At 37.4% G+C, this 71,548-nt stretch overlaps 6 protein-coding genes across 6 annotated transcripts in view; 4 read left to right on the top strand and 2 right to left on the bottom strand.

Annotated features, from left to right (window-relative positions):
• The window catches only part of LOC134649776 (pyruvate kinase-like), a 6,888-nt gene extending 489 nt beyond the window's left edge, over nt 1-6,399 (top strand). The window contains exons 2-11 of the mRNA XM_063504605.1: nt 1-102; nt 512-841; nt 1,010-1,156; nt 1,255-1,365; nt 3,400-3,528; nt 4,152-4,265; nt 4,978-5,103; nt 5,388-5,484; nt 5,784-5,973; nt 6,318-6,399. The exon at nt 1-102 is cut by the window's left edge and continues 125 nt beyond it. Of these exons, the coding sequence (XP_063360675.1) occupies nt 1-102; nt 512-841; nt 1,010-1,156; nt 1,255-1,365; nt 3,400-3,528; nt 4,152-4,265; nt 4,978-5,103; nt 5,388-5,484; nt 5,784-5,973; nt 6,318-6,399 (1,428 nt within the window). The remainder of the gene's footprint in view (nt 103-511; nt 842-1,009; nt 1,157-1,254; nt 1,366-3,399; nt 3,529-4,151; nt 4,266-4,977; nt 5,104-5,387; nt 5,485-5,783; nt 5,974-6,317) is intronic.
• A 7,123-nt stretch (nt 6,400-13,522) lies between these two features.
• Nucleotides 13,523-20,042, top strand: LOC134649871 (pyruvate kinase-like). The gene is made up of 9 exons (XM_063504704.1): nt 13,523-13,617; nt 14,312-14,444; nt 14,628-14,851; nt 14,986-15,315; nt 17,974-18,120; nt 18,215-18,316; nt 18,528-18,773; nt 19,289-19,511; nt 19,837-20,042. Exons 1-9 carry the CDS (start codon nt 13,579-13,581, stop codon nt 20,010-20,012), a joined length of 1,620 nt encoding a protein of 539 aa, XP_063360774.1. The 5' UTR covers nt 13,523-13,578; the 3' UTR covers nt 20,013-20,042.
• Nucleotides 20,043-36,713: 16,671 nt separating this feature from the next.
• On the bottom strand, nt 36,714-39,156 carry LOC134649631 (dynactin subunit 6). Its single transcript, XM_063504467.1, has 4 exons — nt 39,052-39,156; nt 38,795-38,965; nt 37,658-37,830; nt 36,714-37,094 (listed from the first exon to the last, which is right to left on the bottom strand). Exons 1-4 carry the CDS (start codon nt 39,060-39,062, stop codon nt 36,871-36,873), a joined length of 579 nt encoding a protein of 192 aa, XP_063360537.1. The 5' UTR covers nt 39,063-39,156; the 3' UTR covers nt 36,714-36,870.
• Nucleotides 39,157-39,694: 538 nt separating this feature from the next.
• LOC134649493 (uncharacterized) lies at nt 39,695-44,174 on the top strand. Its single transcript, XM_063504249.1, has 6 exons — nt 39,695-39,813; nt 40,209-40,334; nt 40,656-42,581; nt 42,745-42,914; nt 43,508-43,699; nt 43,849-44,174. Exons 2-6 carry the CDS (start codon nt 40,244-40,246, stop codon nt 44,098-44,100), a joined length of 2,631 nt encoding a protein of 876 aa, XP_063360319.1. The 5' UTR covers nt 39,695-39,813; nt 40,209-40,243; the 3' UTR covers nt 44,101-44,174.
• A 1,990-nt stretch (nt 44,175-46,164) lies between these two features.
• LOC134649541 (ATP-dependent DNA helicase DDX11) lies at nt 46,165-62,741 on the top strand. The gene is made up of 15 exons (XM_063504309.1): nt 46,165-46,314; nt 46,406-46,526; nt 47,920-48,242; nt 49,829-49,995; nt 50,394-50,634; nt 51,837-51,985; nt 54,692-54,810; nt 55,175-55,479; nt 56,515-56,694; nt 59,390-59,584; nt 60,854-61,042; nt 61,120-61,226; nt 61,613-61,770; nt 62,354-62,454; nt 62,613-62,741. The coding sequence occupies exons 1-15, from the start codon at nt 46,195-46,197 to the stop codon at nt 62,694-62,696; spliced, it is 2,559 nt and encodes an 852-aa protein (XP_063360379.1). The 5' UTR covers nt 46,165-46,194; the 3' UTR covers nt 62,697-62,741.
• A 620-nt stretch (nt 62,742-63,361) lies between these two features.
• On the bottom strand, nt 63,362-65,954 carry LOC134649616 (NAD-dependent protein deacylase sirtuin-5, mitochondrial-like). Its single transcript, XM_063504445.1, has 4 exons — nt 65,602-65,954; nt 64,345-64,536; nt 63,868-64,027; nt 63,362-63,567 (listed from the first exon to the last, which is right to left on the bottom strand). The coding sequence occupies exons 1-4, from the start codon at nt 65,914-65,916 to the stop codon at nt 63,362-63,364; spliced, it is 873 nt and encodes a 290-aa protein (XP_063360515.1). The 5' UTR covers nt 65,917-65,954.
• Between the last annotated feature and the right edge of the window lie 5,594 nt (nt 65,955-71,548).

Here is a 71,548-nt window from a genome sequence, read left to right as displayed (position 1 = left end):
GCCACCGCCAACTGCTGTCAGAAATATGGCGTGCTGAACTGGCCTCTTGCGACTTGTGTTGACCTGAAGAACCGCACTGTTAAGACAGGCATTCTTGAACAGGTAAGTTTAATATGAAGCGTCACATTTCGTTACTTATCAACAAAAACTTACTTAGTGTAAGTTCTGAGGGGACGCTCGAAGTCGAGCGTTCGGCGGGGCGTGCAGCGTGACGTCGGGCTCACAAGTCACAAGTGATTTGAGCAGCGTGCACTAAGGCCGCGTAATATACGTTTGCATTTGTTTAACATGCACGCCGCACGGTCAACTCGAGCGTCCACTCAGGCCTTACTTATATAGTACCTAAGTTGTGACTAGGGTCAATCGCCAATTCGCCAGTCAGTATTTAAAAAAATCTACAGTAGCTCTTATTTAAATCAGTACCTAGATCAATATACCACTAATAAGTCTAAATTATCACCAAATAGTCTAAATTATTTCAAGTCGGTAAAAAAGTCAAGCTTATTTTTAGGACGTGCCGTACATTATACTACAAAAAGACAAGGAAGTCCAGCTCACTAGCGATGTATCATACATCAACAAATGCAACACAAGTAACATTTTTGTTGATAATCCTAACCTTGCGAGTGAAGTGGAAGTTGGTATGGAGATAGCTATAGACGGGGATGAAATCGGTCTAGTCTGTACTGAGATTGTGAATACTAACAGCATTAAAACAGTAGTTGTAAAAAGCGGCAAATTGAAAGACATAAGCGGTGTTTGTTTTCGATGTTTGAAAACTACGAGACCTTTCGTTACGAAGAGAGACTCCGCTGTGATCAAATTTGCCGTGGAAAATCAGGTAAGTTAATTTGTTTATTGACAAGAAACTAATACTCGTATTGAACCATAGTCACATCCAAAAATGCGAATATCGCGCATAAATCAGTGTTACAAACTAAGAATATATAAATCTTCCTTAAAACCGTACTAAAAATATAAGCATGTAGGTACATTATTCATGTTGAAGGTGGACGCAATTATTCTTAACCATGTAGAGGACGAAGAGGGAATTAAAACGGTAAAGAAATGTATCAGCAAGAAGATTCGGCGGCCCATCATTCTGTGCAGCATTAGCACAGAGAGGGCTATTGATAACCTTGATGAAATATTGAAAGTAAGTACCTACATTAGTTAATAAAGGTACAAATACTTACGCAAATAGGATGAAAAAGATGGGAAAGAACTTAATTAATATCAGCTATTATGTTTTAGGAATCTGATGGAATCATATTTTTAAGAGAATTCCTCCCGTACGAAATAAGCACTGCATATCAATATAGATTGAACAATATACAGAAGTGGGTTACAGCAAAATGTCAACAGGTAAAGAAGTTAATAACATAATAAATGTAGGTACTTACGTTAAATATAAGAACACATGAATACTCGAAAAAATCAGACGACTGACGCAGACCGATTATTAAATTTATTTTTTTATTCAATTATGCAGTAGATTATAGAACTGTCATCTCCAAACTTAGCCTTATCAGTAAATAATAAAACAAATTGTAAAAACTTGAGCTAATAAAACGGTTTAACTCACGTATTTTTAGTCACTCGTGCGAAATGTTTAGGAACGTTTTATTAGCTTAAGTTAGTATGACTGACGACATTTTAAATTCGAAAATTGTAAAACCAAGTAAGAAAGAACCTGATAAATGGTTCTTTCCTTATTTGATTTTGTTTTATAAAATTGCAGTTGTAATCCCCCTATATTTAAAATCAGGATCTCCATATCCGCATTTTCAATATGGCTATACGGCTACAATCCTAAAAATAGTTCCCGTAGTCGTTCCTAGAAATAAGAAGCGACAACACCTACTTCGCGCATTTTCCGCTTCCCGACAACGATGGTCAACCTTACTTTGCGCTGACATAAAGTGCAACAGTTCCATTTCGTTACCTAGTCAGTAAAGTTTATTTTTAGAGGAAACGGGAGGCCAATTCTGTTTAACAGTTTGATATGGTTTTCATGTTATTTTGGTCCTGAATGGAATGGTCCTCACAAGCAGGATTCGTTTCATAAGTAATCTCGCACTTATTGTTGCACGTAAGATGCCAGATGATGGTCGTTTTAAAATAAGATTAAAAATTCATCACTTTTAAGACAGAAACAGCGTCCAGCAAAGATAAAACGTCTAATCTCACAAAACATAGGTATGTCAAGTTTGCTCATCATTTTATTATTTACTGCCTTGACTGTGGTGTGATGGTATCTCAGGTCTGTTCGGTTCTTCGGATACATATTCCAAAATATGGCAATAATAATAAACACTTGTTATATTTGTTAAGCATATAAAATTTACTATGTGTGCAAAACACGAATGTTTTTAGTTATTGCCATCTGGGCCTCCTAAGCCTGCTGAAAAAACGAACCCTTGTTTTTAGGGTTCTGTACCCAAAGGGTAAAAACGGGACCCTATTACTAAGACTCCGCTGTCCGTCCGTCCGTCCGTCCGTCTGTCACCAGGCTGTATCTCACGAACCGTGATAGCTAGACAGTTGAAATTTTCACAGATGATGTATTTCTGTTGCCGCTATAACAACAAATACTAAAAACAGAATAAAATAAAGATTTAAGTGGGGCTCCCATACAAAAAACGTGATTTTTGACCGAAGTTAAGCAACGTCGGGCGGGGTCAGTACTTGGATGGGTGACCGTTTTTATGCTTGTTTTTTTTTTGCTTGTTTTGTTCTATTTTTTATTGATCGTGCGGAACCCTCCGTGCGCGAGTCCGACTCGCACTTGGCCGGTTTTTAGTACAAGATCGGTGTCTTCAGCTCTTGTCCACTATTTTTAAACCAAATTTTAGTATTCAGTGAAGTTTAAATGTTTCCTTTAATTTGCACTGGGCATTCAACTCGAGACTACAATAGGTAGTTCGCAATAAACTCCTCTCCTCGAACTCTACTTGAATTAATGAACACTGGCTCGAGAATGATTCGATTATGACTGCTCCAAGTTCAAATGCAAGTTTCTACGGCATTATGTAGTTTGAATAACAGTTGGTTATCTTTAATAGGGAGTTTCATTTTAGCAAGTTTTTGAATATTTTATTTATTAATATTGAAATCCTCTAATAGATAGCTATTAGAGGATTTCAATATTAATAAATTAACCCATAGGGATTAAGTAGATATTTAGGTGTTCAAAACATCTGAGCATGTGAACTAACGCTTGATACAAGCGCCGTGTTCAAATATTTGCGAGCACATTGGTCGCTACAAGAAAGTTAAAATGTATCGTTCATTACTCATCAGCGAGAATATATTATTAAAATAACTAAATAACTACACTAAATGACAATGAATGAATGAATGTTGAATGATGACTAAATGATTTTCAACATTTTCTAGGCCGGCAAGCCAATATTTTTTTCAGGCGGCGTATTGCTAAACGCCGTTCGCGACGGTGTGACCGAATCCAACGAGATCGCGGACGTCACCAACGCCATCCTGGACGGTGTGTCAGGGTTCATCCTTAAGGTGTGGAGCGTAGTTTATTACGAGTGTTTACGAATTACATTTAGAACTTACAATTGCAATAGTTCAATAACTATTGTAAGTTCTAAATACGATACAAGTGCGGAAAAGAGAAAATTCGAAACGAGTGGCGATAAATTAAAACACGACCGAAGGAAGTAACCCCCCCCCCCCCTGTAACTTCTAAAATAAGAGAATGATAAAACTAAAAAAAATATATGATGTAGCTTACCATGTAAACTTCCACCGAAAATTGGTTTGAGCGAGATCTAGTAAGTAGTTTTTTTTTTATACGTCATAAATCGCCTAAATACGGAACCCTTCATGGGCGAGTCCGACTCGCACTTGGCCGCTTTTTTCTAAACTGAATAGTTTACGCGAGAGACACTTCCAAAGTGGTAAAATGTGTGTGTCCCCCCCCCCCCCTGTAACTTCTAAAATAAGAGAATGATAAAACTAAGAAAAAATATATGATGTACATTACTATGCAAACTTCCACCGAAAATTGGTTTGAACGAGATCTAGTAAGTAGTTTTTTTTAATACGTCATAAATCCCCTAAATACGGAACCCTTCATGAGTCCGACTCGCACTTGGCCGGTTTTTTTTATTTGATTTCATTTCAAGGACTGCGACAACGTTGACAATACAATAAATGGAGTGAAGCTGCTAGACGACATTTGCCGCACTGTGGAGCCGTATACTTGCACCAAAAATAGCTTTTGGAGACTTATTAACCAGGTAAATTATTTTACAGTACATATGGGGCTACTTTTCCGCACTAGTGCGTAAAATAGCCCTTTTCGTGCGTATGTCGAAAATTTGAAGTGCCATATGTACTGTAAAACGTTGTTCGATACACGTGCGAATAGGTAATTCGCAACTCGTGTCGATTTAAAACACTCCCTTCGGTCGTGTTTTAATTTATCGCCACTCGTTTCGGATTTCCTCTTTTTCGTACTTGTATCGAAAATAACTATTATTTATTTATGCCTTTATTGTATTACTCTGTCTTTATAAGTAATAAAATAGTTCTTAATTAAAATAGTATTGGTTAACTCCAAACGAAACTAGCTCCAAATCGAGAAAATGGCACACTTTGATAGATGGGGTTTTATTATAGTGGTTTCTTCAATGACCAACCTGATGGTGTTTGCAATAGGCAAAACTTTAAGTCAGATTAGAATCAAAGTCCTTATCAAATTGAGAAAAGAAAACACGATGATCTCTTGCTTTTTATTTTCTCTATAATCCGCCACGAAGCGATATTCGTGTAAGTATTATAGCAAAATATAACAGTAAGAAATATTTCATAGGTCAAAGATCCTTGCGAATATCCCTTACATGAAAATGCCATTTTTAGTCAGATCGTGTGTCTCGTTTTACTACATTCGACTCATTATTAATTAGTTTCGCGCTCCTGTGTAAGTAATTAATATTTCCTTGTCTTCAGTACTTGATGCCGGTAAACGCAGCAGAGGCAAGCGTGATGTCATGCGTAGCTTTAGCAAACCAGTCCAACGCTCAGGTCATCATTCTGCCGACGGTGACAGGGCGCACAGCCAAGGCTCTATGTCAGGTCTTATTTTTCAGCCTATGACAAACTTAAGGAAATAATCAATTGGTTACCTAACACTGTCAACTCTATCTTATTCTACCTTCAAACCATCATAATACTAATCTATTATTCTGCCTAACAACAAAGTCGATTTAATGTGTGACACCACGAAAGCCGAATAAATCAAGCAAAATATGCAAGTATTGGACCAAGCTCAATATCGCCGAATAATTAGATGTTTAATTCGTTTGATTTTTCTTGAAAATTAATCTAAGAACTGAAATATATATCTCCCTCTGTTGCAGATAAGACCATGCTGTCTGGTGCTGGCAGTATGCACTAACGTGAGGGTCACCAGGATGCTTCAGCTATACAAGTGCATGGTGCCACTGTTATACTCAGGTGAGCGTTTTTTTTTCACGTTCAGTGGCTATAAACTGCAGTGCTTAGCAAATTTCAATTATTTTATAATAGGTAACTGATGTATTCTATTTATTTATGTTTTAAGAACACTTAAAACTCGAATAAAATCTAGGTCTAAATTTAAGGTCTATTAGAGCTCATAGATAAAATAATGTCGCTAAAACATCCATGTCAGTGCACGTACCGCAACGCCACAGATAGGACATTGAGAAAAATAGAAAGTGCGGCGGTGAGTACTACCCATAATCGCGATTTTTACCGTCGTCATTCGTTTCTAGGAGAACCTTCAAAGAGATTTTACCTCACGCAAACAGCACGTATAAACTTCGCCTTGGAGTACGCAGTGAAGTTGGACTGGCTGCACTACGGGGACACGTATGCTGTCCTTAAGCGCGCCTCCGACGGCAGTTCCTACTGTGACATGGTCAGCATACTGACAGTGGGCATTTCGAACAAACCTATGGTTGAGTAAGTGTCGAATTGAACGTTTTTATGACAGGGTATTTGCATATGTGCCGGATGTAGCAAGCGGACCTGCGTAATGGTCAGCATACCAAAGGCATTTGTAGCAAATCAACGGGTGAGTAAGTACTAAGTAGGTATCTTAACTGTTCACGGCTATAACAACCAATGTCCATCAATAACTGTAACTGTCACATTCAAAGGAAAAATAGGAACTTTTAAATACACCATGTAAAAATTGTAAAATGTCAAGGTGAAACCGGTGGTCTTATCGCTATAAAGTGATCTCTCCCAGATAACCTTTACTTCTCCAAATACTATTTTTCTTAAAATTTATTCTGTATTTGCAGATGCGAAGACGATGAAGAAATTAAAGAAGTTAAGGACGTCAGCGATCAAAAGCTACTTGATAATGAATATAATGATAAATGATAAAAAATCCAATAAAACAGACTTAAACTTCTAAAGTTTGTTTAATTAAACTCCTTGACGAGGCTTTCTCGAGGGATTACAGTAGGTATGTATGGATAAAAAGCGGCCAAGTGCGAGTCGGACTCGCCCGTGAAGGGTTCCGTATTTAGGGGATTTATGACGTATTAAAAAAAAACTACTTACTAGATCTCGTTCAAACCAATTTTCGGTGGAAATTTGCACGGTAATGTACATTATATATTTATTTTACTTTTATCATTCTCTTATTTTAGAAGTTACAGGGGGGGGCACACATTTTACCACTTTGGAAGTGTCTCTCGCGCAAACTATTCAGTTTAGCAAAAAATTATATTAGAAACCTCAATATCATTTTTGAAGACCTATCCATAGATACCCCACACGTATGGGTTTGATGAAAAAAAAAATTCGAGTTTCAGTTCTAAGTATGGGGAACCCCCAAAATTTATTGTTTTTTTTCTATTTTTGTGTGAAAATCTTAATGCGGTTCACAAAATACATCTACTTACCAAGTTTCAACAGTATAGTTCTTATAGTTTCGGAAAAAAGTGGCTGTGACATACGGACGGACAGACAGACGGACAGACAGACATGACGAATCCATAAGGGTTCCGTTTTTTGACATTTGGCTACGGAACCCTAAAAAGGTGTGTACAGGTTTCTAAAGAGTCAGCCACGCGCATGTGACACTTCTGGGGCAGCACGCGTCTATAGGCTGCGGTGACCGCTTTCAATCAGGCGGGCCTTATGCTTACGGACCCTTGAAATTTCTATTCTGAAATATAGATCTAAAGAACAATACGTGAAACTACCGCCAACGCTACAATAATGTATTAATTAAAAAATACTATAATTAGGTAACTTCATAGGTATATAAGTCTTGGGTTATTACACGCATCACTACACACTCAAATTACCTACGCCTGAAGAAAGATGCCCAATGCATCCGAAACATATTAATATTCTTAACCTTTTTTTCGTTATGTTTAACAACGCTTTTTACATATACCTACCTAACTTTTACCATATGTTTTATACTGCACAAAAGTTTTAACAAAGAGGTTATACTTTCATATTGGACGGACGAAGATTTTATAGATGGCACCCCCTTGGGAGCGCCGCTGTTTCCTTCAACCATTTCTGTTGAGCATTGGCCATGGATTCCTATCTAATTCCAACCGGCGGAAAGTTAACGCATCAGGCAAAGTATAATGTGATCTCTCAGTTATTGGTTGTTACCGTATAGGTTTAAAATATCCCTTAAGAAGACGTAAATTAGTATAATTTTACGTCACTTTTGTTTTGATTTCATGTTGTTACATATGAAAACAAACACAAAACCAGTCCCACACTGACTTCAGCTCCCTTTAGTTAGCAATGTATTGAATACTGCATGTAAGTTCTTTCACCGTGTAAATGGAGCTTTCAATCGCCGTTATATTGGTTTGGTTAGCTCGCGTCTAATGGGGCCCACTGATTAACAGTCCGCCGGACGATATCGGCCTGTCAGTTAGAACAAAAAATTTACAGTTCCGAACAACTGACAGGCCGATACCGTCCGGCGGACTGGTAATCAGTGGGCCCCTTAAGAGCCAACAGGAGTGGTCATTTCTCCAAACAAACGTACTCGACTGTTTTCTCCGTGGGTTTTGAAGCTAGAGCAATGATTTTTTTCAACACAGATTAATATTATCAATATCTGTGTCGGACCGTTTTGCTTTTTTTGATATTTTTGTTTTTTAAGGCGCTAGAGCTCTTCAAAAATGGCCAAAATGGCCTAATTGACTATGCCACAATGAGAGGCGTGGTATTCAAAATTGATATCAATTAGCCAAAAAAGCAAAACGGTCCGACACAGATAATTTCATAATCATTTAGATTTCCAAATTTGGTTACGATTGGTTAAGTTTTGGAGGAGGAAACAGTCGAGTACGACACCTCGATTTTTAAGATTTTTACGCAGGATTTTTCGCCTTGTCCTTATCGCACTAGTTTTAGGAGCCGCTTCCGTTAGCGAGATGGGTATATTTACCTAAAATATTTAAATCTCAGCTCCTGTTTCGTCTTAATGCGCGACTGCTCGAAAAGCAGTCGTAATAACACCCCTGCATGACTCTAACCGCGGGCCGTCGGGGAATACAATTGAAACTGAGATATTTTCTCAGACTTTTTTGAAATCAGATTACATTCTCCCAAAAAGAAACGTTTGTTGCTGATAAAATATATTCAGCGGGTTTAAAAAAGCTACTTTAGTATGTATTTTGTGGCGATTTAAAATAACTATAATTCATATGTGTTAATATAGGTATATTATTACTAGCGACCCGCCCCGGCTTCGCACCGGTTAACAAATTATACACAAACCTTCCTAAAGAATCACTCTATAATATCGATCCGCACAGCACCGCACCGCACCGCATCGAACCGCATGAAAATCCGTTCAGTAGTTTTTGAGTCTATCGCGAACATACAAACGCACAAACAGACAGACGCGGCAGGGGACTTTGTTTTATAAGGTTTAGTTATTATAATATAGGCCACATGTTTTAATTATTTCCTTGCGTAGTAATTGAACCATAGTCTATTTTTTTGTACGTACGAGGGTGAATCAAAAAGTCCTTAGAAATAGGGTCAAAAACAAACGAATATCATTTTTATTTTTTTTACTTTTCAACATAATTTCCTTCTTGTCACTGACTTAATATAAAAGAAATAGACACACAAAGCAGAACAAAAACGTCAAGAAATGTGGATCCCAATGACGTTTCGCACCATTTGCATTGATGATAAAAACGCTTACGTAAATTTTGAGTCAAGATAAATGTTTCGTACAGAAAAGAGCTTAATGTCGTAAGCATTAAGTGTCAAATTTGCATACATAAGTACCAACACTGTTAAAAAATTTAGTCCGATGGCACTAAACGTAACGTATTTACGTCAAGCAACGTCAAACGAGAATAATGAACGAATGGAGTCACTTTGGTACACTTGAATAGGTATTACTGTACAGAAAAACCAATTGAAGTAATAAATAAAACAAATTTAATTTAATCGGGAGTTTAAATAAAATTAATTCGTGGTTCAAATTCAAACAAATTAAATTTTTAATAAGTAAGTATACGTCTTTAAATACTAATTTCCTTGAAATAAATTCAACTTATTAAATAAAATAACTGTGTATTTTAGATCTACATTTACTCATCGCACGGGTGCACAGGGACATTTAGGTACTGATTGAATTTTTTTTATAAAGTCCATACTTTATAAAAATAATCGGGTTGTTCCCACTAGTTACCACCAAGTTGATATCAGTGGTAACTACTAGGATTTTTTTTCCCACCTTTTACCACTGGTAACTACTGGGAAAAATAATTCCCACTAGTTACCACCAAAGCGAGTTGGTGGAAATAACCCAAAAAAATCCTGTGGTTGTCACTGTGTTCAGACAGGTTTAGCATTTACAGTTAGTCGATATAAGCCCTTATTGGTTGTCGGAAACAGGGAAATGGGCCGATCACACAAGTGCCGTTTTGCTTTGTTTAAAACTGCATCACCCCTATCTCTTGCTATAATTAAATAGCAGTCCACTTTGCACGTCGCATAGGTTTTCTTGGAAATCTTGAATTTAAACATAATATTATTCCTTACGAATTCCATATAAAAATAAAAATAAATATTGACCTCACATCGACTCATTAGATTTTTGTTCCTTGACATCCCTTCTTTGGTACTAACAAATTAATTTATTCAAAACCATAAAATTACCACCAGATTACATAAATTATGTAATGCTATCCAAAGAACTAACCGAAAGAAATACATTCCATCCTTTTTCCTTGTTTTATCATTGTTATTTTTACATATTTTAACGGCACATTTCGTAATTGTTGACAACTTCACATTTGAGCGTTTCAAACAAGACTAAACGAAAAAGTAACGCGTGATCTGTTTCAACGTTACTTTTGTGGGGCCATTTTTTGCGGCTGATTGGGTATCCAGTTCTTTATTCTATATCAATGCTTCTTGTTCTATACATTTATTATACCGTTTTTCAAGTTTTTTTAAACCATCATAAAAAAACGATTTTTCTTGAGCCTCAAAAAACTCCTCTACGGCACCCATGACCGCGTTGTTGTCGTCAAATTTAGTTCCACGAATGTGCTCCTTTAGTTTCGGAAACAAGTGGAAATCACTAGGAGCTGGCGAGTAGGGCGGATGATCAAAGATCTCAAAACCAGCTTGGCGGATTGCAGTAAGAGCCATTTGTGATCGATAAGCCGGAGCATTATCATGGTGAAAAAGCACTCCCGCACTCAATTTTCCTCGACGTTTTTCTTTGATTGCTTGACGCACTTTTGGTATCAAATCAGTATAATAGGCACCTGTAATGGTTTTTTCTTTAGGCAGATAATCAATAAAAAGGATTCCTTCTGCATCCCAGAAAACTGAGGCCATAACTTTACCTGCTGTCGGAAATACTCTAAATTTCTTTATTGGAGGGGAGGATGGCCGTTTCCAGGACATGCTTTGCTTTTTTGTTTCAGGGTCAAAATGGTGAACTCATGTTTCGTCCATTGTTACGAAACGACGATAAAAAGTGTCCGGATCATGCAAGATTTTCTTTAGATTCCGCTTCGAAACTTCTAAACGCAAGTCTTTGTTAGCCTGCGTTAACATTCGCGGAACCCATCTTGCTGACACTTTTTTAAAACCCAAAACATCGGTTAGTATTGAATGTACGCTACCAAACGAAATCTTTAGAGTCTCTGCTATGTATTTAAATTGTTAGTCGCCGGTCGTCCAAAACCATTTTCTCAATTTTTTCAACGGTTTTTGCGTTAACTGAGGTAGATGGCCGGTCGGAGCGGGGGTCGTCTTCGCCGCTAGATCTGCCTCTTTTAAACTCGGCAACCCAGAAAGCGACGGTGGAATAGGGTACAGCACTAGTGCCTACGGTTTGCTGAATATCCAAAAAAATTTCCTTGGTAGTAATTTTTTTCATACACAAGTACTTTATCACGGCACGTAACTAATTTTTTTCCATAATGGGACGTTTTAGTCGACTTATTTCGCAAAATATTGATTTACCATGTAACGGCGGGAACAATTCGAATGAAACCAACTGTCAAATATTACGTTATAATGACAGTTCAAAATAAAAAAAAAACTTAATTTAAAAACTTTTTATAAACAGCCAGTTCTAAGGACTTTTTGATTCACCCTCGTAGTGTTCGTTTGTCTAATCATATCTTATTTAATTTACTCTCAATAGCTCATATGTTGAATGGAAGAGCCATGAAATAAAAACAGCCAAAATTCTGCGTTGATAAATGAGTTCACAGAAGTTGTTAGCACTAACAAAAATAACAAATTGTAATATAACGCCGGCTGAGAATACGTTTGTGCCATATCCATTTTTGAGCAAAATCGTCTTTTAATGATTTCTGAAATAACAAAAAATATGCTATAATTGACACTAATCGGTTTTTGGAAAAACATATTTTTCAAAAATGTTGTGCCATATCCGCAATTTACTATAGGATAATTAATCTCTGTTAACATAAAATTATCACAAAAGTGTGACATATCCAAAACATTTGTGTCATATCATACATTGTACGTTTAACATTTACACATCAAAAACGGATATGGCAATAATAAAAGTGTTTTTATTTCATGATTACCACTATATTCACAATATTTGTATAGTACTATAAATAGTAAACATATGTGCCTAAATGATAAATAAGTTCAATATTTCCTAAATTTAAAACTTTTCGAGAAATATTTTTTTTGCTTCTTTTCGCTCTCCTGTAAACCAATGTAAGTGGCGTATGGTACAAACGTATTCTCACCCAGCGATAAATCGTTCAAACTTAATTTTCGAATCGAAAAACAGCTAATGTTTATTAGGACTGTACGATACATTTAAAATGTTGTCGTATTCGAATTCCGAAATTTAAGTCATGATGCTTTCCCCAGCGTCCCATTTTTATTTTCATCTCTCGCAAACGTCGTTTTGATCCCCCAATGGTTTCCCCACAAATAAGGCTTGTCTTTGTTTATTTTGGGCTGTATTTATTTTTCTTGTGTTGTTACCGACAGCTGCTTTATTGTTTAGAAGTGAAAAGACCTAACTGTCATGAGTTTCTTGCGTGATTTCAGCGTTTCGGTTTGGAGTTTCAGCTTTGTTTTTCGCCCCGCTTACCTGAACACCGGGATTCTTTGGTACGCGCTAATTTACCACTGACTTCTGTAAACAGAAATACGGTTTATCCGCTTAAACCGAAGGCGAACAAAGGCTTTTTACGATTTCCGAGTAACGAGTGTAAACGTTTTTTAGGGTTCCGTACCCAAAGGGTAAAAAACGGGACCCTATTACTAAGACTCCGCTGTCCGTCCGTCTGTCACCAGGCTGTATCTCATGAACCGCGATAGCTAGACAGTTGAAATTTTCTCAAATGATGTATCTCTGTTGCCGCTATAACAACAAATACTAAAAATAAAATAAAATAAATATTTAAGGGGGGCTCCCATACAACAAACACGATTTTTTTGCTCTATTTTTTGTTGATGGTGCGGAACCCTCCGTGCGCGAGTCCGACTCGCACTTGGCCGGTTTTTTTTCCGCTTTCTGTCGAGTATCCTACAAAAACAATAAATTGTGTAATTATATTGTGTATTTATAAATACACAAATGAGGGTAAATTGGTTTATTTATATAAGTAAGTTATCAAAATACTTGCGACCCGCCGCGGCTTGGCACGGGTTAGTCGGGTTACACTAAAACTTAACAAATTACAAACGAGGAAGGAGGAAGGTTTCTGCTTTAGTCTTCCTCAACAATCACTCTATAGATGGGTGAAAATCGATTGAAAATCCGTTCAATAATTTCTGAGTTTACCGGAAACATACATACACACATACACACAGACGTGGCGGGGGACTTTATTTTATAAGCTGTGGTTGTGATTGATACTCGAAATGATATACAGCCTACACATTTTTTTTTGTAATTATTGTCCCTATTTTTTAAGTGATGTCATAAGCTGTCATAATACTATTGACAATTTAATTTCATAAGAATAATATACGATAGATATACGAAGATATTATAAATATTTTTTGGAACGAATTTATTTTGTAGTGTGTTATAATAACATGGTGTGGCCTACAAACCATGACACTGCGTTAGGCGAAGTAAGTAAATTAACTTAGTATGATCGCGTTAAATACAAAGTTCAAATTAACGGCGCGATTCGGGAAATGAATTAGAAATTCAATAGATATGAAATAGTAACGATATGTGACATTCCACGGCAAAAGGTACCCTATGGTGGTTGGCGCTTACGCTATTATTAACGCCGCTCCAATATGATTGCGGCCATAAGGTACCTTTTTCCGTGGAACGTCACATATCGTTACTATTTCATATCTAGTGAATGTTTAATTCATTTCCCGAATCGCGCCGTAAGTAATTAATTTAAAGTCACAGGTTTTATGTATTGTTTATCTTTAAACTTACTGAATAGGTTCCAGCTTAGTTAAGTTCGGGTGTTATACTTATACTAAGTATATTGTTTGTCATTTATTGCGCCCGTATCAGTAATAGTACCTATTCTATATTATTTTAAAAACTTTATGGTGCCCCTAGGTAGCTGTACGAACTTTAGGCTTAAGATGAGGTAATTTTATCCTTGGAACGATCGGCCAGAAGGGATCTGATCGCCATAGATAGTTACTTACCTATAAATTGCTTGAGTCCGATACCCATTACCTACTGTAACAAATAACTGAAATAACGATCCAAGCACTATTAAGCAGAAACATTATTTATTAAGAATTGTCAGCATTAGCTAGGTTCTTATAAAAAATATCTTCTTGCAAAATGTAGTATGACGCCATGGAACTGCCTGGACAGCAGTTGCCCTCAGCGAATGCAACTACACCCCTTGACCACCACCTGCACCTTGACATCAAAGCACCTCCTGGATGCCAGCGCCTCACTGGAATCATCGCCTCTATGGGTAACTTACTATCAACTGTCAACTCTGGCGAGTAACATTATTGATAAATATTTACTTTACAACCGATCCAAAAACCCAAAAAGCATGCTATTTTGTTATGTGGGATTCAACTAATAGTATTTGCCGATAAGTTTGGACTTGATGAGTTTGATATTGTTTTCCGTCGTAATTATAATTTTTCAGGAAAATCCACAACAGACGTTGAAGTCTTAGAGCAAATGATAGCAGCCGGGATGAATATAGCATTGCTAAACTTTTCATTTGGCAACACCGAAGAGCATCTAGAAATGATCAAAACTTTGAGACAGGCTGCCAATAACTACAGTGTCAAAATGGAGAAAATGGTTCCTGTCGCGATTGCTGGTCGTCTGTCGGGTAAAAAAATCAGAACTGGGCGGATAGCTGAAGTAAGTTTAAACATTTACTTAAACTTCAACTTGTTTTTGAGGGTGAGTCTCATGACAATCCAATTCACAGCACAGAGGTGTTGCTTTAAATAAAGTTGATTTCATACTTATTACTACAGTTTTTAATTTTTTAGAGTTATGGTGATACTGTTGACTTGAAAACAGGAGAAACAGTAAGACTAACATCAGACGAAACATATAAAGATAGATGTTCCACATACACCATCTTCGTTGACTTCATGTACTTGGCAGATCAAGTTAAGAAAGGGAATAACATCTTGTTGGACAACGAACGTATTTCTTTGATAGTAGAAGTCATCTCCTCTACAACAATGACGTGTAAAATTGAAAGGGGTGGGCAGTTGGGTTCATATAAAGATGTATTTATACCTAATGTGCTGTTAAATATGCCAAATTATACTGAAAAAGACAGAATGGATATTGAAATGGCTAAATCCCACCAGGTATATAATAACACTACAAAAAATAGATTAGCATTCAATGTCATACAAAACCAATACTTCCTTTTAGCTTTACTGTCATCAATTCATAACGCTTTGGGCCTCGGAGGAATAATCCAATATGGAGTGGTGACACGCACTAATTTCTATGTGAAAAATTCTGCCGTTTTCGGCGCGGGGGGCGAGGAACGCACACAAATAATGTAAACACTAATGCATTTTTTGCATGCGTCGCTACACACGCACACGACAAAATTATCAAACACTAGCATAAACTATATTCACACAAATACAAGAACAAACACAGACAACCCTGTCCGTGAACGAGATGATGTCAGTTTTAAGTAAACGTAAAAGTGCGAGGGACTTGTCGATAATATTGTCGATATTTTATTGACTGAATTTTAACTGTCTGCTTTAGTCAATTATAACCATCAAAAACATTACATGTGAAAACCGGCCAAGTGCGAGTCGGACTCGCGCACGGAGGGTTCCGCACCATCAACAAAAAATAGAGCAAAACAAGCAAAAAAACGGTCACCCATCCAAGTACTGACCCCGCCCGACGTTGCTTAACTTCGGTCAAAAATCACGTTTGTTGTATGGGAGCCCCACTTAAATCTTTATTTTATTCTGCTTTTAGTATTTGTTGTTATAGCGGCAACAGAAATACATCATCTGTGAAAATTTCAACTGTCTAGCTATCACGGTTCGTGAGATACAGCCTGGTGACAGACGGACGGACGGACGGACGGACAGCGGAGTCTTAGTAATAGGGTCCCGTTTTTACCCTTTTGGTACGGAACCCTAAAAAGGTGCAAGTCTCGCAACGCTTCTACTACAAAAAAATTTTGAGATGTAATGCTAATGTGAAACCAAGTCGGTTATCAATGTTATCATCGTAGTGTACCTTTACTTTACCTACTATTTGTAGGAACTGCAACAGTAACTTTGTAATAGCATATATTTATATGGAATTACAAACTTACTTATGCAGTTCTTAGAACTTTAAAACGTGACTGATATTGCAATATTTTTAGGTTTTCGATGGCTTGGTAAGCTGAAAACTACTTATGTTTAAAATTTATTGCATCTTTTGGAAATCTATAAAAAATAAATCAAAATAACAATATATTTATAATGTTCATATAGATTTTATCGATATTGGTTTTTATGGTGTCCCATCGCTAACTATGGTAGAGTGATACCAGAGTAATAAATTAAAAGTGCCTATTTATGGAAAATGACGGCAGTAAATACCTTAAAATAAATAAAATACAATACAAATATTGGACATGTAAAATAAAAAATATACGATAGAAACTAAGAGAAAAATGAATTTTCAAACAGTAGTAGGGTAGGTGCGTTAGTTTTCGTCCACTTGAAGAAATTGAATATAAATCTACATTGCTGCAAAAATTTGGACTTAAAGCAATCCTTAATGTCGAGACAATATACGAGTATCTATCTACATAAAAAATGTATTTGGCAAGTAGCAAATTAAATATTATATATTAAATATTTGATATTTAATTTGCTATTTTTTATTTATTTTGTCATGTGGACGAAAACTAGAGACTAGAGCATGGACAGAAACTAGCACAATGACCAGATCGGTAATATCACGTTACTTATATGATTTATACTATTTATTTCTTTGAATGGATTATGTTGATATAAAAATAAGGTGTTATAGAAAAATAATGTGTTATATAAATTATATAATAATAAGCAACGCAAATTAGAAGTTAGGTATACCTAATGAATATTTAGAAAGTCTTCTTTAAATATTACCCTAAATTAGATCTAGTACCATGAAGTGGTATCACTTTCTGACTGACAATGTTTTTTAGTTTTTTGCTAAATTAGTGCACTATTTGATAATATTTACATGTAATAGTACTTACATATGAAAAGAAACGTGTTCTTTAAGTACGCTAGATGTGTCCGATCGGTTTTTACAGGAGAAAACGCTACAATTCGGCATTTTCTGCTCCTAACATTCCACTTAGACTGACGTTTGCTGAATGGCGTATGACGTATGGCAACTAGTTTTATATAACCTCCTTGACCGGCGGCCGCCGACTTTTGGCAGAGGGGAACGCCTGTTAATGGCGGTTCCTGTTGGTTTATTATTCCGAGCTTTGGGCGTGTTCTAAAATAAATATTGAAAACCCGATTCTGTCAGATCCTGGTGTTTTTGGGTTCTTTCAACTCAGAATCACAAGCATATTCAATCCTGATGATAAAAAAAGATGTCCCAAAATTTTGTATGAAAATTGTACATTCCACTACGTGACGTACATACAAAGTGAAAAAAAAATCTCATACTAAAAACGTGACGTAATGGAATGGACATTTTGGGACATCTTTTTTTAATAGTAGGATGAAGAGTGCTGTCGATTCTGAGTAGAATGAGCCCAAGAATGTCCAGATTTGAAAGAATCAGGTTTTCGATATTTATTTTAGAAAACGCCCTTTAGCTCTAGCCTTATGATTACCTCTCTTTTCCTTATGATTTTATTATTTATTTGTATGGCATTGTTTTAAAGAGTTGCTTATAATTTCTGCCTTATGATGTAGCTACATCCACTTATAATCTTTTGGTCAAGCAGTAAGCATTTATTAGTTTTACAATTTAAGCTGTTTATTATTTTTCAGCTCGATATTTTAATCGTTCCGTTTGTGAGCAGTGCCGATGCTATTAGAGAGTTAAAGCAACTTTTGGGCGAAAAGGGTAAAAAAATTGCAATCATATCTCAAATTCAAACTATCGCAGGATATCGAAATTTTGATGAAATACTCGATGTAAGTTACTATATTTTAGGCCTTTCATAAAGATAAATTACTAATTTAACTTATGTAGGTACGTTCCATGTTAATACTAGGTATTTTTTTACAGGCGACAAATGGAATATTGATTTCAAGGCAAGAATTGGGTTCAGACATTACTCCTAAAAAGTTGATATTAGTTCAAAAAAACATGATTGCTCGCGCTAATAAGGTAACTTGTTAGAGTAATTTCATATCCACACAAATAAAGATACATTTTACTGAACTGGAAGATAAGCATGATATTTTTTACGCAGCTGCTGCGGATAACTCAGTTGCTTTTTTCTTTGATGCGCAGGCTACTTTCACAACTTATGGATAAGCAACATGACTACTATCCTCAGTGAGCATGTAAAACATGAATACGATTGTTTTGTTTTAAGGCTAATATCCCAGTAAGCATTAGCACCCAACTTTTAAGCAGTATGAGATACCACGCGCAACCGCTAAGGTCAGAGCTGCTGGACGTATCGAACTGCGTGTTAGACGGAGCTGATGCCCTGGTGCTAACTGCGGAGACGGCGGTCGGGCAGTATCCAGTGGAGACCGTCGCCTGCCTAGCAAATACCTGCAAGGAGGCCGAGGCATGTGTGTGGACGAGGCAGCTGTTTATGGATATGATTGATACGGTATGTTACGTGTACACAAATATTAATTGTAAGATGTTGCTATGTTTTATGATTAACGGGGTTTAGACTTTAGGGCTGATTTAGATGGCGCGCGAACTCGCATGCGATTTTAGTTACATTGCGGACTATTGGTTACGTCCAATTCAACCGACCGATCAAAACCCGCAATGTAAGGGCTCATTTAGACGGTGCGAGAACTCGCATGCGAGTTTCATTACATTGCGTCATTTGATCGGTCGGCTGAATTGATGTAACCTCAATGGTCCGCAATGTAACTAAAATCGTATACGATATCGCGCGCGTGTCTAAATGAGTCCTAATGGAACTCGCATGCGAGTTCTCGCATCGTCTAAATGAGCCCTTAATAGGAACAGTCACATATTTTAACTATTCAAATGCATATATCAATTTATATTGAATATCCCATCCTATTCATCAGGACCGAACTTCTAAGTAACATGACATGAACTTCCTACTTTTTTCTTCTAAACACTTGTCTCGTGTTCTGTCTTCAGAGCCCGCTCCCCTGTAGCAAATTGGTCGCCATCGGCCTCGCAGCAGTCCTGGCCGCGCAACGCACGCTCGCCGCAGGGATAGTCGTGATCACGTCGACTGGACACTCGGCCCATATTGTGTCTCGCTTCAGGCCTCGCTGCCCGATAGTGGCTATCACAAGATACCCGATTATCGCCAGGCAGTTCCATTTGTGGAGGGGAATCATACCATTGGTATACGAAGGTATCATTTTATCTCTAACCTTGCATAAATAGCTCAAGCAGTCAAGTATAATAGTACCCCATAGTCTACGGCTCACAATAACCCGTCAATAATATTACATCCAATACATATTAAATATTTAAAATACATGTAAAGTTCATACTTAGACTGATACTTCAATACTATGCCGCTGTGTATGCCACGGACTGTTTACTTAATTTGATTGTATCTACCTGTGATCCGTACCTAATCGTCAACAACTCAAAAGGTTTCTACCAGGTTTCTCTTACTAGCACCAGCTCTTTGCCTTTGTGGGACGATACATTTATAGACCAATATATTCCAGACCAGCCCGACCCCGACTGGTTGGTCGACGTGAACCAGCGAGTGGCCTTCGCCTGCAAGTGGATGATGGAGCGTGCGTTTGTCAGAGTGGGGGACCCTCTCGTGCTGGTGACGGGCTGGCGCGAGGGCCAGGAGTTCACGGAGACCATGCGGGTCGTGTATGCTCACGCTGATTGAACTGTTTCGTGATAAATATAATGTAACGCAACACAGCAGACATTCCTTTATTGCTCACTTGAATTTTCTTCTATGCCAGGTACGTTTGTAAAAGGTATGATATAAGTTTGCTTCCTATCGACATGGCAAAATAAGTTAAATAAGTATCTGTGAGATACTAGATCCATATCCCTACAATCAATCTATAATCTACTTATATCTATTTAACGAAAGAAATTTTAAACCGTCCAGTAATTGTGAACATACATTCGCTTACAATTTTATATAACGCTTTAATTTTCGATAGTTTGTAATCTATCCATGTCATAGATGTCAAACCGTTCATACTAACCACTTAAAGAATTTATTCTGCTTCTATTGTAGTCAAATTTCATGCTTTCTTACGGCGCGGCTTGTAAATTGTAAACTAAGAACCTGTACTATTGTAACATTCTATCTGTCGCAGCTTATCCCTATCCAACCGTGTCACAGAGTCTAAAATTAATGGGATAGATATGCCGTCAAATCCCGAAACCACGATGCATTTGCGCCGGCCCCGATCGCGTCACGCGGTCGCCGTCAAAGAGCGCCCGCGCTGGTCGCGCCAATTTGCGCCACTCTGAGGTGCCCGAATTGAATTTATGTAACCTAAGCTTTGGCGCTCATGGTCCTTTAGGGCTGCCAACTATAGGATTGGTTCTGCTAAAAAAAATGTTATTTTGATATAATTAATTGCAGTCGGTATACTAAGTACCTACGCAGCTGTCAAACAATCGCACAACCGATAGTAAGCGGCCAAACAACTGGATACTCCAGTGAACACAGTTTACCCTGTGGTCTTACCATGGTGTCCTAAACAGAATCGCAATAAGGACATCATGGTAAGGCAGTGATAAAATAGGAGAAATCATATAATCCGTCTAAAAATGACCTCACCCTGATAATTGAACATCCAGCCGGCTTTTGTTTTGTCATATGTTATTTTTTGAAATTATGAGTTATCATCCTACTCATCTTAAATTGCATTTTAATGATTTTTTGCGGTCGTACTCACTACTTGTGTATTCTAGATACCGTAATGAGTGATGACATAATACTTACCTTAAATACCTGCCCCTATATTGCTACTTCACCTCAGCGAAGTGAAAAACATGATGAGCAACTTTATGATGAAGGTCTTGTTTTATTTTCCAATCGCCAGTACAGTGTGTATAGAGTGTGATCCCAGAGAAACGGCCAATATTGGCACACGTAGCTTGTGGCCGATAGCCTTCGCTCTCGGCTTTGCTTGTGAATTCTCTTTGCGATCATGTTTTTTAAATTTTCAATTTGGAAAATACAGCTCTTGCCCGCTTAAGCGATTGGACATTAAGGTTGATTGAAACGCTTGCTTGCTGAAAATGTATCGTCGTCGTTTTTGAAAATGGATGAGCGTATTAAAATGCTTGAATTTTTAAACAAATTTCACTTTGCTCCTTTTACTGTCTAGGTAAAATAAAATAAAGTCAGCATGAACAGTCGGCGTATTTTCTACCTATGGAATAATTTACCTAAAAACATCGAGAATCGATATTCCAAAAGTGACCAATAACGCAATAAAAATTCATCAGGGTTATCTTAACAGTCTAATGTTATTTTTCACCCTAAACTTTCTAGGTTAACTTTTCTTCTTTTCGGCTATGCCCAGCAGTGTACGTTTTTCGGCAGATATATACGGTGATAACACCCACACCGTCCACAGATAAAATTGATTGTAACATAAGACCATAACAACGATAAGTCACATGATCGAATCTATAAATAGACAGTACAGAGTTAGACCGGATCAAATCCAGCATCGATGGCGGCGCTCGTACCCGCCGGTCGCAAATTGCCGACATTGCCGTGTTCCTCCACTTTGACGGCGCGCTGTCCGGAGCTGGTAATTGCATCCGCTGCAGACGCTCCCGTTATCATTTACATGAAGGTGCTAGAGAGAAAGGAATTGTTTGACCGTTACTAGATGCAATCGGGGCCAAAATTGAGAACAATGTCGCATATTGCTGCTCTTTTTTCTACCTATCTGTCGCCAGTCTGTCGCATATAACGGTGAAATGCTGGATGCTGTGTCTCTCAAAAACAAGCAAGCATTCTTTATTACTTTTATCAGGCGCCTTTCGGATTAGACACCTAATAAAGGTGTATTGCAACCACATGATCAGATCAATATTAGTAGGTTAGATCAGTAGACCTGCCTACTTTTTATGTTTCTTTGAATATTGACTGTGTCGGAATGTATAAAATAAGCAAAAAATTATCACAAATAGCTACTTATATCTTACACATTTTCCCAAAGATACTAAAACTTTCATATTACCTATTAGTTGTTACCGAAATAACTATAAAAGCATTGCAAAGTAAATTTTCAACCGTTACCTAAAATAATAAAATTGGAAAATTGACATTTACCTAATGGAATACCTAAGTAACTTACCTACCCTTCGCCCACCTAATTTATAAACTTTACTCTTTATAATACAAACATGAAAAAACTTAGGCAGTTGATTAAAATTCTGTGAAAGGGATCACCTTGAATTAGACACAAAGTTTTTTTAAATTTGCATATTTATAACTTAACATTTCAGCAAAGGACAGGTGTTACAAAGTCAGTCTAAAGTTGACTTAAACACTAAAAACTTTATTAAAGGTACTATTTGACTTGCCAATTTTAGCAAAGTGCGACAACGTTGTGACGTACGAGTAAGTCTCTCAAAGTCAGTCTTAAATAATACAAGGTCTCTTTTGGAGGTACAAGACGTAGAAATGTGTTAGCTACGTTACTTGCACAACTGAGGCGGCGCCGGGCGGCTATGGGTTTTGCTATTTTACTTTGTACTAAAATTTGAATATATGCGGCCCAAGACGGCACGGTCTATATCCTGCAACACTGTACGACAGGTGGCAAATACATCGTATCGAATATCCTATACTCCATCCATGAAACCTAAATAGTTCCTACGTGTACTAGTGGGTAGACTCCGGCTGGAGCAAAAAGCTTTGGAAACTTAAGCAAAAGACAACTCCAAATCATAACAGGGGTGTTTACCTGCCATTATACGGGGTCAAAGGAATTTTGGCCAAGATGGGACACTCTGACAACACTGATTGTCGCATGTGCGGCGAAGAGGAAGAGACAGTAAAACACCTAATGTGTGAATGTCACGCCCTCGCCAGACAAAGAATGAAGGACTTTGGAGCAGGATACCTAGAACCAAAGGACTTTAAAACGCTACCCATGAGTTCCATCATCCGGCACATGGAGATGGTGGGAAAAGCTCTTGAGTAGTTGACGGATCTTTCCTAGGGGGTAATTGCACAGAAGATGGGTCGAAGTGTATCCGGCCCCCGAATACCATAAGATAAGATAAGACATGTACTAGTGTGTGCCTGTGATGTCTAGGTACAGTCAACCGCCATTCTATCTCTTAAAAACAAATCTAGCTCTTTTAAATGTTGTCTCTTTCTAACAAATAGTAATGACGGATAGGGACAAACGATTATCAACGGTTCGTTAAACTTGATAAACGTTCATGAATAATTTATTAAACTTTATTTATTTGTTTAAGTTTCAAAAGTTCACAAATAAAGAAAATGTACAAATGGCGGTTTTAATGCCAAAAGGCATGATCTACCAGGTCGACCATCGGGTCAAACAGATACCATTTATAAACTTTGACACGCATCGCCACCATTCGCCAATTCTACCTTAGATCTCACGTTCGAATTTGATATCGCTGACAAATAGAGACTCGAATATATAAAACCACATGGGAAATTAGGATGTAAATTTCCATTCGCCGCTCACGCGAACCTATATTCACGGATTCTTTGTTTTCATCGGAAATTTAAGGATACGAAGTCTCAAAGGACGTTCAGCTTCCAGCGAAATATGGCACGGGAAAAAGAAAAAAATCCCGTGTTCAAATTGAGAACAACATTCAATATAGGTACTGCTCGTACAGTCACCAGCATAAATATATGACTGTGAGCAGCCGTGCAAAAATATCTGATGCTCCATTGGAGGCATAAGTATATGACGACACTACCTCGGTAAAAATATGTTATGCTTTGTGGCCGGCAAAAATATCGTTAGTCTGTATCCGCATAAATATCGGATCGGGTCGCTTAAAAATATTTGATTACTCATAAAAATCAAAATTATCTGATTACTCTCATCTGGCATAAATATCTCTCCACTGTGAAAACAAATACATCGGATGGACGACGGACCGTCTATTATAATATCTGACACGTTGGAAAATCACAAATATGTTATCGACCTTCAAAAACGAACTATAATTTAAATGAAGAAACGAAAACGAAACTGTCCATTTCTAAAATAAGGAGTTCCTTTATTTATTTACTTCGCCATTTATTCCAAACGATAACTTTTTGGCTACTTCATATCACTAAGGGAATATATAGATACTTATAGGCTTTGTAACAAAGAAAGAACAACCGACCATTAAGGCACTGTATTAATAGTGTTAAATGTTGAGTAGTTTGAGCCTTTGTTTCATTAAAATAGCTCTGAAATACCTATTAAAGTTGGATAGTTATGGGACTTATGAGTTAGCGCTCAGTTTGCACGGTCCCTCCCTAGTTGACAGAGCTGTAATAAAGATAATAATTGATGTGGATGCTAATAGTGTTTTTCAATTATTATACGAATTTAGTATGTACAAAATGTACCTATTTATATGTACGCTAGGCATAGCCTACAATTTATGCGGGTAAATCAAGTGATCAAATTTGTTTTTTTCGCTGCGCCCCAGTAGCGCAGTCCTAAGACCACTGCCCTAATGAGCCCATCTACTTTAACTTTTTCAGTCCTCTCAAAGACCAAGCCACAAAAAATACCCAATTAGTACTCTACAAACGTTCTTACTAATTAACTTGATCAAGTTACTTCTACTTTATTCAGTCCCTTTACATTCGCCGCGCGTATATTGTCTGCTTCTGTGGCCTTAAATAAGCAAAACGTTGGAAAAACCCTAAACCGACGTGGGTTTTTAGTAAAAATACTTTTTTTTTAACAAGCTTTTATTAGGTCGACCTGTATGTAACTATGTAATGGAATCTAAGGTAACTAATTTAACCATCTTCCAAGGATCGTAGCATCATGAAAATTGGCAGCTGTATGTAGTTCTGATGACAATACAATAATATGGTACTGTCGAACTGATCTGATGATGGAGACAGGAGGTGGCCATAGGAACTCTATGATGAAACAACGCAACCTAATTGTGTTAGGGGTTTTTAGAATTGTCTCGATGAGTATTAGTTGTCTGTCGTAAGAAAAGTACAGTCAGCGATAAAAGCTTGTACCAAAAAATAAATTTTTGACAAAAACTTTTATTAGTAATAATAAGCGTACCAATGAAATTAGACTTATATACCAACATTACATTCCTTCAAAGTTCAAAGTCAGTCGAGTAAAAAGAGTTAGACTAAAACTCCCTAAAACCTCGGACGAGTTCTGTCCTTAACCCGCTCCCTGCGCACTCAATGATTACTGAGCCTTCACTTGTTTCCAATGTGTTACAAAGCGCACAACCGCTTTCGGCTGTAGTGTGCAAATCTAAAACAGAATTGGAATACGGAATGTTTGTTTTTGGGTTGGATCCTAGCCGCATGCAATCGCGGTTCGCGGGCAGATTCAATTTTCTCGCACCGATAACAGGAACAATAACCGGTGCCGATGTAGTATTACGGACAAGGATTTCAGCGAAGGAATCTACAAAATATCTAAGAATGGCACAACTTTGTCGTGAAATTGTCAATTGATTACGACTAAAACGTGGAGAGTTCGAACATACAATCTGTAAGATATGAAAGTGATATTTTTTTAGACATATGTACTTAAAACACTAAATAAAATCTGAACACATTCGGACAGCATAAAGAATAACAGTTTACCAGTACCATTTTTCTTCCTCATTAAACTGACAAATTAACCTACTGTTCATCTAAAATCACATAAACTTCTTGCCTACCTCTTTCAGGTATTTTCCCGGAAAAAAAACGACATAAAGCCAACAATCAGCAGCCAGAGTTCCCACGGAAAGATATTACTTATTCTAAACTTAAGAACAACAAAAGCCGCCATGGACAACCTATCAAAAAAATCTTAGCCATGTACAGAAAATGCCTGCACAGTTTGTTTGAGGGAGTCACTTCTCTCTGCAACTGACTGTATTGTATGGGTAAAATTCGGCAGTTATCGAGCCTGGAACAGTTACTCCATTTAATCTCAAAATGTTGTATATTTAACTTGTAACGTCTATTTATTCTTCCCGTTATTTTTATCTGGCCGCCGTATACCTACTAACTTCAAGCGAAACTCGGAGACTATCAAAATAGCCGCTCTCGCGCGTAAATGGTTTACTGCGGGCAACGCGGGCTCTTAGCAAGTTTTAATTACTTCAAGTCTACGGGGGAGTAGAGTACCTAGGTCCGTGTAGACACGTGTCTAAATAATAGGTACCTACTGTTTCGCAGCAACAGTCAAGTGTAAAAAAATATGTCCCAATGCTTTGATCTCGGACTGTCTAGAACACATAATGACTAGTGTAATATTTTGCCTATATCTCTTTTAGTCTACATCGCAAACGGTCTAGAACACAAAATAACCACATATAGGTAGGTTAGGTTCATTAGGTATCTTCAAATGGCCGAAGGCCAAACATCACAGAAATAGGGCACCGTCGACATCGCTAACGTAAAGATAAACCGACGAAATGTAGGTAAATAAAGGTCTAAATAATTGTAGTCATTTTGTGTTCTAGACCGTTTGCGATGTAGACTAAAAGGGATATAGGCAAAATATTACACTAGTCATTTTGTGTCCTAGACAGTCCGAGACCAACCCGTCCCAATAGCTCTTATATCAGCGAATTAAGAACTATGGAACATATTTTTGAGTAAGTTGTATGCACCCATATTTTTACACTTGACTGTTAAAATTAAATGCCTTGTAGGTAAGTTAAATGCCTTTTTACCGCAAAAAAATTCGCTCGATACTCGTTTTATTCCGATTCAAAGATGCTGAAGGCCTAATATTACGGCTAGATTCTGTGCTCGAATAAGATTCATGGTTAAACCAGTAATTGAAAGAACCCTTTTAACGCATTTTTTCCGATCATGAGGCAAAGTAAGAATAGGGATGCTTTCATCAGCCAAAACCAAATGTTTCGAGAATTAATAGCAGCAGTCTGAATATGCCCGTTGTCTGATTATAGACTTACTTGTAAATTAATTAACTTCAGTTAGTGGTTTTACTTTGATTGCGGTTCCAAAGCTCTCATCCGAAATACGAAATTAAATTATGTGGCAAATAAACAAGGGGAACCATTAAATAATTACCACTGTTGTACTTTGAGAACTAATAAACTGATGAAGCTTTAATTCGTTAATTTTCGTGGTTAATTCCGCTAATTACACTACGGTAGGTAGTAACTTTGAAGTGAGGTGTTTTAACATCGAAATGTTTGTAATTATAATTAATATCCAGACAAAATATTCAACACTGATCGTAATGCAAATATTTCTGAGCTGAATTGTCTCAGTCATGACACTGCAGATGTGCAAGTTACGGAAGTTTCCAAAAAGTCAAGTTCTAGAATATTTCAAGACCATTTCACAGAAAACTTACATTATGAAAATTTTCAATTTCAGTTCGCATAAAAAAAAGTAAAGTTTCCGAATATTTTCCATGTGGAAATTTCGCAATTTTGGACCCATAGAATAGTGCTTACAGTTAAAGCGAGATCCCATTTAAACCACCTAAAATAGCCATATACCACTCCCTCAGTTCAGTTTAGATACGCCAACAACGAACTTGCGTCAGCGGAGTTGGGGCAACTTTTAATAGTGTTCCGTCCCGACGACACACAGTGTCCAACTTATTACACGTACAACACAAACACTTACCTGGGGCCGTGAAATTAATAGGGCTTGAGAGCCACGTAACTTCCTCCGAACTTGTAGTTCGGAACATGTATTGAGTACCTTTCAATACGAGTAACTATTGGCTCTCTCATGTAGTTACAGGCAGGCAGGCGTTCCTGAAGCACGAAAACTATTTGGCCGATTTGGCTACTTGGCCGATTTTTGTACGGCTGCTAAAAGAGAGTTAAGTATGTTTACTAATCTATAAAAAATATCTTGATAAGCGCTTTAACAAGACAACAATCCTTTAAAAAAGAAGGTAATTAACTCATTTCGAATCCAAATTTTTCATAGTCATCAGGACTTCTTTTTTCGGTATATTACTTGGTACTTGTAAACTTTTCTAGCCTAGTCGGTTGGTGATCCTGTGTATGAAGCAGGAAGTGCCGGGTTTAAGGCCCGGTAAGGGCATTTGTGGGTTTACTATAAATGTTTATTCCTGAGTTACGAGTATATATTAAGTGTCGTCTGGTCGATTGGTGTAAGATTGTTCCATAATATTTATTTATTTATTTATATTGTTGTGGTAGCCAAGAGATTCAGGTGTAACTATTTAATGTTATACTTACCTTCTGGAATGCATCCACCCGTTTACACTCTTAAATTGAAATCAAAATATTTTTTACATATTCTTGACTGCTGAACCTGAAATGCTAAAGACCTCGACGACGTGAGTATCTTTTGAAAGGAAAATAATATACATATTTTGAATTCTAAGATAACTAAATAAACAGAAACTTGCTTGCGTGTTCAAGTACATATTTGCATAAGAAAATATACAGTACATTTGTTTGAAGACTGAAGAGTGCCTCTCAAGATGTTTCAAATTTGTCTACCTAGGATTATTTATCTTTTGATAACTATCTTGCAACTACAAGAGTATATTCTAGAATACAATAAAAATATATCGAATCGAACCATGCACATCGCATGACAATGTTTTTCACCACACTAGCTCGTTAAGGGTCTCTTTATAAGAGTGGCAAAATAATTTGATGCAAATTTTGAGTTGTTTCCTCATGTTGGCTGATGGAATTGACTTTTAAGTGATAATTTTGAATGATATCTAAATTATATAATAGTAGCATTCATTTGGGATTGTTCTTAATGTTTTACAGTTAGTAAGTTAATAATTTTAAAATCGTATAATATTAGCACGAGAAGTTAAACAACGACTTTTCTCCCTTGTAAAACAAATAACTGTTATTCCTTTAGTTTTTATGCATTTTGTCCTCGTATTTGTAAAGATGGTTCCTTCTACACATGATAACTACACAATCTTCCAAATATATATTAACTTTCTTTAACCCCTTCCAAGTATTACACCATATTTACAAGAGCACATGTATAAAATAGTAAGAATGACGTTACATTTTTTTCTATCTACATTCCCGCACATACTCCTTTCTATTAAAGTCTCTATTCCTGTATCATTCAAAAAAATTATAATATACACAATCTGTAGCGCTAAATGATTCTTATTCCATCGTACTAAGGTCGTTAGTTGCTTAGCGTTCAAGTACAGTCGGCAGCATAAGTTTTAAGTGGACTAAGTGTTCAAGTGATCTTTATTGTTAAAGAATCAAGAGTGTGTGTGGGATTGGTTCACGTAGCAACTTTCGCTGATGACTGTACATGCTGACTAACGACCTCGGGTTCCGATGTGAGGAATGAATGTTCTGTAACGCGCCTCATTAGGCGTGCTCGATTCACGCACGATACAAAAAAATAAGGCTCGAGCTTTACTTACGCCTAAGAAATAAGTTCGTTCCTATAAAATAATATTTCGATGATAATAATAATAATGCACCGCCTACAATCTTTTCTATTTTGCCCCTAAGGTCGACTAGTAGAGAAGAACAATTTAATACTTGGTCCGCCATATTTTGATGTGAGCGTTGACAGGCGAGGACCCTCGACATATAATAAGCGTCGTTAGAAATACCTACAAAAAATATTTTAAACCGCTAATGAATTGATACAAATTTAATATAACAAGAATAAAAATGATCACATAAATTCTACTACTATTTTTCATATAGGTAATAGTAAAGCTTATTAATTTCTATAAATTAAAAAAAAAAACAAGGGAGTAGTCTCCTGCGGAATGAAATTCTTTATTAACAAGTCTGATGTTAAATATTTTCTTAAGTAGTAAGTAACAGGGGCAAGAATTTTAATATGTTCGTTCTAACCCCAAAAACGTAAACTCAACCATTTCGCTAAAATTACGCCTGAAATTAAATGTTCACATATTATTATAATCGAGTTAGGTTCATCCAAGCGCCGGTGTGACTGCGTCTTTAATACTCTCTCGCCTCACACAAATAAATTTTGCGCTTTTCGCTGTGAAAATTAGATGTGGTTTTCACACTAAAAACAACGTTGGTTTTTCATTTTCCCCAGTTTTGGTAACAATAGGGAAGTAGTTATTTTTCGCCTGCAGCTGAGCTGGATTAGTTCAAGCTACAAAATGTAATATTACAAAATCTCCACAGTCGTGTTAATTTGTTTTAAATAATTCCCTAATTGGCTCTTTGAGTACTACATTTTTATTTTTATTGGGTCATACCAGTCGTACCAGTCATTTATTTTACCGTCATACGTCTAACAGCCTATTCGAACGTAATTACTAGGTAATTACGCTGATATCAGAATGACACCTAATGTCCTTTTATTTATCGAGCATTTCGCTCGTACCTACTTGTCCGTACATTATTGACGCGGACGAGACGCACTATAACAAATAAATTCAAATATCATTCTGCTCGGCTACCACGAGTTGACATTTGAGATTTAGCGAATGCGTGAACTTGAACGTGATTATGATTAATATATTTAAGTAATTTTAACAAACAAAAAAAAATTTCGATGATCGACCCGCAGAAGATGGTTCGCCTGACAACAACTGAAAAACTTAAGAAAATCCCAATAAGCTGAAGCTGTACGGAATACTCAGCTTTGCATAAGAGTCCTTGAGCGGGGATGATAGGGCACATCCCTCTGTGGCCGCGCTTACTTCACTCATTATTCCCTTTTGTCCCTTTGCCACCTGTGCGGGATATGTTCAAGCGTCTAACTTCAGCGCGTGATGTTCGTGTGACGTAATGCTAAATAAATATATGACTTCGACCTAGGTACCCAATCATTTTTTCTTCGAAATTCTGGTCAACTGATAACGTTATAACACTTTAGTTCCGATTTCCACATAGAAGAAAGTCTTCTTTATTTAGAACATCAATGGGCCGAAGATGGGTATACCTATTGTGATTTGGTATCTCTACCTACGTACATTACAATCGGTTAAAACAATGACAACGTTGGAAATGTCATAATTAACGTCAAATGTCCATGAAAATATGATATGACGTTTATAAAAACACCACCACCAGGGTTAGCGTAGACGGACTCTAGCTTGCAATTTTATGCCGAGATCTCAATTTGATTTTGCTTCGCTTGCTACTCTTTAGTATCTATCGGAGGAGCGATTTATAGCCAGCTAATCTTCGATGCAAGCCCATTCTACTCACTTACCATATCAAAAGGCTCGATCTGTGCATAATGTCGGGTCTAGTTCTGACAGACAAAGGTGCCAAATGTACCATTGGGGAGTTCAGTCGATTCCGTTTCTCATTTAGTATTAGATGTAAGCCAATTTAACCGAGGCTACTTGTACGCTCACATTATATTCTATTTGAGTTATCTAATTCATATCGGACTCTTCCAAAGTCGGTTAAAATGTAGGATACCTATGTCATCCGTGTCACAACGAATCGATAGACAATATGGCTCACATACAGTCATATGAAGGGTCCACGGAAAGAACATGTCTAGTCACACTAGTGACATTTTGAGTTCGCGGTTCATCGCGGTTTTAAAATTTGGAACAATGTCAAAACGTATGGTAATTCCGTGACCAGATATTATTTAACTAAAAATAAAGTTGTGTTACATTTATTATACAGTGGTAGCAAAAGATATAACTCCTAATAGTTAATTAAGAGCTCTTCATAAAAATCTCATTTTCCGAAAAATGTGACTAGACATGTTCTTTCCGTGGACCCTTCATACTCGTATTATGACGGCTAAAATGTTACAGCTTAGCATGTATTGCGTTGTCGCGCGTGATAAATACATGTCAAGCGCGACTTCAAGTATGAAGTCGCGCACGACAACGCAAGTCATCATAACCGTTCCCGTAGTTGAGTAAAAATATTTCTGGCCATAGTGCACCTCTAAAATGTTACAAACTCTCCCTAAAAAAATTCTAAACCGCCAAAGGTTAGGCATTGTAAAACGCTGCAAAATCTACTTTGCCCCAATTATCGCTAGCTACGTCTCGCTTTCGAGGGCTAATTAATTTAACAAAGCCCGGTCAAAGGACGCGTTTCATTTCGACCTACATTTTAGCATCTATGGCAGGCATTAATTTTTAAGATAAGAGTTCTGAAACGGAATTTTAGATCCGGCGGTTCCGCGGCCGGCTCTGACACTGGGGGGTTGCGTAATACATCGTAGCCATAACGTGTTTGTATAGTTTTTATAATATATATAAATGCTAGTTTTAAGGTAAAGGTTTTCATAATATTTTTTTTTTCGATTTTGCCACGTGACAATACACGAACACGTGAGAGACAATTAAAAGAGAAAATATAGTATAAAACCGACTATTACATCAGCATCACCAATACTTGAATTAAACATCTTAGAAATTAAATAAGACAGATTTATAAACATTTTAAAAGCTATCGATCTTTTAACTTCCGCAACTTTGATAAGTACCTAAATAAATATGTCAGTAGCGCATAAGAACCCATTTAGAAATTTCTACATTCTACATACAGAAAGACATTATCCCATTTTAAGTTAATAGATATAATGGTAGGTAGATACTTTTGACGCGTAGTCTGATCGGCTGCTGTTGATGCTGACAGTACAGTCAGCAAAACTATTAGCTTAATTAACATATATAGAGATATACATGCTAACTGTCTACACTGAGCGTATTTAACTATTGCAGATACTTATTGTAGAGTCAATATCAAAGAGATATTTAAAGTTCGATCGCGCCTCCAGGAAAGTTGAAACCTGCTGAAACTTTTATCCAAACGCGCTACTAAAGGAACAACAGGCAAACAAAAACGAAAACGGACGAAATAAAATTTCGCAGGAGAAAGCAAATGGCACTTTTGGAAACATCAAGTCGCAATGGGCGCCTAAATTGTAATGTTTACAAGTTAAATTAGGTGAGGCGGTAGAAGTTATTCATAATGGGGGAAACTCACCTTTTTGCGGCACCGGGGTATTACGCACAATTTGAGCATGGTTATTCAAAAATTTTGCGACTACTTCGCTTCAATAACCAGCATACTTCTGACCTTCAGCTGCATGTAGTTGTTAGGAAACTATAGGTCAGATTATACCAGGAAGTATCACTGTCGAATATAAAAAAACTTTGAATAGGTAGGATACTCAGACTAACGCGGCCGCAGGCCTATTTTGTTGTATTTAATTTGATTTGCGCCTCTAGACGCCGCGGTGCGGAATAATTGCCAATTTTGCGTAAATTTCCTCGTCAAAAGTCAAAAATCAGAGAATAAAGTAAAGGTTAACATAAATACCACCTGATTCGCCGCTCTTGGACTTTCGGACCGACTTCAAACTTCAATGCACTTCAACACACACAACTTCAACGACGATTCAATAACGGCCTTATAGACGCCGCGTGGTGCGGGATTTGTATGACCAAGAGATAACGAATTCAAATAACGATTATTTAAACTTTATTGTACGAAAAATATTGGTTACAGCAGAAGATACATAACGGTGTAGTACAGTCGAACTATCCCTTTGTGGGATCTCTTCCAGTTATGAGATCGGTGTTTGCGTGGCCTCCAAATTTTTGTTTTCATAACTAACTAAAAGACGAAGCTGCGGAAGCTCCGGCCCGGACACGGCCCGGTCTAACGTGAGTCATCCTTTACGCGCGCGGCTACAGCCCATGCATTAAAATAAAATCCTTTTTGTTCAAGAAACGGTTTAAATCATAGCAATTGGCTTAAATGGGTTGGATTCGCTTAGCTTCCAATTACGAAATTCATCATAGCCGTTATCAGAACCACGCAGTCTACGAGTCTACTATATACCAATTTATTAAAGGCTCTTATTCTGCGAGCTAATAAATTAACAATGATTTTCTTCTTAATGTTTCTCCCCGAAGCGAAGCAAGTTTATTATGTACTTATTAGTGTTATTACATTTACCTAAGGCGATAGGAGCATTTACAAGCATTGCAGTATAATTAACTTACCTATTAATTATCTTAAGTACCTATTAATATCTTACCTATTTTTTTATTCAAACAGTACCTATACCGATTTTACTAAACAAAAAATCATTCGAAATGTGATAGGTAGTAAATAACGTTCATTTTCGCTAAATTGAACGTTTTCTGAATTTTACCCACTACCTATAACGACAAAGCAGGTCCTGAATTATGGCGGTTAAAGCGTTAACCCGGTGTCAAATTGTACTAGTAACCATGGTAACTCTAGGTTTAACCGGTTAACCTCGGGTTAGTAGAATGGTGCAAATGGGCTTAAAGTAGTGTAATAGGTATCTGTAGTAATTTCTCTCGGCAGAGTAGCACCGAAATACAAGCCCATTCAGAAACGTGCGACGCTAAATGCTCTCCATTATCCGCTAGTGCCATAATCACACTAGAGCACAATCCTCCAGACGGCATACAGCAGTTTATAGTTGTATTCAGGAACCCACTAATTGCTAGCGACAGCTAAACTAAAGCCACCGCGATTGCCGACGCCTAGTGGTGCTCGAGACGAGGAATTCGTCACCTGTTGAAAAATAATTAGGCAAAAAAATTTGTGCTAAAACAAAAATTCAGGTGCCGCTCAACCTTCTGTGTTCCCCACTTGACTCGAGCGTGGAGTTTTTTAGACGGATTCTGGCGGGAATATTCGAACTCAAACTATTTCGAAATCGGAACGAGGGCTCGGCTGACGAATTCGCGAGTGGAAAACAAACCACTTCAGCTCGTCGGTTTTTCTATCGGGTTATGTGGCGTCGACCTTTGGGGAACGAAAAGTTTGATCGTTTGTAGTTTACCTACGCATTGATTACATATCTAGTAATCATTCGCTAATAAACTGCCGAATATCACCGAGTAAAAAATACGATAGGTAATGCGAAATACCTACGGGAGCTTTACCCGCTACAAAAAGCGTTTTTCACCCTTAGGTACAGTCAGTAGCAGAAATTGCTAAGCGGCGAGGTGTTCAAAATTACCTTGACGCGCTCTTATTCTCTTAACAATAAAGTCGCGTCAAGATCATTTTGAAAACCTCGCCGTCGCCCGCTAACTATTGCTGCTGACTGTACTTACAATTAAGCTGGCATACATAGGCTACCTAATATCACAGACAAGACATCCTCTAGACTGAGCACAGTAACGCTACCCCTCTGCCACTAATTATATACGGTAGTTTTACTCCATCTTCGAGTCAAAGTGTCAGAATCCCGTGCCGTGATTGGTGCGTGTCTTAGAACGGACCAATCACGGCACGGGATTCGCTCACCTCGTCCCCCCGCGCCCCCGTATTTTTGGCAGCATCGGTTTCATGAAATAATTGCTCTAAACTCTGTCTAGAGGATTCCTAGTCTATGCCTAATATATACACCTAATATATAGAATCTGTATACCTAATAGTATTGGGTTATATAGAATGCCGTTTTATGGCATGTGGCATTCGATCGACATTTATTTGAATTTTCCGTCGCCTTTTTTGAACAGCTTGGGCAGCCATGTGTAGCGTAGCCAGCCGTTCTTTACCCGGATACCTATTTACTTGGGCGTTTCAACGTGGCCGACCAAATATTTGCGTCCGGATTTTTCTGACTGCCACGTAGCCTCACACAGAGTGAGAGTACCTAAGTGTAAGGCCTGAGTGGACGCTCGAGTTGGGCGTGCAGCGGGGCGGGGCGTGCGGCGTGCATGTTAAACAAATGCAAACGTATAGGAGCGGCCTTAGTGCACGCTGCTCAAATTGCTTGTGAGCCCGACGCCACGCTGCACGCCCCGCCGAACGCTCCGCTCCGAGCGTCCACTCAGGCCTTACACTAAGGATAACATTCCATTTCTGCCCGCAGCTGCACTACTGGTACTGAACGCGTCGGTGTTACTGTCAATTTCCATAGTAAAATGAACAGTAGTGCAGCTGCGGTTGGAAATGGACTGTCACCTTAAACCGTTAACCGTCGGACAAAGCTAACTCTGCACAGACGTTGCAATGACAAAGTGTAGGACGTTTATGGTGGCATATCCACATTCTGTCACGACTATGTTTGTACACTGTTATCTTAGACGGAACACGAACTCCACATACTTATAAATTATAAAATATAATTATATTTAAACCTATCGAAATATTGTTTTTTCTTAAGACAGCATACGACATTCGATCAATTTTGGTTGGCAACGCGAAAATACACCCCTATACTTGCAGGCGTCCATTGGCACGGTGATCGATTGCCACAGGATCACCCATCTCTAATTAAATTTAGAACACTTCTACATACTTTTTTGATGCTTTTGTAATTCAATTCATTCATCATTAATTTTATTCACCGTTTCTAAAAACGCTAGGCTTATTGATTACTTGATTAGGGTCATTAGGGCATAGGTCTGGGGAACTAAATTATTGCGATTAAAGGCCATGAAGTTTGTGATAATTTATAAATACTTTTAAGCATTAAATATGATGAGTTACCTATAAAATATAACTTATTAAATTTTAGTTAAACATAATTTAACTCTTTTCTTATATGAACCTACCACTAGTGTTGCTGTCACAAGTAGTAACTAGACCATACATTATGGTTTCGGTGAAGTCTCCTGCGGTTGCCTGGACGACGGCGCCCGCTTGTGAATGTTAGGTTTCCTAAGCCTGTGGTAGTTAGGCATCACTTTGCCTAGGAAGTCTAGTTGTAAGAGCTGGGATGGCTGCTTTTCTAGCGCTTCTCTGATGTGGTGCTCCGATCCCCAGATCACGGTGTTGTCTGCTAAGGTTTGTGGTGCGGTCAGTTGGCATGATGCTCCTGAACAAAAAAAAAACTTTATTTGAATTAGTGAAATTTTTTTTTATATCTACTTATTTTTCAACTCGACAACATTGCCATTAAAATTATCTAAATTACTAACCACTGCCCATATACTAAGGGGGTTTCACAACATATATTTTTTCATAGGGCATTAGCAATATAGGCCTTACTGTGTAACTATTCTGCCCTCCTCAGACAAATGTTGGTGTGGTGATGATTATAAAAATTGAATTAGATAAATAAATACCTAAATATTATAGGGACATTCTTACACAAATTATCTAAGTACCACGGTAAGCTCAAGAAGGCTCGTTTTGTGGGTAAATACTAAACATCCATGACTCCGGAACAAATATCTATGCTAATCACACAAATAAATGCCCTGACCGGGATTCGAACACAGGACCATCGGCTACATAGGCAGTGTCACTGTCACTACCCACTAGGCCAGACTGGTTATCAAATAAATGATTAAAGGTGCTTGTTTGCTTTTAATTACATTGGCGATACCGCTAATTGGCTCAGCAAGGCTGTATTAAAAGATGTCCTCTGATCTTTACCTATGACACAACCGCTGCCAACTTTAACATCCACTCCCACGAAGGACTTGCACTCAAACACGTTGCTCTCCCCGACATGTCCGCAGTAGGACGTCAGCTTGCAGCCAACCTCAAAGGCGTTGTGGGCACCGATGAAGAGAGGCTTCGGCGGATCCTCTTGGTTATCACTTTTTCTGGAATAAGAAATAAGTTATTTGAACCTTTTAATGGTCGAGTTTAAGAATACATTGTAACAACCAATATAATATCTTCTGACACTCATCAATGCCGTCTTTTTTTCACATTCTATTTTTTTTTCTCCCATTTTCTAATTTAGAGCTCTTTACAACGAACTGCATGTTGCCAGTCATATTGTGCTACCTTTTAAAACATGTAGTTTTAATTACCTAACGACACAATATCAAGGAAAAAAGGTGAAATACAAATATTTCTATACTAAACTATATAATTAAATTAAATCATGTTTAATATTTCTAAAAAGAAATTAACACTAACAGAAACACCAAAAACAACGAAGCTCCACCAAAACCACTAGCTGGCGCTATGTGACAACATGATTCATGCCTCATTGGCGCATCGCCTCTTTAAGCTTATAACCACTATCAAATTTTTCATCAAGCATGCTGGTGGCGGTACAAAAACTTGGATTATTTATCAGACCGCGGCAAAGTGAGCCCGATTTTGTATGTCTTATATAATATCAATCTATGGCGGTTAAACAGTTAAAAGTTCCAACAATTTTGAAAATTCTTTAACAAGAAAGATGATGTTTAGGATGTTATATGGTAATTTTTGATATATAATAGCTATTGGTCTTATATTAGCAGGCTAAATCATAGCCTGCTATAAGACCAACCCTTATAAATTTCTACTAATGATTTCAAGAGATAATTGAGTTATTTAAGTGAGTTAAATATCTAATGATTGTAAAGTAAAGTAAAGTAAATTTTACTTCACTTTACTTATATTTTCGGAATTCAGATCAAATTAAATATATTATGATTTATGTACTTTCAAATGCCTATACACACATACCTACACCATACAGGCAAACGTATATCAATAAAATGATTAAAAACCAAAAACAACCAATTCCCAGCCTATTGAAATATGGTAAAATATCTAACAAAATCTTACTTGTGTATAATAGTGGTATACTCTTCAATGATACAGTATTCAGCTATGATAATAGGGCCGCCTTCCGCAATGATGGTGACTCTTGGGTGAATGACGGTACCTCCGCCGATGGTGATGTCACCTTCCAGTGTGCAGTCCTCGCATACCGTGGCTCCAGGGAGTATTTTAACGCTGAAACATATTACATTAATGTTAGTGTAGAAAATCTGCATTAATACTAGATCAAATTGATTACAAGTAACGGGTATATAACTAACTTATTAGCCATATTAATATAAGTTGAATACTGTAAATAGTTAATATATTTTGAATAAATTAAAGAATACACAAAAGCACAACACAAATTTTGTTTGATTTGACAACTTTGACAACAGTTTGACATTGACAGTGTTAAATGTTGCAAGGAGACAGTTTTAATCTTGCCTACAACTTCGTTTTTGGGAGTTCCACGAAAATTGGTGTTTCGCTCCTCTTACCTTAATATGGCAACCAAAAGTAAAAATGCATTTCACAAACCCAAACCACGAAATTTTTGGTCATTATTGGTGTTAAAAATTTAAAATTTAAAACTATTTTATTTCTCAAGAAATACTGTTTGAAGTTTTACTTCCCGAGAGACATGGAAAAAATTTAAAAGTCGACATGGCAACAAAATATTTATCAGGTCCTAATTGGATAAAGTTTCGCTAATAGAAAAATACTTTTTTATAGAAAAATTATTTGTGAATATCTCGTGTCTGTATATCTATCATTAAAAATGATCTTGTTTAAATACACTAAGTTCAATATTTTTCTAATTTACTACAAAATGTAGGGCAACCAAATTATTTATTTTTCTGAAACATCTTACAATTCGGAAACAACGGGATAATGAACTACTTCCAGTAGTTGATTGACGGCAGCGACGGCAGAAGAAAATACATGTGGAATAAGAAAATATTAATAATTTGATACATAAAATCGCACTAAAAACGGTATTTACTATCAGACATCGCTTAAGACAATATCTGCTATTAATTGTAAGTAATCACCATACATAATGTTACAGCTAAGAATTTACTATCAAAAAATAAATAAAACGCAGTTATTGCCGGCAACTGTGATTAAACAATAACAATTCTCTCATTATTCAAAGTAGTTATTGCCACTGTATTATGTTGTAATATAAAAATAACATATTATAGTTTTCTAGAGAAATTAAAAGGGCTATTATTTTCTACTCAGCATAAGGTGACTGCTATAGTTATTGGCCACTACATAGTAATTGGCCACTCCTAACAATAAGACTTCTTTTAGCTTGTTTCTTTCTGATTTGTTAGGAAAGGCCAATTACTATCTAGTGGCCAATATCTATAGAGGTCTACCATAGATTGAAGTGACTCCATATATTACAAACACCTTTTTTGATTTACAGGCTGAGATTAAAATTAATATACATGTAGGCAGACGATGGACCGTATTCAAGACTTGTCAGCCTTCCAAGGCGCGATTTTATCAGCAGATAATTTCCATTCCTTTTCAAAGCTGATTTCAAGAGGAGGTAAGACAATTTTTGTACCAACTTTATTTTAGTGGGACTGTTGAAGAGAAATTTATTTATTTCAGAACTTATGAGTAAAATACAATACCATTAAATTTTATTGCCACATTGCAAACAATTATTTCAGTTTCTGGAAGAGCTTGTTACTTTATTGTGCTTTTGATTCTAATTTATTTTATTTTATTTTAAGATTGCTCTTGCAAACTCAAAGTATTAATTTTAAGTGCTATGCTATATGTTAAATATAAACTAATCGTTTATTTACCACGCTGGATTAGAAATATAATATATATGTTGATATAAAGTGATTACATGTTTTAGGAAATGAGGAAAAAGTGAAATATGTTCTGGAGAAACTTTCTAAATTCTTGAATGATAAAAACTATATCAATGAGAATGGAGTGGTCCAAGAAAGGCTGGATGAATATAGAAAACTAGCATTATACATTGCTTTAAATGCAGACCTACCAATTCTGGAAGAGATGACTGAAATGGAAGGCATGCAGATGGTTATTTGGATGATCCCCACTGTTCCCAAGTATCTTTTGTATGAGATTTTCTTTAATCTCCACATGCAGCAATTTTTATATGAAATAATAGCATTTACCAACCCTCACCTGGCCTTGCAAATAGCGGATGCATTTATTATCAATATGAAGTATTTAAACCCTGTGGATCAGCTTGACAGGGTCCGCGTAGTCGCCGCAGCTCTCTACAGGTTGATATGTAGACTGCACTTTTACCATGATGGTAGTGATGGGGAATTGTTAACAGATGCCTTAAATAACTTCCAGCTGTGTATCAACAAGTTCACGAACCCTCCTAATGCAGACAAGGTGCTGAATATGCCCAAAGATGATCAATACAAATACTTGGGAAGAAGCCTTAGTATCATGCTGAACCTGATTGAGGAATGCATGCTTCAGTTCACAAGTAAGCAAGAGTTTGAAGCTGAAGGGTTTAATGAGATTTATCTGGGTACACACCATCCTGAAAGTATTGCAACAAGAACATTGAACTTCAAAATCTGTGATAGCCCAAATGATGCAATATTGCAGTACCTAAATAAATGCCATGCACTATTGCTGGATGACTGCACAACTCAAGTCATGAGTGTTAGTGTTGACATATTCTGTGCTTGGAGTGAATATGAAGAGAATGGGAAAAGCATACAGCAAAGCATTGGAGAGCTCTGCTTTAAACTGCGCTCAATTCTTCAGGGCATTCCTAGTATTTCTGAACATACTCTTGTTGGTATGCTAAAACAGATATCCAGAGAGCCTTTAAATCACAAAGATATTATCAATGAAACTGATATTGAAGTTATTGTAGAGAAAATCAATGCTCATGATGAAGAAAGCCCTTCGTGGCTTAGTGCACTACTCTATAAAGATGATTTGTGCCAAAATTTAACACTACTGCTACTTCTTGAATCAAACATAGCGCAGTTAAAAGAGGAACAAAGTCACACTTTATTTGATAAGATCATTGATCATCTGCATGATGACCAGGAAAACAGTGAATACTTGAAAGTTCTGGCCATAAAAGCATTCCATCAATGCAACAATACTGTTAAAGATGAAATCATCACAAACCAATTTAGTGACAACCTGCATGACAAAATGGAAAATGGGGATTACACAACCATGATGACAGAGATATTCAACAAGCTCACTGTCTCTGATGATGCCGATCCGTCGGATATCTTGACAGTATTCCTTCAGAACCCTAAGCAAACATTTATGAAAATATTTAAATTAGCGGCAGAGAATGAGAAACAGACTGAGATTATGTTAAGAGTAATGGACAGTTTAGAAAAATATTGCAATTTTTACTACAGGCAAGACACTGAACCATGTATTGTTAAAGTCTGTAATAATGTACTGGAGAGTTTTTTAGACACTGATGTAAAGCAGAGTAATTTTGTAAATTTTATCAGTAAGCTGAAACAACGGAATATAATTCCAGGGAATAAATTATTAATGTTAATAATAATGCCAAATTTGCACAAAGGGTTAATAAACAAGCATGTTGTTGGGATGAATGTCCAAATTAAATTATTGATGGCGGCATACACTATTGAGGAGTTACTGGAATTCAGGGCGCCAATGTTGGCTATGTTGGCTCAAGTGCTAGAAATTGTAAGGTGGAAGTTTACTTCCTTTGAAGCAGCCATGCCGCCAACATTGGAGTTGGCTTTACAGTTGCAGCAAGAGATCTTTAACACTTATGAAGCTGAGATACCTGGTATGTAATAATTGGTTTTAATTCATTAAACAAACGGAGAAATACAGCTCTAATTTCAGGAGAATAGGGTCTATTTTATCACCCGAAAGTTTTTTAACACAAATACTTAATTTAAAAATAAAAATATTTGACTACCCACTAATGTATTTACTCCAATTTTCAGAGAAAGAATTAAAGTGGCTAAAGAGCAAACTGAAAAATTTGCAGCCTCTGAACATGTACTACTACCGGAAGCTCTGGGACCCTCCTGGCAGCAGTTTCATTGAGGTCATCACTGGACTTCGCATAAGAAAGGAGATGGATGTGGATCAAATCACATCCATGCTGTTACAAGTGTGTAATATTGTATTAATGTAGCCACAAAAAACGGGTAATGTTGTGTGAAAGGGGTATTCCACAAAAAGGCCTACTTTGTCACATATGTGTTTTGAGACATGTCATGACACATATAGCAGCTAAACTAACAACTAACCTCCAGAAATCTGTATTTCACACAGTTGAATTTAAAGTTATCATGACAAATATTAGCTTCTTAGCTTGAGCAGAAGTGTTAAAGAAATAGCATCACTTACCTAACAGTTTTCTGGAATGCCCTGTAAATTTCTGAATTTACCAACCCATTTGTGATCTTGTGAACTTTCTACACAAGGCATTTTAGGTCTTGATCTTATATTTACGTACACTTGTACTACAAAAAGCATCATATTTTACGGGAAGACAGCAATGTATGTAGAATGTGGTGTAATTTGCTGTACACTCAACCAGATTGATTCCTAGGCCACAGAACCTTGTTGTTGTAACTACTACATACGTGACATGGTTCTATAGTGGTAGTAATTAAATTGGTTGACTGTACATGTGCACAGCTAATTGTCAACCTGAGACCAAGCTAAGGCTTGCTTTTGCTTACATAAACTATGTTACAGGTATTATGCTCCATCACTTATCAAGAGATGTCAGAAATATATAATGGCTTGTCGGTATTCGGAGATGACACAACCCTGGAAATACTACAAGATGCTGTATTACTGGTCACAGTAGCAGAGAAGTCAAACAGGACAGATATTTCGTGGGCATGTCTGCTCAACTGCTATAGGAACTTCATTATTACTATAAAGGTAGGTAAAGGAGCCTATGAGCACTAGGACGGCTAGACACGCGGTTTAGAAAAAGGCAAAGTTTGGTACAAGTAGCATTGTACTTTTCTTATTCATACAGGCCGTACTTTGTTGATACTAAACTTTAACTACATATTGTTTGTTTTCAGAACAAATATTTCAAGGAACCTCTTACCAACGATCAAGTAATGAACGTTGTGCGAAAACTAGTGAGGATTGTCAATATAGTGGACGAAAAATACGTGAACGAATTTGCAGCAATTTTAATGCCATTGCTGTCTTACATAGCTGAGAAAAGAAGTGATTACTCCTCGGACATTGCCAATTATATACAAGAGAAAGTGAAAAAGACACAGTTTTCTTCAATACTCAATCAAGTTTTCATTAGCTCTAATGTATAATTTTTTCTCACAACACCTTAGTTGATGTTTACCACTTTGCAGTATTTAATTGATTCCCGTTTAGTGATATGTTCCTATTTATGTTTACATTTGGAAGAACAAGTTTTAATAACAAAATTATTAAATTGGGTCATTCATGTATAAGTTGATGATTGTTCGATATGTTTCGCTCCATAATGAGGAGCTTCTTCAACGGGAGTACGCGTTGGCGAACCGACGCAGACTGCGAGCTGCTGCTGTCGACCGATTGCTCGGCGCGGGGGCCGGCGGCGGCAGGGGAGGGGCGAAACTACCCTCGTTTTCGGCATTATTGACAAATGATGGGTTGCACACACTGACAATCCAACCTCTAGACTGAGCTTAGGCCAATTATTTCATGAAACCGATGCTGCCAAAAATACGGCGGTGCGGGGGGACGAGGTGAGCGAATCCTGTGCCGTGATTGGTCCGTTCAAAGACACGGACCAATCACGGCACGGGATTGACTCGAAGATGGAGTAACGCTACCGTATGTGTGGCAGAGGGGGTAGCGCGACTATGCTATGTCTAGAGGTTGGATTGTCTGTGGTTGCACACAACACTCACTTCATTCGAATTTTTAACGAATAACGGTTTAATACATTGAATGTGGAGGAACAAGTAGTGAAAAACTTATGTTGTTTTTTGTTAAGTTTTATTCTTGTTTAAAGCTGTGAAACTTTATGCTTGAGTGCATGATATAAATATGATGTATAATACATTTTAGACTGTACTTCTATGTAGTCAAGACGAGGTTTTTTTTTGTTTTTATTTTTTTTCTAAAACAGCTCAGAGGACAAGGTAGTGCCGAAATGCCTAGAATCTCAGAGATGATTCATAGCTTGCTATTTGATTTGAACTTTGTTTTGGGATTCACTGAATATGAGGTACTAGATCGGTAAGTCTTTCTCCATGCATGCCTGATACATGTAACTGCTGGATGAACAGAGTCACCTTATGAATAAAAGTTTTTTAACAATTTTGTTCGTATTTAATATGATTAGATTTAGATTTATTCATAAATAAATCTTGAAGAAATGATTGATTTTTTTTTATTTACATCAAGAACCTCCAATGTGTACTTAACCAGACTTAACCAACTTAAATTAGTTTTTAATATTGAACGTGTCTAAAAAAGGACGCCAACTTAAAAAATCCTAGCTAGATATGATATTATAGCTGGTGAAGCAAATCTTGTCAGTAAATAAAGGCGCGAAATTCAAATTTTCTATGAGACGATATCCCTTCGCGCCTACATTTTTCAAATTTGCCGCCTTTTTCTACCGACAAGATCTGCTTGACCAAGTATATTAAGCCCCCTACACACTTACACTTGGTTATGTTCAAAAACAACCATTGAGGAGTTGTCGGAAAACAGGTTTCTGAAATGATACCAAAAAGGGAACATTTTGTCACCATGACCGACATAAATAGACAAAGATATACTATACAAAATTGTTTACTCTTTGTTAATCTCGACTCTCGAATTGTTTGTTTAGTCGACTTTCTTTATAATCCATAGAAGGTAGCATCCTATAGAAGTGGTCTACGCGTGCCTCCGTGAGGGACAAAACATATAAATTCGACCAATCATAGCGTCGCATTATGGTGGGCAACAAAAGAATTCGACCAATCACGGTGGTCAATTTACGGTGGGGAATAAAACAAGATGTGAGACTGTGACAAGGACAAACAATAATAGCGCTTTCGCTGCTACTCCTACTGAAAGATACATAAGACTATCCCGTTCTGTCAGTTATCCCCACCACTCATGCCCAATCCAGTTATACTAGATTCATGTTATAATCTCAATACATAATAAGGGATGGGAATATATTGATTAATTCTGAAACTACCCCTTAAAAAAATTGACAGTTGACATCTGAGCTAAGGCTGACAGCTCTGCTGTGCACTTGTTGATTTATTTGGCAAAGGCGCGAAAAGAGATAGTATTGATTTATTTATTTATGCAAAGTAATTATTTATTAAATATTTATACAATTGTGTGTTTGTACAAGAGACTATTTTAAACGATCCATAATTCATTAATAACAACGAAATAAGTGATTGTGCACAATGGATGTTCAATTTCCATTTCCTTTTGAACCATACGAAATTCAAAAGAAATTTATGTGTGAATTGTACTCTACTATTGAGATATACAGTCTGGGTATCTTTGAGAGCCCTACAGGGACCGTAAGTTCTTTTAATTCATATAAATTCCTAGTAACATATCTAGTTATAAAACACAAACATGATATAGGTTATGTTGATGGTGTTGTTTCAGGGAAAGTCGTTAAGTATTTGCTGTGGAGCGCTACAGTGGCAGAAAGATAGTTATAAAAAATATCTGGAATCTTTACAGAAGGAAATAGCCGATCTAAAACAAAAAATGTCAAGTATACAGAGTAAGTTTACTGCGTAGTTTATTTTATTTGTAGTAGTTCAAAGATGATATTCAAACATTGGAATCTGACCTTGGAGCGATCACTAGTATATGAGAAAAGCATCAATAGTTGAGTTTCTTGATACAGGAACTCCCTAGCAGTCAATAAATTATACCCCCTAGATTCCCATTTCCGATTCACATGTCTGATGATATTCCTTGTGAATTTTTGTACCCAGTCCCTATAGTCATAGAATGAATTGTTTGCCTAATATTCCACGACTCTTCTCTTTCTGCACAGGCTCCAAAAAGGTGAGTGCTAAAAAAAATATAAAAATTATCCTATGAATGTTGACTGACTGTAAGGCTGCTTACAGACGAGCGACAGTACGCGACACACTGTCGGCGACGGTCGCTGACGACCGCCTGCGACGGCTATCGGCGACGGTCGGTGACTGTCGGCGACGGTCGGTGATAGCTGTCGCGGCGTCGCTCTTGTGTCATAGCACGCAGTCTTTGATGTGTAGTTCAAGAAAGAGCACGTATTTTCTTTTTCAAAATGAGTAATGACGATTTTGATGCTGATGCATTATTGTTTAAAGAAAATACGTGCTATCTCTTGAACTACACATCGACAACTGCATTCTGTGACACAAGAGCGACGCCGCGACAGCTATCACCGACCGTCGCCGATAGCCGTCGCAGGCGGTCGTCAGCGACCGTCGCCGACAGTGTGTCGCGTACTGTCGCTCGTCTGTAAGCAGCCTAAAGGTTGACTGGTAGAGAATGCCTTATGGCATTAAGTTCGCCTTTTGTACAGTGTGTTTTCTTATGTGCAATAAAGATTAAATAAATAAATAATGTTATAATAATCTACAACTTGAAAGATTCTCCCGGCTTCTTAACACATCCACTGCGGCAATTTGTATAACTCTTAATTAACCATACTTTGTATCAGGTCTTTCGGCCCAGTGCCACATTGTGAGTATGTAACTGTACTAATTTTTGTAACTGATAGTTTTTACTGCAGTTGGTCAAGTAAATAAATAAATCTTTTGAAAAAATAAGTGTAAGTGTTGTGTTCATGTTAGTAATTATATCTTATAGTTCGTTTTTTTTAGCATTAGAAATAAGGTAAACAATCTTGATGTGTCTTTTAATTGAAAAACACATTTTTAAAATAAGTTACGGCAAAGATAATTAAATTTATATACTTCTGCTTTCATAAGTATTAGTTTTTGATTTTAAAAAAGTGTTTTTCAATTAAAAGACATGTCAAGATCGCTTACCTTCTTGCAAGTTCTTTCTAATGCTAAAAAAACGAACTGTAGATGAGCTGGGGAATATCAAAAAAACAATCTTACAATTACAATAAAAAATAATTGTAGTTATAAATTTTATAACAATTTCTTCAGCTACCGACAACTGGCTGGAAGAAAAATTTGAAGAAATAACAATTAAAAGAAATCTCATAGCATTAGAATTAAAACTTGCAAATCATAAAAAGAGGATAGATTCATTTAATGAAATGAAACAAAGAGTAAAGAAGAAAGAAAAACATGATGTAAAGAAAGCTATAGAATATAAAAATAAGAATACAGATGATTTGGAAGTAGATAATATGGAAAATGAGAAAGATCAAGAAGATGTAGACTTGATTTTGGAAGAGTGTGAGAAAGACAGTGAATCTGAAGATGAAGTTGATGAAACTGAAGAAAATGAAAATAAGGATACTAAGGTAAGCTTATAGGGTATATTTTTTGCATGATTATATACTTTTTTACTTTACTTCAGTGAATTAAGGTAAGGTAATTTAACACATTCAGCGCCAGCGCGAGCTACGCGCTACGAGCGTAGCCGATAACACGGGAAAAACCGTATGTAGCGAAAAGCGCCTATGACCAGTGAACTCCCCTAGCGAGTCGCTGGCAGTTAATGTGTTAAACAACAATGTGTTTCTAAATTTTCAAGCAAATACAAAAGAGATATTTTATACTTTTAAATCTTAACACACCTGCGTGTATTAGCCACAGGGCCGGATTAACCCTAAGTCAGAGTAGGCAACTGCCTATGGGCCCCGCCTCGGCTAGGGGGCCCCGCCACGGCTAGGGGGCCCCGGCGGCCCCGCGCGCGCCAAAAACAATATTTGTGTTATATGGCCAAAATTCATAAATATTGTTTTTATTGTATTTACCTAAATATTTATACCTACTTAATGTCCAATATCAGTTTCTCAGATACTCAATCATTAGATGATTATGTAAATTATGTTATTTTATAGATTTTAAGTCTGTAATATCGAGCTCGATTTTCAGGCTCCCGAGGGCCTAATACCTCATCTCCGAGTAACTCTTGCACATATTATTGTCGAGTAACATTTGACCGTTGGTTCGTGTCAGAGCGCTGCTTTCTTACAGTTCGACCTTCGGCGTCGTTTTTTAACAAATATAAACATTGATTTAAGAAGCTTGGCCTTTTGCCTCGCATGAAAGCTCACCTCGCTGGTTATAAGTACGCTTCGGGCTTGTTAAGTAATGTGGAGATTGCTGAGCTCGACCTTCAGCCTCACTTTTTACTTCCATTTTTGGTTTGTCTTCTAAATCTCCTCTTCTTCAGCTTAGCCTTTGGCCTCGCTGCGCCAAGCTCGGCCTGCGGTCTCGCTTTTTAATACAATGGACATTGGTTGGCGTCTGTGCTCTAGCTGAGCTTATCCTGAAGCACGGCTTTAACCTCGCATAAAAGCTCGGCTCACTGGGGAACTTCGGCCTTTTTAACACGCTTTCACGATTTTTTAACAGAAAATTTCGCGCTCGCTGCGCTCGCGTTTTTTTGCTGCTTTTCTGGTTGACCCTGTACCTACATGCTAACTTGACTGGTGAATGAATAGTAATTTAAACCTATGGAATATCTTTATTATTACGTTAATTTTAATCATGTGGCTCGGCGTATGGTATTATGGTCGGACAATCGCTGTTCAGCCTCGCACAATATTCAACTACCTATTGAGAAAAAAAAGCTTGTTAAAAAGGGCTCTCCCGACACTTGACGCAAAAAGGAATCGGCAAAAACTGATAGAAAAAAGCTTTAAGTATGTCCACGCAATAAGAGCGAAAAAGACATCGCTCGGCATGTTCGGATCGGCTCAACCGACACCTGAAGGTTGAAATTAAAACCACAAACTTACTTCCTTGAACTGAAAAATGAACATTATGTATGCAGAATTGACTGTAAGGGCCTAAGGGGGCCCCGAGCATTGCACTGCCTAGGGGCCCCGACATGCTTAATCCGGCCCTGATTAGCCATAAAGTTATTTTTCGTTTGCAGATATACATTAGCAGCAGGACTCACAGTCAGCTGTCCCAATTTATTGGTGAAATCAAGAGGACAGTGTTCAAAGAAGACACAAGAGTGGTCACCCTAGCGTCCAGACAACACTATTGCATCAATAGTGAGGTGTCCAGGCTGAAAAATGTTAATTTGATTAATGAAAGGTGAGATTTTTTTAAATTTATATCATGTTGCCATTTATCTAAAGATATTCCAAGTTGATGAAAGTTAAAAAAAAAACAGTTTTGAATTATTTTATATGCAGTAGTTTTGTTTTGGAGGGGGGGATGGACGGGATGGTCGGACAGACAGACAGACAGACGCACGAGTAAATCTATAAGGGTTCCGTTTTTTCCGTTTGAGGTACGGAAACGTTAAAAAAGCGTTTTTCAATTAAAAGACATGTCAAGATCGCTTACCTTCTTTCTAATGCTAAAAAAACGATCTATAATTATAGGCCTTATTTCATTGCAATATGGTACATGCTTAAATATCGCCATAAAATCATGTCGCCATAGTATTCGAGGTAGCTAGTGTGCAACATTTATCATTCTATTTTCAGATGCCTAGACATGCAGAAATCTAAAAACAAATCAACATCAGTAGACGAAGACGGCAAAGTCCTTAAGAAAACGAAAACGAAGTCCTGTACTTCCTGTCCTTATTACAACCACAGCAACATAACGCGCCTGAAAGAGACGATGCTAGTCGAAATGATGGATATCGAGGATTTGGTCAAATGTGGGAAAACGCTCAAGGCTTGTCCGTATTACGCTTCGAGGATGGCTCTTGAAGACGCTGAGGTAAGATTTTATTGAATTTTAGAAATTACTTATTATTATCACTAATATGTAAGGCGACTAACGCTTCCTACTCAGGTGATCATGAATGAATCAGGAGCTCTCGTGATTGTGAAATTGCGGTCTGATCAACTTGTCTCAGCCGTGAAACTTCCCATACCTTATAATAGCGAAAGCTTTAACGGTGACATACGGTAACGGCAAACGACCCAGTATAGGTACTCTGTCCAGTTGTGTCATCATTTGCAAACGGTACCATTACTTTATGATCTTACGATCACTTCCAGTGACAGCGAGATACTTAGATATATTTTTAATAAACTGCCGATAGAGTATAAACAGATCTCCGACTGCAAAGTATTTAAGCGCAAGTTAAAGACTTTTCTTGTTGAGAAATGTTATTATTCTATCGATGAATTTGTGAATGGATCTTTTAATTAGTATTGCAATGGTTACCAATTTTATTATTTATTTTAATGGTTTTTTTTAAATGTAAATGTCATACCTACCTATTGATCTATTGTTGACATTATTATTATTGTTGTAGAAGTATTAAATTTTATTATTATATCAATGAAATTGTGTATGACATATTTTAATGGGAATTGTATGTAACTATTTTAAGGCCTCGTTTTTGAATATGTACTTGGTAGAGATAAGATATATTTGACCCTAGTTTTTAATGTTTTTAATGTATGTACTAATTATATGCATGTATTACTATTCGACACAATGTATATTGTTTAGAATAAAATAAAATAAAATACTTTTCGAGTCCGTTCGTTCATTCGCTACAAAATACTGCCGCGGTAGTCATTTTAAGGGTACCTAAAGTACGAGTATGTAGATTTCAAAATTTAAACCATCAGAAACCTATAGTTTCGGGGGTGTAGAATGAGTGGGTATACAAAATGGTACCTACCAGTGATATGATATTAGGTAGTCAGTGATGGTAGCTGTCGTGACCAAAAATGTATTAAAAACAAAACGGTAGGTACGCTATGCAATATGTGTATTTTTCGTGTCGTAGTACAGATCTTAGAGTTAGTCTTTCTTCAGTTAGCACTGCATACATACTCGTACATTGTCACTGTATTGAAAGACATTTCTAGAAGACGACTAAGCCAAAATAGCGCCGTTGATTTGTGAATGCATCAAACTGTCTTAGATAATAATCTACGTTAAACCATTCCTTTTGACTTGAGGTGGTGTTAGTAAGCCACGCGGGTATGGTGAGCGCCGGCGCCCGCTCCGGCGTCTCTCTCAAACTGCACAACAACGTACTGATACTGGACGAAGCGCATGGCCTCACAGCTGCTCTAGAGAACGCTCATTCCGCCCCAGTGTCCGCCAAGTAAGCTAATTTATTTAATCCTGGCTCGTTATTAGGCAGAACGAGGCGCTTCGTGAGAAGATGTCCCTCGCCATTGGTAAACTGCACAACAACGTACTGATACTGGACGAAGCTCATGGCCTCACAGCTGCTCTAGAGAACGCTCATTCCGCCCCAGTGTCCGCCAAGTAAGCTAATTTATTGAATCCTGGCTCGTTATTAGGCAGAACGAGGCGCTTCGTGAGAAGATGTCCCTCGCCATTGGTAAACTGCACAACAACGTACTGATACTGGACGAAGCTCATGGCCTCACAGCTGCTCTAGAGAACGCTCATTCCGCCCCAGTGTCCGCCAAGTAAGCTAATTTATTTAATCCTGGCTCGTTATTAGGCAGAACGAGGCGCTTCGTGAGAAGATGTCCCTCGCCATTGGTAAACTGCACAACAACGTACTGATACTGGACGAAGCTCATGGCCTCACAGCTGCTCTAGAGAACGCTCATTCCGCCCCAGTGTCCGCTAAGTAAGCTAATTTATTTAATCCTGGCTCGTTATTAGGCAGAACGAGGCGCTTCGTGAGAAGATGTCCCTCGCCATTGGTAAACTGCACAACAACGTATTGATACTGGACGAAGCTCATGGCCTCGCAGCTGCTCTAGAGAACGCTCATTCCGCCCCAGTGTCCGCTAAGTAAGCTAATTTATTTAATCCTGGCTCGTTATAAGGCAGAACGAGGCGCTTCGTGAGAAGATGTCCCTCGCCATTGGTAAACTGCACAACAACGTACTGATACTGGACGAAGCTCATGGCCTCACAGCTGCTCTAGAGAACGCTCATTCCGCCCCAGTGTCCGCCAAGTAAGCTAATTTATTTAATCCTGGCTCGTTATTAGGCAGAACGAGGCGCTTCGTGAGAAGATGTCCCTCGCCATTGGTAAACTGCACAACAACGTACTGATACTGGACGAAGCTCATGGCCTCACAGCTGCTCTAGAGAACGCTCATTCCGCCCCAGTGTCCGTCAAGTAAGCTGTACTATGTTAAGCCATTTCAGTCAGTAGAAAAGAACGGCAAATTAAAAAAAAAATAGGCATAGAAAATTTGAATTTCGCGCCTTTTGTCTACTGAAAGACTTGTTTGACTAGCTATAATTTATTAAATCCTGGCTCGTTATAAAGCAGAACGAGGCGCTTCGCGATCGCGAGTAAGTTGCCGCGCAAATCTGATCGGCTTGTGAACATGCCCCTCGCCAGTAGCAAACTCACTTCAGTTATACTCAAACTCATATTGATACGTCTTTCTTGGGTTACCATCGGTTGAGAACAGGTATTTTTGTATATATTCTTCCAATCTCCTGGGCACGTAGCAAACGTGCCAATCGTAAACACTCCGTAGCGTATCGTAGCCCTCTCCATCACTCTTTCATATTAGTGCGACAGTGACAGTTGCGTTTCGTTCGCTACGGAGCGTAAACGATTGCACGTTGGCTATTAGCCACGTGCGTTGGCGTATACAGGATGGATTTTCTTTTTGGGTCAGTGAGGGCAGCTACCAGATCCCGTACTGCTACGAGAAAACGGTCTTAGAAGATCTTCCCTCGATTTCAAATTAATGAAGAATGGCTTTTACAGATTTTGGAAAAAACATACAGGGTGCGAGAAAAAGGTCATTTTTGACAAACTTTTTTTTCGATGCCAATCGATCCCATTCCTATTGAGGATCAAAAGCTTGTATGGAAGCAAAAAAAAATTTCCGACTAGAAAAGCCACAAATCGAGGAAAACTTTTCCCATACAATTTGTATGAAAATGAAAACTTTTATTTTTCACATGCTATTTTTGTATGCCAATCGATTCCATTCCTATCCAGTATCAATAGTTTCCTAGGGGTCAACTTACGGTAATCTACTAAAAAGCCACAAATTAATAAAAACTTTCTTCATACATTTACTATGGAGAAAATGTGAAATTTTATTCACAATTTTCTACCTTGCCCATCAGTCCTACAGCAATGACTTCATACAGTATTATGGTTCTTAAATGTAACAGGACTGATTGGCCAGATAGAAAACTGTGAATTAAATTTCACGTTTTCTCCATAGTAAATGTATGGAAAAAGTTTTCTTTATTTGTGGCTTTTTAGTACATTACCGTAAGTTGACCCCAAAGAAACTATTGATACTGGATAGGAATGGAATCGATTGGCATACAAAAATAGCATGGTAAAAATAAGTTTTAATTTTCATACAAATTGTGTGGGAAAAGTTTTCCTCGATTTGTGGCTTTTCTAGTCGGAATTTTTTTTTTGCTTCCATACAAGCTTTTGATCCTCAATAGGAATGAGATCGATTGGCATCAAAAAAAAAGTTTGTCAAAAATGACCTTTTTCTCGCACCCTGTATGTTTTTTCCAAAATTTGTAAAAGCCAATCTTCATTAATTTGAAATCGAGGGAAGGTCTTCTAAGACCGTTTTCTCGTAGCAGCACGGGATCTGGTAGCTGCCCTCACTGACCCAAAAAGAAAATCCACCTTGTATACGCACTCATGCATAGATGTGGACTTTCACTGTTGTTGTACCGACAACACAAATCTAATTGAGCTTTCTATGGTTTTGATTTGCATAAGATTGCTGATGTAGATGACGCTATACCGATACGGTTCTGTACATTTTGCAGTATCCAGTTACCACAAAATAACCGCATATCGCCATAATTATTACCATGTTCCCAGGCAACTAACAGCGGTGAAAACGTTCCTGAAGTTCTACATCGATAAGTATAGAGCCAGACTGAGTAGTAAGAACCTATTGACGCTAAACCAAATGAGCTTCGTCGTCGGGAAGCTTGTTTGTAAGTTTTAAACAGCTTTTTCAGTCATTTTTAGATGATAACGCGGTACAAGACAAGTAAGAGTAGACACCCTTACTTGTATTTTAGCCGCAAACGCAACAAAAACAGCTGAAGTAGGCGCTATTCAATGTGTACTCCGTGTAAGTACTTGAGCTATCTTTTGGCTAAAATATTTTAGGCGTTTTTAAGCGTTTATTTGTGTGATGAGCACAGATATTTGTTCCTGAGCTATGGATGTTTCCTATGTATTTCAGTATTTGTACGTATATCCTATATAGGTATATCGTTGTCTGCAAAAAAAACGATCAATTTTGGATCTTGTACAAAAACACGCTTTAAAAATATATTTTTTTTCTTTTTTTAGGTATGATAAAACCCAAATCTACAGTTGACAAACAAGATACAACGATAATGACCCTAGAGGACTTCGTAATAAAGGCTGAAATCGATCACATGAACCTGAGACCGCTGGTAGAATTCTGTAGAAAATCTCGCCTGGCTCCTAAACTACACGGGTTTTCTATGCGGTACAGTCAGCAGGCGTTAGAGGAGGAAAGCAAACGCACAGTCGACAAAAAAAGTTCTTTCAAAGATTTCTTGAGCAACATTTCTAAGAAGAAAACTGATGTCGTTGAAAAAGTGAAAGAAGATATAAAACCGGCAATACAGGTATTTTTTTATCTTGTTTAATGAGACTAGAGCCCTGTTTGTACAATCAGAATCAAACTGGTACAGTCAGCAGCAGAAGTTGCTAAGCGGGCGAGGTGTCAAAAATTACCTTGACACACTATTATTCTCTTAACAATAAAGGCGCGTCAAGATCATTTTGAACACCTCGCCCGCTTAGCAACTTCTGCTGCTGACTGTACTATGAAATGTGTCCAAACTGTTAACTGTCAATTCGTAGGTCTTATTTCAAAGGCATAAGGTTCACTTTCCCCATAGGTCGGCCCTGTGTTTTACGTCTAGGTAAAAACAGAGAGCCACGTTCGACGTGTTGCCTCTCTGTCACACTTAAGTACGAATTTACAAGTGCGACAGAGAGGCAACACGTCGATCGTAGTTCGCTGTAGGCCCTCAGTTCAGACAACTTCCGGGATGATGATTGATAAGATAAGAGCTAGCCTCATCAGGCCTCAAACTTTCTCCATACCAAATTTCATCTAAATCGGTTCAGCGGTTTAAGCGTAAAGAGGTAACAGACAGACAGAGTTACATTCGTATTAATATTAGTAGGGATTACATATGTGTTTTGTCTCTGTGACATCACTGTGTGAGCTACAAGTATGGAAAGTATCTACGAAGTAAATTACTAATGGCGTTATTCCATTAATCTAGTATTTTAACTGGATCGGGCATGAGGGGTGGGGGGAAATGACCGAACGGGATAGTCTTATGTAACTTTCAGTAGGAGTAGCAGCGAAAGCGCTATTATTGTTTGTCCTTGTCACAGTCTGACATATTTTTTATTCCCCACCGTAAATTAGTATGGATACGCATTGCGTATGTTTTGTCCCTCACGGAGGCACGCATATACCACTTCTACCAGGATCCTACCTTCTAATATGCGTTATTCGATCATAAACGGCTGCTAATCAGTGGATGATCGTCGTTTGTCCCTATCTGTCGTTATGCCATAGAGAGGGACAAACGACGATCATCAGCTGAAACGAAGTGTTTAAAATGAAAGTATTTCTTTTACAGGCCCCCACAGAAACCTCAGCAGGCAGCGGTCTCTACGCCATTCTAGACTTTCTGGATAGACTCTGCGATCGCAGCGAGAACGGACGGGTACTGGTCCAAAGCGGCGAGAGTGGTCTATTGAAGTACTTGTTGTTGAATCCGGCCGAGCATTTCTCGGATGTCGTCAAACAGTGTCGTTCTGTGAGTGTTTTCTTTGCTCTGGGTCTGTAAATGTAGATAAAGATAGGACATAGGACGGTCCAGTCTTAGTGAAGAAGGTTGTGATATACCTACTCGTGTTATACAGCCTTAACGGTGGTCTGTCTCGCTCTTCCCCCCAACCAATATGGCGTCTGGATAGTAAGACTTACACACGGAGAGAAAATTTTTGTAGAATCAAGTAAAAAATATTAATCACTAGTAAAATTTTAGTGAATCCCATGACGAGTAGATTATACTAACGGTTATGAACCAGTTTTACTAATTGTATTTACTAACACCAAAAAAATTGTCCTTTTTGGAACAACAACACTGTTTACTAAAAACAAGTAAACTTTACTAGAAATTACAAAAAAAAGTCATGGAATTTATAAAGCTGAGAAGTTTTATCTAGTGTTTTGTTTCTTGGTTTTACTAATCCCGTGACTAAAATTCACAATAGTTTGCTTGGAAACAATAAAGCAGCACTCTTATTTTCAGTAATATTTTTACTAGAAATTACAAACCTATAGAATAATTCATGGGATTCAGTAAGCTGCGATTTAATTTCAAGTAACCATAATTGCAATGTACAGATGCGTCCGCACCTGAGCCTGATCCAAGTGATCCAAACGCTATCGAAACGTACCAGACATATTTAGATCCCGTAAGGAACGATCACTTCTTACGTGATCTAAATTTGTGTGGCACGCTCCAATCGCGCTTGAATGGATTGGATCAGGATCAGGTACGGGTGCATCTGTAAATTGCAATTATGGTTACTTACAAGTCGCTGGCCCAATTTTACAGGTTTCTTTGTTATATGTTCAACGTAGTTAAAACTAGACTTAGTCATAGTTCCATTCAACGACACACCACATGCACCAAACATAATTTCTCCGATGAGCTCCTTTCGCCGATGAGGTTACAAGCAAAATGGACGAGTCAAAGATGGATACGGAGTACGCGTGCGGGGGGAGGGGCGGCTAGTGCGTTTAGGAATCTTGTTATTAGTACACTTTACTGATATCTATAAAGCTATTTACTATTTACGGAAATAAGAATAAAACTCATAAGAATAAGAAAGGGACTTGTTATTACAAGATTACCAAGTATAGAAATCAGAATTGACTTATAATTATTAATACTCATTTGTAGCCACCGATTTTAATAAATCCCATTTGTATTATCTAGTAATCTTTAGGTACTGTAACTAGTACACCATTTATAAACTCAAGGAAAGTTTTATAGAATTTATACAAATCTGTTATTCCGAGTAAAGAATATTAATTTCACGATTAAGTAAAACCGTTTTGTATTTCCTATATTATGAAATTAATAAAACTTACTTGAAATTATATTATTTTCTATCGCCTAGAAAAAAAATGTAAAAATTAATAAAGTTTGATAATCCCGTCTTTTAGAAAGCAGGTTTTTAATTCGAACAATATTTTTTCTCTCCGTGCACAAATAATAGGTACAGCATTAATTAATTGCGTAATCTGCGTTTTATTTCAAGATATTACAGTGGCGACGAGGATGGGATGATTTCGAATTTTTCATCCTGTAAATTAAAACAGTTTTAAAGGTTGCATACAAAAAGTTAAACTAGTGGCTTTGTAAGCTGTAGACCTCGCGAGCGCAGCTTTAAACTCAACAAATGTATGGCTCCGCTATTTTTGAAAACATCCAAAATCGTCAAAAAACGATTTAACCCTTTGAACGCCACGCCTATCGTGTCGCGTCATCGTGAACCTTTTTGGAATGCCCGAAGCTGTAGCCGCGCGCATTGGTTGACCTCTTTGGCGGTCAAAGGATTGAACATCGAACCTGCTCACTAAATTTCACGAGAATCGATTGAGGATTGCGACCTGTAGAGGGAAAGAGATGAAGAGCAAGACAGGAATTTTTTTTTTCAACCAATAGGCTACATGACTAATTTTTTTTCATGGTGTCAATCGATCGGGTTTGTTTTTAGGATCAAATGTCTATATGGGACCCATTGCATTAAAGTAACACAAAAGTCAGAAATTGTAGTCAAAGTCCGACAGTCGCACTTCACTCGCGAAACGCTCTATACAAAACGGCCAGAGGCCGTGACGTCATCGCCCACGTTGTAGTATGGACAAAACAAGAAAATTGCGTTTTTGTCGGTGAAATATTGCGTTTATGTATATAGTTGCTATACAATATTTTTTTTGGTGAAATGTAAGGAATCGAATGGTACCCTTACTTTTATCGTTTTTGGAAGTTAAAAAAAACTTAAATTTTGAAACTTTCAGGTCCTGTATTTTTGTAAATTTTCAATATTTTATTTTAATATCCACATTATTGTGATAAATTGCTCGTTTGCTATCCATTTTACTAGTTTTTGTTATAAAATTCAACATGTGTCAACATCCCTATTATAAGAAAAGGTTCAGGTCGTGTCATACCAGAAGGCATTGGCAGAGGACCGGACGAGTTGGAGATTGCTCCACAAGAAAAAGAGAGGAGAACATGTATCTGGACATAAGAAAGCATTTTTGCCCAAGCTGAAACTGAGACCTTCGCTAATGCTCGGTCAACTGCCTGAAACACAGGGAATCCTAGTTCAGGCATTTGTAAATCACTTGTCTTTATAAATTCTCAGTCTTCAAGAGCAACCACTGTACTATACTTTTCTCAATAAATTATTTGTATTTTTAATTATTTTCAGGTGATCTTAGCTGGAGGAACCATGGAGCCTATCAGCGAATTCAAAGACCTACTGAGGAGCGACGGTAAAGATGTGAACGTGGTGAAATGTGGTCACGTTGTACCGCCGGACAATGTATTAGGAGTCTGTTTGTCCAAGGGACCGTCTAATGTCAGTCTTAACTTCTCGTATGAAAACAGGATGAGTAAAGAATTGGTAAGGAAACTCCAGGCGTAGCCAAAATGTAAATATATTCATATTCGTATATTCATAATAATTCATATTACATGTCGTTTTTTTAGGGTTCCGTACCCAAAGTCTGTCCGTACGTCTGTCACCAGGCTGTATCTCACGAACCGTGATACCTAGACAGTTGAAATTTTCACAGATGATGTATTTCTGTTGCCGCTATAACAACAAATACTAAAAACAGAATAATTTAAGTGGGGCTCCCATACAACAAACGTGATTTTTGACCGAAGTTAAGCAACGTCGGGCGGGGTCAGTATTTGGATGGGTGACCGTTTTTTTGCTTGTTTTCTTTTTTGTTTGTTTTGCTCTATTTTTTGTTAATGGTGCGGAACCCTCCGTGTGCGAGTCCGACTCGCACTTGGCCGGTTTTCATAATTACATTAAAAATTTAAAAATAAATAAGAATTAACAATTAAGTTAATTAAAATTAGCATAATAAAATACAAATATCAGGGGACATCTTACACAGATCAACCTAGCCCCAAACTAAGCAAAGCTTGTACTATGGGTGCCAGGTGACGATATACATACTTATATAGATAAATACATACTTATTATACATAGAAAACACCCATGACTCAGGAACAAATATCTGTGCTCATCACACAAATAAATGCCCTTACTGGGATTCGAACCCAGGACCATCGGCTTCACAGGCAGATACAGGCTTCAGAGGCAAATGATAATCGTATATCGCTAAAAACGATAAACGAAAAGGCAAACGTATCGTGATTCGTGACACATGCTACGAAGTCACGTGACTATTTCTATACATTATTTAAGTTTCGATTGGCGTTGTCTATCAACGAATGTCATCTTGGCTAGGGCCTCATTTCAATTAATTTCATTTATTCATGCTAAATAACATAAGTACACAAAAATAAACACGTCATATTATGAAACACGGATGGGGCCTCTGCAATCCGTTATAGACAATTCATGGACATTTACTGTATGCTTGACTCAAGTTTCTAACGAATCGGCAGCCATCTTGAACTTCTTTATTTTTGTTCAATCCTTAATAAAAATGTATATCTTAATAGGATAAAGGCAAGCTAACATAAATTCGTAGTCGAAATTGTAAACAACGGCCGCTATCTTCAATTTTTTAATGTTTTATTCAATAGTGTCGAAAATTAAATTGATGTCTATAAATCAACTATATAATTCTGTCGATAAAATGACTTTTCTATTGCACGCAAGTCTACTAGTTTATTTTAATATTTATTTCAGTTGAAAGAAGTGAGCAGCATTTTACGGAACGTCTGTAGCGTCATACCCGGCGGCATAGTTTGTTTCCTACCTTCATATTCCTACGAGAAAACAGTATATGAGCACTTAGTTGCGAACAAAGTCATCGAAACTATTTGTAAGAAGAAATCCGTCTTCCGCGAACCGAAATCTTCTGCTGAAGTTGATCAGGTAATTTTCAGCCTTATGGATATATGATAGAGTTCATTTTCAGTTATCTGGTCTATTTATTTACGTTTCGGTTGCAGGTTTTGAATAAGTTTGCTGCAGCTGTAAAAAGTAAAGAAGGAAATCGTAATGGCGCGCTGATGTTAAGCGTTGTAGGTGGAAAACTAAGCGAGGGGCTCAATTTCAGGTACGGTCGCTATAAGATATATCGGAGCGGCCAAGGTGCTCACTAATATCTGAACACGCCTCTATTGTCAAGGCGCTTGAGTGCGTGTTCAGATATTTTAGAGCACCTGGGCCGGTCCGATATATCTGATGGCGACTGTAAGTAAAATATACATTTTCGCATGGCATGTAAATATTGTAAATTTTGTCATTTTTGTGAGTGTTACCTATAGGTACCCTACTTATCGTCGTACGAAAACCGACGGGGTGGTGGCAGACTGTGCCTCAACCCAAACTGTAGTGAATCGAGAAGCACTTACAATTCGTATGATTAAATTTCTTTATTTTTTCTACATGACAGTAGACATAGAAAGCTCAACGATAACTTACTGATTCAATTATTTGCAGTGATGACCTAGGCCGCTGCATCATAGTAATCGGCATGCCATACCCAAACGTAAAATCCCCTGAACTCCAAGAAAAAATGAACTACCTTAACCGAACTAATGGCTCAGGTAGTGCGTACTACGAGAACCTGTGTATGAAGGCAGTCAACCAATGCATAGGTAAGGCAACGGCCTTGTAGCGTAGTTCTTCATCACACATATATATATTTGTTCCTGGGCAATGGATGTTTTCTATGTATTACACTAAACACAACACTCCTAATATACTGCGAAATAACAACACTTATTGTATTTTAATCTAATTTTCTAAGAGATCGTTGTTAAAACACAAGTGCACTTTCAAATGAGGATGAGGATGTGCCTAATACTTACTAAGTATTTACTTGTATCTTTATATATCGTCGTCTACAAAACAAAAGCCTAATTGAGTTTACTGTGGAGCTGGCTCATAAATAAGACTGTCCCATAATATTTTATTTATTTAAACTTTATTGCACGAATGTACACAAAATGTCCCATAATATTTATTTATTTAAACTTTATTGTACAAATTTACACAAAAAGGGTACAAATGGCGGACTTAACGCCTTAAGGCATTCTCTACCAGTCAACTATTGGGCTAAACAGAGACAGTTTGTTTGGTGCAGGATTGTAAATAATGGATATGAAAATAGGGAAAATAGACACAAGTCAAGACTACTATGATCCTATACTTACTTACTTACTTTTATGATATTTATAGGTCGTGCAGTGCGCCATGCTAGGGACTACGCCTGCGTGCTGCTGGTCGATGATAGGTATTCGAGGCCGCATACTATGGCGGCTTTGCCGTCTTTTGTACAAGTAAGTTCATTCTTAATATTTTTACTCATATAGTCTCCAGAATTTTAAGAAAAAATTAACTATCTAAACAGAACTAACGGCTCAGAAGAAGAATCCAAAAGCAAAATAGAATTTAAAATACTATATAAACAAAATAGCTACCTACATTTTTGTTTCAGAAATCCCTGATGTCTAACTGCAGTTTTGGTCCAACTGTTGGTAGCATGGCGAAATTTTTCGCTAAGCACAAAAACTCATCTTGAATATTATTTATTTATTTAAAATATGCAATAAATAATGATTATAAAAATGTACAACATTTTTACTTATTAACTAATGTTTAATTAAGTGTCGTTTCCAAGCAAAAATTCCCACTTTGGGGCTTGCCATAAGGACGCTTTGACAGGTTATTCGTATAAATCTACAAGCAAATCTCGTCCTTATGGTAAGCGAGAAAGTGGGACCTTTGACTAAACTTCGACACATATTAGGATATCACAACAATTCCTGACACCTTATGGCCCATAAGCTATGTTACATAGTAATCAAGTGTCGCCAGCTGATGACGGCTATAGGGGACTTTGATATAAAAACAGCTAAGACAATATTATTTAACACATTCAGTGCCGAAAACCCGACTATCGGGTATTTTATGATTTCGTTCCCAGGCCGGACGATCCGATAGTCGGGGTCGTGGTAGCCAGCCATATATGACGACATTTTTGTGGCCTGGCGCGTATGTCTTGTCTTGTTAGGCTACCCAGCAATGGATGTGTTAACCTGTCATATCCCAAGGGCTCAAATAGGAGCCGTAAATAAATTTTCCAGATTTCCCACGATATTCAAAATTTCAACTCCCACGGCTCAAATGTGAGCCATACTGGGAGACAACGACAAAATTAGTTTTCGGGTCGCGGGATCGGACAAGTTAATCTGCCAATGCCTTTGGCAGCGTCTCCCCGCACGGCCCCTGGAAGTAATAGCTGAAGGCTTGCGTGGCGGGCGTGGGCTCCAGGTTGAACTCGGCCACCGCCGCGCCGCGCGCCGCCGCCGCCGGCGCGAACATGGCCGCCGGGTACACGACAGACGACGTTCCCACTACTAGGCACACGTCGCATGAAGCCATTGCTGCTTCTGTAACACGTTTCATACTCAATCCACGTTTCGACAGCTTCGACACTCGTGTCGAGAGCCTCTCGCCGTTAGTCTGCACAAAAACCCGACCGCAAGTTGTGGTGTTACGAAAAAGTTGAAAAAGTTTTCCGCAATTTAAGGAAAATTTCACAGGAAACAAACTTTTTGGATATGGAAAATTTCGATTCCTATACAGAAATATGAGAAGTTTCCAAAATTTTGGATACTTTCTAACGGCACATCATTAATTGTATGTGAAGTTTAGTACGAGTACATCAACATATAAGACAATTTATTTACCTGTTTTCTCAAGCACAGCCGACTCCAAACTTTCTCCAAACCACACAATGTGGGGCCGCAGCAGTCCTTTGCACTCAGGTTTCCTACAGTGTGGCAGGTCTCTTACTGGGATATCAGAGCCTACTTGGTCTACTTCTGGTGCTCCACGGTTTTCTAAAGCCTGCAAAGTAACAGGTACAGTAAGAAGATTTAAGTGAGATTGATGAACTATATTTAAATGTTGGGTTTAAAGTTTAAATGTCACTTTATGCATGTCTTCAGGTGCATAAACATGTAATACAATATTCAACCAAAATTATTTGAGTGACCAATTTTAACCCGTGGAGCGCCCTAACAAGACACGTGTGCTAGTAACTAGTATAGGAGTTCCATACTACGGTAATTCTGGGGCGCTCCAGGGGTTAAATATTTTATTAAATCTGTCCCAGACTCAATATAATTATCTAGTCAACTGCTAATTATAGTCTTAAAAAATACCTTACAAATTGGGCTGTCAGTGTTAACCAACACTTCTTTGCATTTGGTGCACCGGGTCTTGTACAGGCTGCCGTGGAGCTCTAGTAAGTTCTTTGTCCCTGCCCGGGCGTGCAGTCCGTCTACATTCTGTGTAATCACTGTGACTGTCTTGTCTGGGTGTTTTGCTTCATATTGCGCTATAGCTAAGTGGCCCTATTAAAAAAAAAATTAAATATTTTGAAATAAAAGTTGGGAAGTCATGAGTGTGTATGATACCTACACTACTAAAGCAATAAGTTACGATGAAGTTTGAAAATTAATTTACTTTCTACACATTAATTATAGTTGTGTCTAAAGGAGTTAATAATCAAGAGTGTTTACATCATTGTACCTACATATGAAGTGGAAGACAGGATGCAGTGAATGCAATGTTGATATGAGAAAGAGGGTTATTCCCACTAGTTACCACCAAGTTGTTACCAGTGGTAACTACTGGGAATTTTTTTCCCACCTTTTACCACTGGTAACTACTGGGGAAAATTATTCCCAGTAGTTACCACCAAGTCGGTTTAGTGGTAACTACTGGGAATTTTTATTCCCAGTAGTTACCACCAAAATTTTGTTAGAGTTAAATACTAATAAAAACAGTATAAAATAGTATAGTATAAATATAGAGTGATTTAATAAACAATTATAAGTCGATTAGTGTTTTAGTAAACTGCCTTAAATGTGACCAAGAATATTGAATCAGTTTAACCGGTACTAGTACAAAAACTATAAAATATGTAAGATAAATTTAATAATCCATTTAGATTATTTTTCAAGTGATTTTATTAGGTAATTCAAAATCACTATATATTTATACTATACTATTTTTATACTGTTTTTATTAGTATTTAACTCTAACAAAATTTTGGTGGTAACTACTGGGAATAAAAATTCCCAGTAGTTACCACTAAACTGAGTTGGTGGTAACTACTGGGAATAATTTTTCCCAGTAGTTACCAGTGGTAAAAGGTGGGAAAAAAATTCCCAGTAGTTACCACTGATAACAACTTGGTGGTAACTAGTGGGAATAACCCGAGAAAGAGAACTAAATAATACTGATTTCTACATATCTACATTGTAGTCCAAGGTATGTTGTAATCTTTTGGTGTATCTTCTCAACTCAAGCCTTGACTCAGTAACATAAGACTGTGCTGCGTCTTTTAGCAGTTGTGGCCATGGCCTCCATGAATAATCTATTCACGCCTAATTGTGATCTGATTTGTTAATTACCGCATTAGGTTGAGCTTTAGCCGCCACCTCTCGTCTGTAATGATAGAACTCCCACACCAGCGCCGGCGTGGTCCCAAACGCCTCGGGCGTCGCCAAACTTGCCGACTGGTACTTCCTCCACATGCCACCAGCCCCACGGAACGTTGGTATACCAGATTCAGCACTTATACCGGCCCCGGAAAGAAACACTATATTCTTGGCCGCTTTCAACGTTTCCTTGAACTTTGCCATGTCGCTGGATTGCCTTGCAGCCATGATTACATGAGCGTGAGTAAGTAGTTTCCTTTTCACTGTAGTTAACAAATTTATGCACATACTTTGTTAATGTATTTGTTTTGCAATGTCGATCAAATCCAACATCTATCCGACACTGTGTACTGTGTGTGATAATGTCAACGTCACTGTCAGTGTCAGCTGCTTAACTGTCAAAATCACTCGATGTCATTGTTTTTTTGTATCAGTTGACCACGCACAGCTGCAAGTATATTTGCCGAACAAATGGGGTTTAAAATTTAAGCCCTCGATAGCAAGTGTACGGAAACAAGACAGAAACCGTTTACTTTCGATAGCCGAACGCGGAACGCGAAAGAAAATCCTGGTACGAGAGGTTAAGCCTAGGTACGTTAGACGCTGTTTGCAGCGATTTTGATAGCATATAGACTGCAAGTGTATTTTAAACGTCCAAATTTCAAATTATTTAATTTCATTTCTCATTCTCTGAAAGAGGGTCATTGTTGTTCTAAAAGGTGTGCAGAAAATGATACGTTTCTGCCCTAGAACATTTGACGTTCCAAGTACGACTATATTTTACGATTAGCAATTGAAATTTGGGTTTATTTGGATTTGTTATACAATTTCCATTTTATATTAAAATTTAACTCCCCATTTCATAAGAACAATACTTTTGCCTAAATTGTTAATTGAAAGTACCCTCAAGATTTTGTTTAAAAACACTTCCACTTCTAAATATTTTCCATTCTCCATGATTTTTTTAGTAGGTACCTACACACGGACACAACGAAAAACTAGGTGTATAGGTTTTCCTTTTTTCAAAATTTGCAATACTTACCTACACATTTTTTTAAAGCGAAACCTAGATGCCTAGCCGGCATATTCAAAGTGATTTGTTAAAATTTAGTTAGTAGTGGAAACCGTTTTCTCCCGAAATGGAAATTGTATAAAAAAAAGTACCTATTGTCAGTAGCTATTCTTCCCTCTTAATGCTCTCCTTCTTCCCCTTTATCCTAAGTCGATATCGCGCTGCTGAAAGGGTCATCGTTTCAAGCGAAGATTTCCGATATGGCCTTATGCCTAAATAATAAGCTTCAGCCACTCTTAAGACACTTATAAATAGACTAAGCTTTTGATCGCTTATGAAAATTAATAGAATCTAATGAACACCACACCGCATTATGAATAAGCTCCAATTGCACCATCCCGCTAACCCGGGGTTAACCGGGTAAACCGTTAACCCAGTGTCAAAAAACACTGTTAACTATGTAAGTCCAGGTTTAACCGGCTAACCCTGGGTTAGTGGAATGGTGCAAGTGTCCCCAAGCAGATGAAGCAGATAAAATCATAATTATCTCAATCTCTACACTCGTCAAAGATGCCAAAGAGTGTGTTTATAACTCCAACTTCGCTGCAGGCTTACGGCTGCGGTGTCTCTCATAATATAATAAACACCTGTATGCTTTGTGAACGAGCCATTGACGTCAGCACCTCAACCTGGTTTAAAAACCTCGTAAGCCAACCATCTTAACTCTCAAAAACGCATCTTAACACAAGTAAATAAAGTTGCTACAAGTTTATGTTGTCTATGGTTTTATGTCTCTTGTGATTGGTCGCCGCGCCGAAGGGTTGCACATGCGTGGTAAAGGACGACGCCAGAGATTGTCAGAACGCGGTACTCTGTCTCGGAGGGTGGTCGTGTCGCGCGTTGTTTGCGAACTTAGCATCGCGCGGAAACCTTATTAACCGGTAAGTGAGTTATTTAAATAATTATCTATTAATTATGATTACAGGGCGTCGCGTCGAATTTTATTTGGAATTTCTATTATGTTATTGGATGAGGTAGGGAAAGCAGTAAAATTGTTTTATGCTTGTATTTACGCCGGTTGCAAGGAACATTACCCACTCACATGATTCCAGCAACTAGAGTTTCAAGATTGCGCACCTCTAAAATGATCGTCGCAACTCGAGTTGCAAAAGGAGTGTATGCGGTTTTTTATTTATTATCTGTGAAGGGCTGCACAGATACGGTATAAACAATTTTTAAAACACAGACTACCAACGTGACAATATTTAAAAAATGTTTCAACCATATAGACACAACCACAGTATTTCTTATCTATTTTACTTTGCAAGTTGTTCAGGAAGTGCGATGTGTAAAAAGTTGCTGCGTGTTTTAAAATGCCTCAAGTATTCAAATTTAGATATTTCTATTAGTAATGTATATTAAACTACTCCGCGTTTATTGGTCTATTAGTTTAAAACTATATTTTAGACCTACTTAATATTAATGACCAAATAATATCACTTCAAAACAATAGTTCTGTAGATTCTTGACGTGTTTCTTATTTGAATGCCCTACATTTCTAAGATTACTAAATATATCTTGAGCAACCAATAGACATTAAATAGTTCGATTATTAAGTTACATTAATAAACCATAGAATGTATTAAATCACTGTGTATTACACAGGATTAGCGATCAAAACATGTGACGGTAAATTGTAAGTACAAACCCGGCAACTGTGGTTGCTTAAAGCATTTCTGCATATCGTAAGGCATGTGGTGTACTAGACGCGTTGCATACGCGTTTTGGGATTTTTTTTACTACTTACTTATAATTTGTATTTACTAATATTTCTTTGCTATTTACATTGAATAAACTAAATAATTATACGATTAAATAAATAATTAATTAGGTATTACAATTTTAAAGTTCCTATTTCTGTTGAACATCTGCACCGCGCGCTGTTGTGTCTCCACCCTAAATGGGTAGCCATCTTTATTTTTGAGATGGAAGAAGTCAGTTTACCGGCTTATTTACGTTTGTAATCAGTATAATTTTATGTGTTAATAGTTATTATTGGTTTATTGTGCTTAATATGTTGTGAAGTGTGTGTTATGGTGGATGTATTAAACGTGTTAGTGTAGTTATAAGTTAGTTCGGTTGTTGGTGATCGGCAATTATAAAAACACCAAAATTTAGTAGGTACGTAGATACTCTTTTGTTATTTTAAGTTATATAGCTACTATCATCGTTATAATTGCATAAGTTATGCATTTTATTTCAAGATTATTAGTGTCTTAAACTGTTTTTTACTATATTTTAGTACTTCAGTGTCTAAATTAGCCACAAAAAAATCATGAACATAATATATAGTTTCACAGCAGATTGAGCAGTTCGAAAGTTTCTTATCGGAATTTGAATTAGTTTTACTCGGCAATTTCATAGGTGAGCTATCAAGATGTTTAGTACCAATTAAAAGCTTATTAAGTCTTCTTTAAATTGAATACAAAAAAAAGATACGTTATCGATTTAGATTTTTAATTAAAAATAGTTTTCTACTATAACGCGGACATTATTTCATTGGGTCAACTTTGTGAATTTTTAATAATTATTTTTATTATAACAGCACAATGCTATAGTAGTAAAATAAATTCTTTGTTTCTTTATCATTAAAAAACCAAAATAATCGTTGCAAATGCTTTAGCAGAAGTAAAGTTATCGATTTTTGAAAATATCATGACACTGTGCCGTCGTATCTGCGAAATGGCAGAGCAGTTCAGGGCACCTTTTGTTAAAATCGGAATCATGTGAGTGGTTACGACGGTTTTATTATGAATTTGTTTGAAGTTATTTCAAGGTTTATATTTGTAATTTACCAAGGACGGTACAATAGTGAATACTGTTTCTGTAATGCTGTTACACTTTGTGATGTTGAAGAGGGTTCGAGAGCCGTAAGAAAATTATTATTTAAAGCCTAAAACAGATGCGCGGCAAAAAAAATTGTCTGTTAATGTACTTACGTTGTTATTGCCCTTAGACTAGACAGGTCACAATTAGGATCTGTTCATAACATGGTTATATCAAAATCAATAAAGAAAGAAACAAATAAATAATATATCTACATAATAAGTATGTTATTATTCAATATTTCTGAACGCTTTATCAGTTTTATTAAGTAGGTACTAAAACATCAACACAAAAATTTAAACATATTTTTTTTGTACTTTATATTTTAAAACTAAATATTAGGCTTACTGATTTTGAATATCGATGTACTTACATTCTTGTAACATAAAACATATAATTATAATATAAAATATACATCTATGTACTTATGTGAGTTTTCACTTTGAGATAGTTCATTAATTGACCAATGAGAACGTATAGTGAGCTGCTAAATTAATAGAATTAATTCATAAAAGTGGTCATGCACTTTTGTATCCGGGTGTAAATTTTGATACTTATCTAAATGATGTCATTTATAATTATCATTCGCGCGATTCTTTCGCTCCTACGCAAGAGCGAGGCGCACTATTTGAAATTAAAAGCGTAGGTCGCTACGCGTCTACGCTTGCTACGGCGTAGCAGTGTTTGAAGATCATACTGCTCATAGCGGCTACGTAGTTTCTTCTTACAGCCATATTCTAACTTTAAGATACGTCAAATATTAGATATAGAAACGTCCAAAACTAGTGTCAAAAGTGACGTTTCTTCGAACAAAACCGTCACTTTTCACACTTGTTTGACATTGACATATCCGATCCATATCGTTTCTATATCGAATATTTGACGTATCTTAAAGTTCGAATATGGCTGTTAAAGCGTTCAGCATTGCCGGTGTTTTCCGCTTTGTAGCGAAAAGCGCCTACGATTAACACATTCACTGCTAGCGACCTGCTGTTCGTAGGCGTTTTTTGCTACAAAATGTTTTTCCCATGTTAAAAGTAAATAATTTAACAGCTGTTTTAATAAAACGATATATTATGTGTACTCTTGAAGCGCTGGTGGCCTAGCGGTAAGACCGTGCGACTTGCAATCCGGAGGTCGTGGGTTCGATCCCCGGCTCGTACCAGGGTTCGATCCCCGGCTCGTACCAGGGTTCGATCCCCGGCTCGTACCAATGAGTTTTTCGGAACGTACGTACGAAATATCATTTGATATTTACCAGTCGCTTTTCGGTGAAGGAAAACATCGTGAGGAAACCGGACTAATCCCAATACGGGCCTAGTTTACCCTCTGGGTTGGAAGGTCAGATGGCAGTCGCTTTCGTAAAAACTAGTGCCCACGCCAATTACTGGGATTAGTTGCCAAGCGGACCCCAGGCTCCCATGAGCCGTGGCAAAATGCCGGGACAACGCGAGGAAGATAACAATATTATGTGTACTCTTACTTGAGACTAAAGAAATATAAAGAAGCCCAACATGTGCGTCTATTCTCTGATTTATTTATAGGCGTATTGTAATTGGACACCTGAGCAAAGTGAGCCAACAATAAATCTACAGGTCTGAGACAACCAAATTATGAAGCTAAAGCTTTAGGTACTTATTCAAAAACATATACCTAAGGTTAGTTTTACTGTTCGCTGATTTACATATAACAATATTTAATTATATTTCTGTAAATTCAAGTACCAAAATTTTCTGCAAAATAAAAACGCCACCTCCAAAACTATAATATATACGAGATACCTAAATAGGTATAAGTAGACATATTGACATCTTTTCCGTAATAATGCTATCATTTGACATTGTATATTTATTTCCTAATATTTATTTGATTTTGTGATGAATTTATTTGATGATGATTTTTATCTGTATTGACATTTGTATATTAGACGTTAAACTTTATTAATGAAAAACATAATCTATACATATAATAAAGCTGAAGAGGGTCGAAAGTCTGTACATGGAAGATATTCGAAAAAAAGTT

Source organism: Cydia amplana, chromosome 7 (genome assembly GCF_948474715.1).
Source record: "Cydia amplana chromosome 7, ilCydAmpl1.1, whole genome shotgun sequence".
NCBI lineage: Eukaryota > Metazoa > Arthropoda > Insecta > Lepidoptera > Tortricidae > Cydia > Cydia amplana.
Note: the sequence above shows the minus strand (reverse complement) of the source record. Positions and strands in the feature narration are given on the sequence as shown.

Coding starts and splice junctions, on each gene's coding strand:
- LOC134649541 (XM_063504309.1), top strand. CDS start 46,195: ATGGATGTTCAATTTCCATTTCCTTTTGAACCATACGAAATTCAAAAG. Junction 55,480..56,514: donor ATATAAAACCGGCAATACAG/GTATTTTTTTAT, acceptor TTTCTTTTACAG/GCCCCCACAGAAACCTCAGC. Junction 61,043..61,119: donor CTTCTGCTGAAGTTGATCAG/GTAATTTTCAGC, acceptor TTTCGGTTGCAG/GTTTTGAATAAGTTTGCTGC.
- LOC134649871 (XM_063504704.1), top strand. CDS start 13,579: ATGGTGTGGCCTACAAACCATGACACTGCGTTAGGCGAA. Junction 18,121..18,214: donor ATTTTGATGAAATACTCGAT/GTAAGTTACTAT, acceptor ATTTTTTTACAG/GCGACAAATGGAATATTGAT. Junction 18,317..18,527: donor TGATTGCTCGCGCTAATAAG/GTAACTTGTTAG, acceptor TTTTGTTTTAAG/GCTAATATCCCAGTAAGCAT.
- LOC134649493 (XM_063504249.1), top strand. CDS start 40,244: ATGGACCGTATTCAAGACTTGTCAGCCTTCCAAGGCGCGATTTTATCA. Junction 42,582..42,744: donor TTATGAAGCTGAGATACCTG/GTATGTAATAAT, acceptor TCCAATTTTCAG/AGAAAGAATTAAAGTGGCTA. Junction 43,700..43,848: donor ACTTCATTATTACTATAAAG/GTAGGTAAAGGA, acceptor GTTTGTTTTCAG/AACAAATATTTCAAGGAACC.
- LOC134649616 (XM_063504445.1), bottom strand. CDS start 65,916: ATGTGCATAAATTTGTTAACTACAGTGAAAAGGAAACTACTTACTCAC. Junction 64,028..64,344: donor CTGACAGCCCAATTTGTAAG/GTATTTTTTAAG, acceptor GTTACTTTGCAG/GCTTTAGAAAACCGTGGAGC. Junction 63,568..63,867: donor GGCTGTGCTTGAGAAAACAG/GTAAATAAATTG, acceptor AACGTGTTACAG/AAGCAGCAATGGCTTCATGC.
- LOC134649631 (XM_063504467.1), bottom strand. Junction 37,831..38,794: donor TATACCACTATTATACACAA/GTAAGATTTTGT, acceptor TTCTTATTCCAG/AAAAAGTGATAACCAAGAGG. Junction 37,095..37,657: donor TGGCAGCGGTTGTGTCATAG/GTAAAGATCAGA, acceptor TTTTTTGTTCAG/GAGCATCATGCCAACTGACC.